At 43.7% G+C, this 72,089-nt stretch overlaps 1 protein-coding gene across 1 annotated transcript; it reads left to right on the top strand.

Moving 5' to 3' along the window:
* The first annotated feature begins 30,501 nt into the window (after window positions 1–30,501).
* Window positions 30,502–68,224, top strand: LOC102056467 (amine oxidase [flavin-containing] A). Its single transcript, XM_055701413.1, has 15 exons — window positions 30,502–30,658; window positions 42,042–42,136; window positions 43,399–43,536; window positions 51,039–51,143; window positions 52,129–52,220; window positions 55,216–55,357; window positions 57,191–57,340; window positions 58,620–58,779; window positions 60,085–60,181; window positions 61,731–61,784; window positions 62,693–62,750; window positions 63,181–63,278; window positions 64,740–64,851; window positions 66,316–66,378; window positions 66,860–68,224. Exons 1-15 carry the CDS (start codon window positions 30,613–30,615, stop codon window positions 67,013–67,015), a joined length of 1,566 nt encoding a protein of 521 aa, XP_055557388.1. The 5' UTR covers window positions 30,502–30,612; the 3' UTR covers window positions 67,016–68,224.
* The last annotated feature ends 3,865 nt before the right edge of the window (window positions 68,225–72,089 follow it).

The raw sequence follows: 72,089 nt of genomic DNA, 5'->3' as shown, positions 1-72,089 counted from the left end.
CATTATATACAGCAGAGTACTTGCACATTTTGGTGTATTACAGATTCATTTTCATTCACATGCAGGATTGGTAAGAGTTTCTGGCTTCTAATGCAAACTAGAACTCATCCTCTGTTAGCACTACTGAAGTTTTTTACTAACTACACATGGACCCCAAGGGGGGTTGCCCTGTGTCAGGGGGGCTGTTCGAGTCAGAGGTGATGATCTCTCACTGCTGCAATTACCTTTGTCCTACTTTCTACCAACTTTCTGCGGATTGCAACACTTTATCCATTTGTCTCCTCTTGCAGACAGGACTTCCTCGCTTGGAGGCTTCATTCTGCATAACTTAAGATAATGGTGTTCTTTTCACCATCCATTCTTTGCTTCCCATCCTTCCCAAGACTGACTCCCTTGATCAGAAATCCCTTCATTCGCCACCTTTAACAACTTTAGAGACAACTTGGCCTAAACTTTGTGCACAGACTTCTTTAACATACAGCTAAATGCTGTATCAGAGTTTGGTAATTCGAGAGTTTAGACGTCTTGTCCCTTTGCTGAGCCAGCAACCTGCCCTTAACAGACTAGTTTGACAGAACCATCCCAGCAGGCGCCTGTCGGAGCACCGCTTCCTCCTGTGTCTCCCTATTACCTTCAGCTCTCTAAGGCAGGTGTTTCCAGCTTAGTGTTTGTGATCTGTGGAGAGGTTAAAGCAAGCTAATGCAATCTGGTTCCAGTTCAGCAGAGCTTATAAGCACATAGCTTAATTGGATTGGAGTCCCTGGGACTATTACGTTGTGTGTTATTAGCCATGGCTTACATGCTTTGCTAGCTTGGGAAAGTGCTTCCCAATTTTGTAGATCTCTAATAGACAGCAGGACTGTCTAGACAATGCCCAAAATAACTATCATTTTTCAGGAGTTGTTTGGTAGGAGTCTTTCCTCCTCCATGCATTTTGTAATGAGGCTTTGCCTGAATATTGCAGTGAGCCCAAGAACCTGGGGTCTGCAGTCACAGAATTTATGCAAGTCACATCACTGGATCCTGAAGTCCCAAGCTCTGTTAAGAGAAGTTTCAGAGGAGGCTGATTATATAGCTTTTTCAATCAGTCAGCTGTGTTGTGTTCCCTTTTTGCTGCTCCTTATTGCATCACACCACTGAAGTGAACTACTATAAGACTCTGAGAAAAATTGTGTTGCCTATGTATTTTTATCAGCTGGTCAATAGCTTACTTTTCTTAACCTCACAAGGTCAAGACTGAAGATGGCCAGTCCTTTAGTCAACAGATGTGATCTGCCCAAGAACTGGTCTAAATTTTACCTTCTTTTCAGTTTTCAACTATTTCTTTCATGCATAAAAGATGACAGGGGGCTGGGCAATTGTAGTCATGGAAGAGCAGCTCTTGTACCTTCACAGGACATTCCTTTGTGCTGAGCTTTGAGGTGCCAGGCCTCCCTATCCACTTGTTGAATGCTTTTCATCAGGGATGCCTCAAAAGCACCATGAATGTCTCCTCATGATGCCTACGATGAGGTAGGCAGGTGCTACTACCACATATGTACCTCCAATGAACGTCTAAATTAACGAAGCATAAAAATATCCACAGTTCCTTGAAATCAATCACTGACTTTAATGGTACGAAACCCTAATGTCAGAGTCTTTCCATGGAAAATGAAATTTCTTCCAAGAGAACAGATATTAACATCATAAATTAAAACATACTGAAGACATAAATCTCTGTCAAAGAAACTGATCATAAAGCTGCTCTGCTAGAACACTATCCTGTAAACTGGACAAGAGAGAGATATAGCATTTAGAATTATTAGTTGTAACATTTAAGAAAAGCAGTGCATTTTTCTCTTCTATGTATCATAAATTGAACAAACCAGTGTTCATTCCCTGGTTGTTTGTGCCATTTCAAAAGAGCAGTTGCAATTAAATAACATATGACCTTCTTTTGTCCTTGAAGGAGACTCACATAGTGCTTTGGTGTAATGCAGCTGGGTGCAGCAAATAAAAACTTGTAAGCCATTTATCTGAGCATAATGGTGTTATACTAAACCAAAGAAAACTTCCTCTAACCATGTGTGCCAATGCTGAACACAGGGATCGTGTGGCAACATCAGATGACCCATAACAAAACTCATGCGGTTCACAACAAAAATGGAAGGTAGCAAAAACCTGTGGATATCTTTCTACACTTCAGACATGGTTTCCAATTCATGTTTTTCCCTGGCATTGATCTATCTAAGTCTTTGATGAACATATCCCTGATTTCCCACAGATACAAAAGACTATAAAGCTTAGTTCTTAGGTCAGCACACCATTTGCCTCCCAAAATATAAAAATTAAAGCGTGTAAAAATGACCTGGGGTATGTGCATGGATGTGTGTTTACACAGAGGTGCACTATAGATTGTCAAGTGATTCTTTGCACTAGGATCACACACTAGTAGTTCACTACCTAAACTAGACGGTCAAGCATTTTTTAATGCCTAATTTGGGGGGATGAGGCCACAAAAAAAAGGTAGGAAACAATGTAAGAGTTTGAGAATATATGAATTATAGAAATATAGAAATATAGAAACTAAAATAGGCAACTAAAATAAAATCACATGCTTCTGAACTGATGCAGAAGGGCTGCACTTCCAGGGAGTGTTGTGGAAATGCTATAAGGTTATGGAAATAGGAGAGCTGGCACAGCTGCAGGGAGAAAAGAAATAAAAATGGGTCCCCATGTCAGGCACACACCACATAGATTCAGGCAACCCCTCTTCAAAAGAGAGGGAAGGATTCTACTGTTACATAAAAAAACAAGCCCCAGAGCAGTGAGGTCCCAACCCTGAGTCAGCCAGTTCTCGTCCTAGTACACAGAACAATCAGAAGTGATGAAAAAGATTTGTGAGACTTTGTCTTTAGTTTGCCCTTCTACATCGGGAGAAAAATGTGAATTGCCTCTTATTTAGTGGGTTTTTAGATGGAATTAGCTGAGACTGGAGCTCTTTCCTTGTAAAGACAGAACCATCAAGGGGCAGCTGTCCGTGGAAAAGCAAATGGTTCCCATTGTCTTTCCTGAGGGAATAACAAAATGGGGATAGTTCCGTTTCTCTTTTCTTGCCACAGGAGAGGGGTAAAAAACCCCCATGAAACCCAACAGTTGGGATTCCTAAGTGAAAAAAAGGCACAGCGAAAGTATCATCTGATTTACATTTTATGGCAAATTCTGCATGTTTGAATTTCCAATGAGCTCACGGTGCAGCTGGATGAAACTAATGCAACACGCCTGCTGGGGGCGGCCGGCTCTAAGCAAACCCTGCTGTAAACCAAATAATGCAAAGGGTGTGCAAACCGGGATGCCAGGGGCCCTCGGCGCCGCGGCGGTACAGGAGCATCCTCCTGTCAGCCTCCGGCAGCAAGAGCCGCGGTTGCCATGGGAGCACGGATGCTTTCCATTGCATCGGTACAAAACCCAGTGCTCTGCCCTTACAACCGTGTGGTCCTTTTCTCTGCAAATGCAGGTGACCTGACAGACTTCGGGAGTTTTCCGTGGTTGGTGAAAAGACGGTCGACAGTTAAGCTCTGAAATGATTTTCTGCACGGCTGGATTTTTTTTTTTTTTCTGGGGGGTGGGTGGAGGGGGGGAGAAGTAGGGGCCATGCAGTGTCCTCTGTCATTTGAGCATAACGCTGCATGCAAAGGGCTCTGTAAACAGCCGGCGCTCGATGCCAGGCAGGGACGCACGGAGATGCAGGGGGCGGGCGGCGGAGGCGCGGAGCTGCGGCGGGCAGCCCAGCTCAGCTCAGCGCAACCCAGTCCAGTTCAGCCCAGTCCGGCCCAGCCCGGCCCAGCCCGGCCCAACCCGGCCCAGCCCGGCCCGGCCCGGCCCAGCCCGGCCCAGCCCAGCCCAGGCCAGCCCAGCCCAGCCCCGCTCCCGCTCCAGCCCCGCTCCCGGGTGCGGGGCAGTGGGGAGCTCCCGGCGGCTTTCCCGAGCCGATGCCGCCCTCTCGCGGGCTGCGGGGCCGGGGAGCCGGTGCTGGGGAGATCCAGGCAACCTTATTTCTGTGGAGGAAGAAGAAAAAATTAAAAAAAATCCGGTTACCCCCTGCTCTCCGGGCAAACAGACTTTTCCAAACTCAGGGCACACGCACGTAGACTTAGCAGAAGCAGCACTTTCTTTTTCTTTTTTTCCCCTTCTTTTTCTTTTTCTTTTTTTTTTTTTTTCCTCTCTGGTTTTCTTCCTCCATTATACCTTCATTTATGTATTTATAGATCTATTTGTATGCGTCTCCCACCGCTGGGATACATGGGTATCATAACAACTGCTAGCACAGACAGAAAGCTCCGGGCAGAGGCAATCAGCACAGGCAAACCAATTGTGGGTTTGCTGTGTTGTTTAATTAGACGTCTGCCAAAGCAAACACGCTGTCCTTTCAAATCAAACACACATCAGGCACTGGGTTTCCCAGGCAGCTTGGTGAAGAAAGCACCATGTGTGAGAGCTTTCCCATGACAGTACGTTATCACTGGTTTCAGACACCAAAAAGCCCTGCAAAAGCCGCCCTGCAGACCTGCCTTGCATGCGCTGTTTAGAAATTCTTACAATAAAGAAATTCTCCCTGTGGTAGCAAAGGTCCAAGAAGGAAGGCAATCTGGAGCCAGTCTGAGATTTCAGACTCTGGTTTAAATCATCTGGTCAAAGGTAGATGGTGTCCCTGCCCTGCCAAAGAGTTTTTCTGTTGCCTTAAGCAAGACTCATGTTGCTGGGACTTGACCTGGGTGCCCGAACACCGCTGAGATGCTGATCTGGGGGCCTCGGGTTCTCACTTGGAAAACAGGTAAGATCGTACCTCTCTGCTCTGCTTGCACATACAGGAAAGAGAGAAGACTTGGCTAGTGCAAGACAGGAGATATGAAAACTACTGTCACACAGCTTCAAGCATCACAGACTGAAGCATCTCCAGAAGGAAACACACTGACTACCTGAGCTCTGCCTGCACTGTGCGGCCCTCTCAGGGTCCATAACTGGTGGGTTTGCACTGGAAGGGAGGGTTTATGTCTTCTGAACTCCCTTGGGCAAAGATGATACATTCCCATTATCTGAGAATCTAGGATAAACATAAACTCCACTCCATTTATTTGTAAGTTGGATGTACATATTCCAACACTGTAACACTGGATGGTCTGAGATGTTTTCAGGTTGCTGTGCTCTGTAGGCATTTCTTGGTTAGCAGTGGGCTCCAGCAACATAAAAGGCTGCAAGCCAGCAGCAACAAGGAAGTCCATGCTTGCACCCCACCTGGCCCCAGACTGCAAGGGGACCAAGGAGCATGGAGCAGCAAGGGGAGTGGATAACACTTTTTCCATTAAATTAAGCTTTCCATGGAAATGGAGTGCAGGAAATCCCAAGACTTCATCTCAACAGGAGATTCTGTTTATTTGCTACGTTATTCATGAAAACTTTGGATCAATGGTGCCCAGCTTTCCAGCTCCCAGCACATCTTTGTGTACCTGGGAGCCTGGCTGCAGTTTGGACACCACAAGAGAACAGCACTGCAAGTTGCTTGTCTTGGAAGGTTTATAGCAAAAAAATATAAGCATTAGTACAAAAGGTCTGGAGGATATAGCCATGGCATCAGAGGGACGTGTAAGCATTTTACACTAAGTGATTTTCCCTGAAATGTGAAGGGTAAGAAGACATCACAGAAACAGCTCCAGTACAAACACTCACTTGCCAGTGTTGAAAACCCTCCACAAGTGTGGAGGCTCTTCCCAGGTCTTTATTGCTTATCATAGGCAATAACAATTTATTTCAGTGTCTTCACTGTTAGGTATAATAGCCAAACAGAGTTATGAAAGACCCGAGCTGACACTCTGGTTGAAATCTATTGCTCTGCCTAATCATTGTATAACTTAGTCACGGCTAAACAACAAATCACCAGTGTGGTTATAAATTGTGTATTTGCATAAATAAATAAACAGGTAGTCTTCTTGCGTGTTCAGCTTTCCCATTGCATAATGTGGTTTCTCTAAGACACTTTTGGGTCCTCCTAAGTATTGCTTCTTAAGCTCCCAATTCTTCAGCAACATCAGGACTGTCAGTTTTTCACCAAGATGAAAGGCACCAACATCTTGTTTTGCTGAGTCTACCGAACTTGGGTGCATTTGGGCTGCATCCATTTTGGAGAAAGGGATCCAAACCACACAGAAGAGGAAAGATTTTGAATGAAAAATAGAAGAGAAGTCCTGGCCATCTATTGCCATGAAATAATCAATTACCCTCCTTTACGAAGTTAGGAAGACTTACCATACTGTTCTGGGCACTGCCCAATCCTGCCTCCGAACTGAAATCTTCCCTACAGCTTTACTGTTCTGCGTGGCTAAAATGCTCCTGCTTTCCAGCCCACTGTGTACATAATTATTGCTATATATTCTCATTCGTAGCACAGTTTGGTATCTTTGGGAAACAAAAGACAACAAATGCATGCAGAATTTGATGATTATCCATAGATTTCATATTTTCTGGATGAATGGACAGAGCAGCAGGATACTAATCACATCTGTATCAACCTTTACATTGTGTTTTCTCCATCTCAGTCTCTTTGGTGTTCATTATTGCTTTCCATTTCTGCTGCTTGATACAGTGAAGTACACTTGGACACTTTGCATTTCCTTTAATAGGCTCAGTGCAGCAAAGTGCTTTCAGCTCATGCGTGCTTCTGTTGATTTCAGGGAAAGAAAAGCAAAGTTAAGAGTGCCTGCACTAGTGATTGCTGACTCAGTCCTTCATATTTTGCTCCAAATCCTTGTAAGAGTTCATTTACTTGCATTTAATGTAGGTCTGTAACCATCTCCTCCCCTTAAAAATGGTCCTTTGCCACAGCTTGTATCTACAAGTACATGGTTTGTTTTCCCCATCTTCTTTCATACACTCAGTGCCAAGATCTGCACTTTAAACAAAAACACAAAATAACAGGAGAGGAAGGGAGGCGTGGGAGGTCACCATAAGAAAGACAATATGACAAAAGGATGAAAGACTTGGCAGATCTGAATAATATTTTTTTGGTTGTTTTAAATCTGATCATCATAGCTCTGTTCAGGTATTTGTGTGTGTACTGAACATGTGGTTTACTTTTTCATGTTGTTAATGATATTAAATATAAATTAATAAACCCATCTGAAATAATGAAATTTGGCATTTAAAAGACATCTAATTTAAGTTATTCTATTTCTGTGGACACACTACGGCCCAAGAAAAGGCTCAGTTTGCCTCACTGGTTTAGCAATGGGCTTTTCAAACTGTCTAGTTCTCTGATCTGTGACCTGTTCCAGCTGCTTCAGTGCCTGGGAGCCCTGAGACCCACCAGCCACAAAAGCCCTGCAGAGCTTTAAATCCAAGGTTAAAGAAAGTAAGTGAGGGGGATCGTGGTATTGCCTGATCCATGTTAAAGACATGTTTGTGTGCTGAGCCTCAGACGTATTGAAGGAAATGTAATTCTTTTACACAGCTGAAAATCTCAGTAAGAGATATTTACCAACAAGCTGTTATCTCTAAGGTTCCCTAAATAATTTATTATAAGCAAGTTTTTCTAGACAGCTCTAGGCAGGTGCTGCCTTGGACCTGTGTGATATCCATAGCAAAACCCCAGAAGAAAGCAACGATGGTCTGACTCCTGTAACAAAGGTGTGAGCTTCTACCCTCCTAGCCTCCGCAACATGGGGGCATTAATAACACACACCAGGACTCTGCAGAGGTTATTGTAATCAAAATACTAAAACAACCGTTTAACCAATCATAGAATCACAGAAGGGTTTGGGTTGGAAGGGACCTCAAAAATTACCTAGTTCCAACCCCTGCCATGGGCAGGGACACCTTCCACTAGACCACGTTGCTCAAAGCCCCATCCAGCCTGGCCTTGGGCACTGCCAGGGATGGGGCATCCACAGCTGCTCTGGGCAGCCTGTGCCCCTGTCTCACCACCCTCAGAGTGAAGAATATTTTCCTTATATCTAATCTAGATCTACCTTCTTTTAGTTTGGCAAAAGCCAAAAAAAGGCCTCAGGTAGCTTCCTGAGATCACACCATGGTGATGAACCTCTCCATGGCCAGCCATTTGCTTTACAAATGGCTGTAGGCCTCTTTGCCAGCACACTGTATGGCTCTGATCTTGTTTTAACAGCTTAGCGTGTCTTCTGCTAACACAGATAAAATATCTCACCTTGTTCCTTTCTATTTTAGAAAAAGACTCCACTAGCAACCCTGTCAGATTATGACATTTCTTGACCTGGCTTATTTTTCCTCTATTTCTACCCATGTACCTGCCACATGTAGTCTGGTTAAAGGAAGACCGAGCCATTCTGGCAAAGTCCAGATTTTTAATTCCAACATAAAAATTTAGAAAACAATGCCAAACAAATTTTACATTAGCTAGCCATGTCTCCTGAGTTCTTGTCACCCTTTAACTCTGTCCTATCTTAATTTCTCCTTTCACAACTCCTTCCATTTGGGGTCAATCATCAAACAAGACCAACTAATCTTCAGTAGATCATCTGCAATAAACATACTAGTGCTCATTTGGCCAATACAAAGCACCTCCACACTTACTGATGCTGACATAATTTTTGTTGGGGTTTCTCGTCATTACATTGCACTCAATCAATTAAACAAGGAATCTTGATTGTTACTTGAGCCACAGTTTGGCTATGGTCTCTGACTTGAATCATCCACATGCGACATACCCACTGAAACAGAGCATCTGTTGTAAATGAAAAGAACAAAAATCACAAAAAAATAGAAAGCCCATAGCATTATGTATCACTCTGAAAGAAACCAAAGACTGAGTGATAAACCTGCCTCTTCTTTGTAGGGATGTCATCTTAAAACACCTTCTTCAGAGGCACATTTTCCAACCCTGGGAGCAGATTTCAATGGAAGTTACTCACATTCTTGCTTTGTCAGGAGCTTACAGGTTCAGGGCAATATTCTCAGCTGGTACCAGTGAGCATCACTTCTCTAGAGCCAGGCCCAGGCAATGACACCTAGATGTGGTCCAGTGGCTCCTCTCAGATGTTTATTTTTTTCCCACTAACTCACTAACCCACTAAAAGCCCATACAGCTTTCTTATCACTATTTGAGAAAGGACAGTATGGGTCCCTCATCTCAGATGTCCTTCGTACTCTTTCCAGTATCTACTGGATATTTCTTCCAGACAGCCCTATCAGGTAGACTTAAACAAGATCCACCAAAGAGAAAATTGTTATCAGAAGTGGAATATTTTATTGATCCCTGCATTCATTTGCCACATAGACATTTGGGCTTTGGGCAAAGACAATCAGAGGTTTTGGCTTCTCCTACATTACTCCCTTTTCTGGTTATCCAAGTCATGCATGAGAAATAGGGGTTAGCAGTACAGTTTTGTGCCTAACGAAGCTTGAAATTATCGGTGGTGTCCACTGGCGCATTAATAGTGGACATTGACCCAAATCTCATGCAGTTTAAGCCTTTTTAGTTCAGCAGCTCATTAGCAACCATCAGCATACAGCATGTGGGACATCAGGCGTTCTTCACCACAGCAGTCGGTGAACTTTCTGTGAGCCTGCCAAACCAGTCATCTCAGGGTGTAGCTCTGACAGCACGGGCTGGGGCTGGTCCATGCGTGAGCACAAACCAGAAGAGCTGAGGAGGGGAGGGCGTGCGCAAGAAGATAATCCTGCCTTAATGACAGCATTGCTACGCAGCCATCACTTTTGTCACTGATGAGGGCTACATCTAATCCACATCACCCTGGGCATGTCTTTCCTTAGCCTCTTCTTCTCCCTGGGCTGTCATGAGCTAGTAAGTGACATCCTGGGGTTTGCTGGGTGGGGCGTCAGTGCGGAGGCCCAGCTGGGCTTTCACCCTCAGCAGAGGTGTCCCCCCAGGCTCACAGGTCAGCACAGCCCGATCTGCACGCTCAATGCTGGAGCTAGGAAAATGAGAGGACCCAGCTTTTCTTCAGTTCAACAGCTACGAGAGCAACTATTCGCCGAAGTGTCTCAACAGTGTTGAAGCGTTTGAGGTGTGCATGCCAGCTCATACGTCAGTGCTTTTTCTAAACTCTTCCCTGGGAAGCTCCTTTTCTTCAACCAAGCTCTATGCATCTTGCTGTCCTCCTCCATGAACAACTTGTTCTGTTGGAAATGTAGGACTGCATTTTGTTTCACAGCATACTTATTCTCAGTCAGCTAGGAGCTTGACTTAGCACAGCATCTGGCCGTTCTGCAGCAGTAGACAGTCATACCACAGAGTGTATGTTGGAAAAATGCCCATTTCCAATGCTTATACCTGATAATCCCAAATGGAGCTACTCACACAAAGCAAATATTACCAAGAACCTTAAAACATGAAATGGGACCAGGCTGATTAGACCATGCATGAAATACAGAAATCTGGTCGGTGAAAAGTAGTTCTTTGTTGCCTCCCAAGGGGAGCCACTATCTTCTCTCAGCACCGAAAGCCAAACAGGCAGAAATGACCAGGCAGCTCCCAGTGCATGCCCACAACTCATTCTCCAGACCCTTCTCCTTCCCCTTGCCTCTCTCCATGTGCCTCTTGCACCCTGCCCCAGGCTCTCTGGAGTCTCCTGCTGGAGACTGGCCCTGCCTGGGCCTCCTGCCTGGACCATGCGATTCCCCTGCAAGCAGAAGTGCTGTGGCTCAGGGCCAGAGCCCAGCTCCAGCCCAGCTACCTGCTTCTCATATGCAGTGTTCATGGTCCTGGAGCATCAATTAGTAGGAGTGCACAGATCTCACAGCATCAGCCTACCAGATCCCCAGACAATCTCTAGCAATATTAAACAAGCTGCACGGAGGTTTTCTTAGAGCACGTCCAAGTGCCAAAACAACGTCCAATGTAGAAACAACATTTTTTTTATCTGCAGGAATTAACTATTCAATTAAGACAGAGTGGGGCTGAGTCCATGATGCTGGAGGCTGGTCAGGCCTAACCTTTGAGAGAATATTCTGCTCGGGATGCTGCAGACCATGGGCTAGGTGGGACGCAGGATGAAGAAAGGTCACCAGAGTGGCTTTTGCTGTCCCTGTAGAGGGTTGTCCGGTGGAAGCCTTGAAAATATAGCTTTCCAGAGACTGTTCAAGAGAGGAAAGATCACCAGATCTTTCAAAAGACACAAACACATCCAAAGTTCTTATGGCATCAGAAGTTGTACCATCATTTGAAAGACATGGTGACATTTTGTGTTTCATCACATGTGTTTATCTCATTTGGTTCTGTACAGGAGCTCAGTTGGGAAGGCAGTTTGGTTATGTTAACAGTATAATTTGGGGGGGCGGGGATGGGGAGAAAAAAAGAAGCAAAGAAAAACATCATGTCTTTAAATGTCTAAAATCTTAGTTTGAGTTCAAAGACCAGGAGAGTTGAAGATCCAGTACAGTTCTGGAGGTTTGCTTTTCTGGCAGGCAGCCGGGCATAGAGGAAGATACCAGTGCCTTTACTGAAGTTTCTGATGCTTTCAGAGAATCATACTTTATCTCCTGAACATGTGAAATACAAGACATTGGGTAGCAAAGGCTATTGCAGCAGCAGCGTGTGGCAGCTTTTTAAAAGCCTCGTTATAAAGCCTCATTCCTTAACCATCAGCCAAGGGTTTGCATGCTCCTATGTCAGAGGACATCTCTCACAACTGAGAAGTGACCCATCGGGAAAGCAAATGCCTTGGCTTGTCCAGCCAGCCCATCAGAGGTGGCACGGGGCCTGGCAGCAGCCTGCTCAGCAGCTGGGTACTGCAGGAGGCAGTTCCCCCAAACCTGACTTGCCTTCTTCTCTTGGAGAGGCTTTCCACACAGTTTGGAGGCAGAGTGCCCAGGGCATCCTATGGACTGCCCTCCCATCTGGGACAGCGCCCTCCTTGCTCACAGCCTACTCACCCCTCAACAAGTTGCACCCCTAAGGCTGTTCAAGGAGTCTACTCAGCAGGAGTGGGGATGGTCTAATCCATCCCTGATGCAGTTTGTGAATACACACAGTAACAAAAACCAGCAATCAGAAAAAGCACCCCCAATCAGTCTGACAAAAGGTGTGGGGGCAGGGGAAGAGGCAAAGGGAGGTATCCAAAGGCGTTGGCACCAGAGGAGTCTCACTGTTAGCATGTTGCAAGTGTCTCTGGGAAAAGCAACCGGTTATTATCAGAAGCGGAATATTTTATTGATCCCTGCATTCATTTGCCACATAGACATTTGGGCTTTGGGCAAAGACAATCAGAGGTTTTGGCTTCTCCTACATTACTCCCTTTTCTGGTTATCCAAGTCATGCATGAGAAATAGGGGTTAGCAGTACAGTTTTGTGCCTAACGAAGCTTGAAATTATCGGTGGTGTCCACTGGCGCATTAATAGTGGACATTGACCCAAATCTCATGCAGTTTAAGCCTTTTTAGTTCAGCAGCTCATTAGCAACCATCAGCATACAGCATGTGGGACATCAGGCGTTCTTCACCACAGCAGTCGGTGAACTTTCTGTGCAGCCTGCCAAACCAGTCATCTCAGGGTGTAGCTCTGACAGCACGGGCTGGGGCTGGTCCATGTGTGAGCACAAACCAGAAGAGCTGAGGAGGGGAGGGCGTGCGCAAGAAGATAATCCTGCCTTAATGACAGCATTGCTGTGCAGCCATCACTTTTGTCACTGATGAGGGCTACATCTAATCCACATCACCCTGGGCATGTCTTTCCTTAGCCTCTTCTTCTCCCTGGGCTGTCATGAGCTAGTAAGTGACATCCTGGGGTTTGCTGGGTGGGGCGTCAGTGCAGAGGCCCAGCTGGGCTTTCACCCTCAGCAGAGGTGTCCCCCCAGGCTCACAGGTCAGCACAGCCCAATCTGCACGCTCAATGCTGGAGCTAGGAAAATGAGAGGACCCAGCTTTTCTTCAGTTCAACAGCTACGAGAGCAACTATTCGCCGAAGTGTCTCAACAGTACTGAAGCATTTGAGGTCACTGAGGAGTCACCCATGAGTGTCTTGCAAGTGTCTCTGGAAGAGCAGCTGTTAGGGCAGGAACAGGAGGCTGCTGAGGTGCAGGTACAGTGCTTACCCTGCTGATGGGATCTAAGTCCATTACAAATGGCAGACAGGCTACCTAAGCTAAAGGAAACTCTGGTAATTGGGAAGGCAAGGTCAGGAAGCTCCAAGGATGGGAAATTAATCTAAAATATTGCCTTTCCATTTCGTACCTCACAGCCCCCTCCCAGAGAGTGAAATACTCAACCAAAATTAAGTTGCAATGAAAAACATCCTTTGCTTTCCCAGAATGTGTATTTTCTTTTCATTTTACTGCATTTAAAGAGAAGCCACCTGACTCCAAAAACCAGGGCCTATCTTTTACTTCTCCAGAGCTATCCAGCATTAGCATTGCTATGCTTCTACTCTGCATGTCTACCAGCAGGCAGGTGGGGCAATGTCAGGATGTGACTCCTTACCCACCAAGCTGGCAAGTCACATAGTCCAGGATGATCATAGAATCATAGATTCATACAATAGTTTTGGTTGGAAGGGACCTTTCAAGGTCATCTAGTACAACCCCCCTGCAATAAGCAGGGACATCTTCAGCTAGATCAGGTTGCTCAGAGCCCCATCCAACCTGGCCTTGAATGTTTCCAAGGATGACGCATCTACCACCTCTCTGGGCAACCTGCTCCAGTGTTTCAACACCTTCACAGTAAAAAAATTTCTTACTTGTACCTAATCTGAATCCACTGTATGTTAGTTTAAAACCATTACTCCTTGTCTATCACTACAGGCCCTATTAAGTTTGTCCCCAAATGGGGTGGTCAAGTAACCAGAAGCTTGAAAGAAAGAGGTAGTGGAGTCCCATCAACCTATGACTTTGTAACTCTCTATTGTCACTCTTTTGGCTTACGTACCTTCCTTACTATTCATTAGTGCCTAGGGTTTATCACTGAGGTTTTTATTCATGTTCTGGAAGTGGGACACTGATTCAAGCCATCTATGTTGGACCACAGGCATGTTATTTTTTCTTTGCCTGTGAGATATCTGTAATTCACTATTCAAGGTCTGTTACAAGAAGCACCCATAGCTCCTGATCTTAATTATTTTAATAATAACAAATCTTAATAATAATGATCTATAATTATTTTTATAGTTTATTGTTATTAATATTAAAACAGTAATAATTCAAATAATAAAATAATAAAAGTATGGAATAATTAATAAATAGTAAGTTTAGCTTAGCCAGCTTATGATTTTAATTCTGAATGTCTACATATAAGCCACTGGTGTCTCAGCTGGGATGGTGGCTATCACACAAGCACATACCTTGCTGTCTTTCTGTTTCCAGATACAACTGAAGTTGTACACTCCCTTGGGAAATGTCATGATGCAGGCTAAATCTTTGTAATGACAGCCCTTTTCAGTACATTTAAGAATAAGAAGTCTGTCACATTCCTGCTCGTTGCCATGTTTTCACAATGTCTCAGTTACACGCCACTGAAGTGAAGGAGGTGAACATCATTATTTCAATTAAAAAGTTATGTGAAAGACCAGCAATGTTCTCTGCTGTCAGTAAGATCACCAGCTTCAGAAAGCCTGTTCCACTTCTGTGGCTCTTAATGTCCTGAATTTAAACAGAAGCAAAAGTGAAGCTCCCCCTACCTCTGGGTCACTTTCCCCAGCAGCATTTCTCCGACACCTGGGCCACCACCTCTGTCCTGAATGCTGGAACACCCTGAGGAAGGGACTCTGGTGGCTGTGGCACTTTCCTCCTCAGGTCTATGCATTGCTCATGAGGCTGGGGAAGGGAAGTCCTGCAGCTTAGCAGGGTCCAACCCATGGTGACAGCACTTCAGGGGGTAGCATCAGTGTAGGTGAGCATGTCCTTTACCCCAGCCTCATGGCTTCTGAACAGGAATGCGTCATGTTTTGGCCTCCATCATGGTGCTCTGGGAGAGGAGTGTGGAACCTGGCAGGGGTGGCTCGGGCAGGCTCCTGGCCACCAGCGCTGTGGGAGGAGCAGACAAGGGACAAGGAGACAAGTGAACACAGCAATGTATTCAGTGTCCAGGCAGCCTGGGAGCCTGCTCTTGCTGCAGTCCCTGGGACATAACCTGCCGTTTGTTGTGCCAGCTGTCTCTGTCCCTGCCTGCAAAGCAACACCTGGTTTATACCACATGTCTTATAGTGCTAACATCATGCATTAAGTGTATTTTGCATAACTTATTTGCAAATGTTGTATAAATATTTCACATGTCATCCAGCCTGTGTTTTGGTCTGGAAAGAAAGAAAGAAAGCATTTATTACAGCTAAATGTTAGTACAAGTGCTGTTGGTAAGTGTGGAAGGAGATCTGTATTTCTAATCGTCATAAAACATCTTGTCTCCAGAAGCTTGCTCCTGAGGGTGCCATTAGTTTTTATATAAATCATTATACTTGGACAGAAATCATAATTTCACTACTTGGAAGTGCTGTATTTTTATATCAGCTACCTTGGGCCTGACTATAGAGAAAAAGGAATAAAGAAAACAACCCTCGAAAGCTCAGGATTTCTCTTCTAAGAGCCATGCCAAAAGTTTGGGGTGTTTTCTCAAAGTTTCTACAGCTGTTGGATTCTCCATACAACTGAGATGCAAAGCAAGTACTGCCAATTTTTGTGACTCCACCAAAAATCTTGCAGTTATGAAACTTTGTCTTTACAGCTTTGGATTCCAGGTTCTTAGGATTATATGAAACTCTTGAACTGTGCGGTTTTTAAAGAAGCAAGCTTCTGCTGTCCACAGCTGCAGAGAACTGTAGCTGTAACATTGGTATAAGTTAACAATGCAAAAGAAACAGTAGAAATACCTCTTTTCTTTCTGGGTTTTTCCTTTTTTCTAAATCTCAGCACCTAGCAGGGCCTGTATGATAGTGCTTGGACATAGGCCACCCACAATCCTGGAAACTTTGTAAGAATAAGATCATGATTTGGGAGCAACCACTGCCCATGTGGTTCCTTTCTGTCACCTGCTTAACTCTCTGGTCATCAGGCTTTATACATCTCAGCTTTGTCTTTACGGGTAGCTGGAGAAGGACTGCTCAGCCACAGAGAGGTCATGATGTTGTGGATGCCCGATCCCTGGCAGTGTTCAAGCCAGGCTGGATGGGGCTTTGAGCAACCTGGTCTAGTGGAAGGTGTCCCTGCTTGTGGCAGGAGGGTTGGAATTAGATGACCTTTAAGGTCCCTTATAACCCTCTGTGATTTCTCACAGCTTACATATTATCAGATGGGCTGGAATAGTTGGGCAAGGAGAACATCACACCCACAGGCTGTTTGGCTTCAAAAATGCTCCTTAAACCACTTCCATGACGAGAAAGAGTTACGAGAGGATGCAGTCTGAGGAGTGAGGTCTCTGATGGTCACCCTCATCCTCCTCCCCAGCACACAGTGGGACCAAACCCATTGCTTGGAGCCACTAATCCTCTGGAAGGAAAAGTGCATTCTGACTCCTTTAAGACGAGCCATCTTTGTAGTATCTCAGCTTTTATATTCTGTCTTAATTAGATGGAGCATTGCTAGAGATGCATGAAAATGCAAAATAAGTGGGGAGAACTATGGCCTTTATTAGCCTAGGAGGTTGAAATGATCTTAGCCTAGCTTTTTGGAAGCTGGAACAGGTTCAGCATCAGCGTTTCACCCACATGTGCATCAGAGTTGCACATCTGCTTCTGCAACAGGTGCTGTGAGCGTGGCAGCGTGCAGTTGCAGCAATGGCCACAGGCTGCCTTCAAGTCAGGCCAGTTTTAACAGTAGATAAAAGTCTATGCCATGAACTGTGTATGCCAAATGTCACAAGAAAAAGCGTTGCCTTATGGCACTGCATCATTTTAATTACAGCTTTGCATCACCAACTTGATGATTAGGTTTTAGCTCTGCCTATGCCTATGTAATCTTCAGAAATCAGGAAGGTTTAAGAAGCAGATTTTTTTTCTTGCTTGCCTGCTTTTACAGTAGGTGTTGCAGGCACCTACCTGCTATTCATAGAAATGAGAGAAAAGTTCATCAATCTGCTACATTCTCTATACTACAAAAAAGTTCCGCAGCTGCTAACAAAAATTCAGAAATTAGTTACTTTTAGGAAATGAAATTATCAATTAATGTTTAACAGATACTCCAGGATTTTGATGTTTTCTACATTCACACCACCACAGCTGCAATCCTGGACAAGAGAAAAGCATCCTCATTCCTTTTTCTTTTACAGGTGCTTAAAAATATGTGCTGCCTTCTGAAACGGCTTTCTGCTAGATCGCCAGAAAACACATTTGTTAACTACCCAAATATTCTCTTTCTTAATGCATTTGTTTATTTATAATGGGCTTTTCCTTTTCTGAATTAGCATTTTAATTTTTAAAAGCTTTGTCAGCTTCTGGTATAATGGATTGTGGAAGTAATCTTACCATGTAGACTTTTGTTTATTCTAAATTCCTTCAGACTAGTGCTGAGCAGAGGCTAATGTGTGCTTGAGCCTTAAGGATTTTGTGTGTTTATGTGTGTACAAATACATGTATGAACAATAAATTTTACACGCACACAGCTCCTTTGTTACAAGGATCTGGGAACAAGTATGAGATTTTGGCTACAGTCACCACTGCCAAGTGTTTGCTGGAAAATCTCTTGCCTGACAGATTCTGTACTGCAATATTAGCAGGTTGATGGCTGACAACTATCAAAAGGCAGGTAAAACTAGAAGCATGAAAGCACTAAATTTAGGAGCACTAAAAATGAAAGCTGGATAGTTACCTGAGCTGTCCACACATCTCAAACTAAAAACCAGTACGTCTTTATTTATTTAGACAAACTTGGTGATGGGCTCAATAAGAAATTCCCCCGAGGGAGAATATAAAGTCAGCACATCTACCTTGGGGATGATAAAATGGGAAATTTTTCACTTGGGATCTCAGCACTTTCCTTTCCAGTCTCAGCCATGCCAAAGTACTGAAGTACACAAAAATATAGGAAGTAGGAACCCTGATCCTGTCTCTTGAGCTCATGCATCTCATCACTGTACATGCACAACATGACTGTGAACCTGGAGGCAGCATCCCTACATGCTGTGCAGGGACTCATCAGGTCCATGTCATTTCCTTTCCAGTTCTATTTGATGTTGGAAGGAAAGTTTTTATTTTTCGGAAGGATCTTTGTTTTCTTTACAAGAATGTATTTCTATTGCCTACAACTGTCACACGTTTACCTGTACATATAATTCAGGCAGGATAAATTGTGCATGTGAAATACACCCCTCTCTCTATGAACTGTACAGACAGCCTAGATGTCTTCTTGTTAGATGAAATCAGGAGAGATTAATTGATCTCACAGTTACTCTCTCCTTATTTGGCCTGACAATAAGGGATGGTTTTAGTTATGGGTATCCTCGAAATAAATCCACATACAGGTGGCTTGAAACTTTTAGTCCACCTGAGTGCTTAAGCAGAAGTCATGCAAGCAGGTAATCCAACTTCTCCAGGCTTTGGGAGGAGAAGCCAGGCAGCCAGCACCCTGCAGGTCAGCAGCTGGGCTGTTAGCAACTGCGCCATCGCACTTGCTTGCAACCCGTCTTCTTGCCCTTGGCTACTAGACTGTGGCTTTTTTTCCCAGCCAGAGGGAAAGCCCCATGCTAAGCATGGGCTGAAGGCCTGGGACCTCCCTGTGGGGCGTTAATGTGGCACTGGCAGGGGACACAGCTGCTGCAAGGTGCTAGAGACATGGGCAACCAGATTATCACCCCCACAGCACCCCGCAAGCTCTGTCACTGAATAGGTCCAAGTCTGTAGCAAGTTAACTGGGAACAAGCGGCTCAGCTGCCCAGCCAGGCATCCAGGAGGACCAGAAACACCATACCCTGCCTGGGGCGGTGGGTGGGGGGCAAAGCAACAAGGAAGACTGCATCAGTCCTTGCGCCTCGAAGTTGTTCCTCTGCTCAAGTCTCCCAGTGCAGCCTGTCCCTGGATGGCCAGAATGCCCCCTCCTCTCCCCTGGCTGTGGAAGATCACTGCAATGTGTTTCTCAAGACACCAGGTCAGGGCTGCTCCACCCAGATGGCCATTTGCTCTCGGACCATATTAACCTGTCAGCTCCGCGTGTGCACTGATTGCTGACTGCAGCAGGCAGGACAGCCAAAGCTTTTGTATCAAGGATTTTCTACTTTATTGCATAGCACTGAATGATACGTAAAAAAAGACCCCACATGCAGATAATCAATATATTTTACTCCATAAGTATCCGAATTACATGACAGAATACATGAACAGATACTTTTCTTCTGTGGAAAATAAGATAAAAAGATCTAGCATAGTCCTGATAGGGGAATATTTAATAAATGGGATTATTTCCAATCAGATTAGTCACCAAGGGATCTGAACGTGAGCAGTACACCCCGGACAAACAAGGAGTCTGAGAGATGGCAAGCATGAACTAGAAAAAGAGTAGCTACTGAAATGAAAACAAGCATAGCTCTTCCACAAGGTTGTGGTTCAAATAGGCACAGAAAAACATACAACAAAGTGTTCTGGGGGTCGCTCATGCTAACACCCATGTCCTAGACCCCCCCCACACACACACTGCAATCGTAGACCTAACACTTTATGGTAATGTTTCTTTCCAGGAATCTCCTGTCAGTAGTCATTCCCTCATCACATAACTGTTTTCTCAGGAAAAAATTTATAACTGGGTATAATCTCTTTAGAAATAAATTTGAAAGCCAGTCAAACTGCAGAGGAAGAAAAATTCTCCCTTCAAAAGCCTCAGTGATTCACCACTGTGTAACCTTCAACACCTGCAAACACAAAACCTCCCGCAGGTAAGAAGTTCAGGCAGATATAAAACCTCACATACAGGAGGTTCCCACAGTTCAGAAAGCGTACCTTCACACTGAAGAGCAAACACATTGAATTGTTTACTGCTGTAGGCTCCTTGTAATAGCTCTGTGACATTCAAGATAATAAAACTAAAATTTGCCAGGAGTCAAAATCCAAAAAGCACCAAATAAGATATATGCTTCCTTAAGCACTGTACAGTTGATACACAGAAATAGTCTTCACACTGAGGCATTGCACCCCACATCACTAGAGGCTAGCAAAGCTGCAGGAACTGGTTTCAGGTGGCTCTGTCATGCAGACAAGAAAAAAAGTACAGAAAGGGAAATTAGGGTACAGAAAAATACCATGAGATCAGTAGTCAGACCACTTGGTAATGGTGTTTGCACCTCCTGCTTGGCTGGGCACTTCAGCCTGTGCTGTCACCCCCAGCCTCTACAACCTGTGCAAGCTTCTTCAGAAGGGGCAGAAAGCAGTCCTTGGAGCCACCAGCTTCCTTCCAGTGCCTTCTCAATGCATTGCAAATGCGCAGGAGAAGGTGCTGTGAATCACTTCTCCCAGCCGGATGCCTCCACTTCCAAACCCTGGTGTAGGCATCGTATCACCCTGGGCTGATGGTGCAGTCCCCTGTCCCTGCTGCCTCCCCTGGGTGGTGGGCAGAGGGTTTCACCATGAAAAGTAGCCCTGGTGGACACTGCTGATGGAGCCATGCCCATGCCTGTCCAGACTAGCATTGGGTGACTGTTCCTCTCCGGCTGTGAACTAAAAGTAAGCGTACACTCCTATGTGTGGTTTTCCCTCAGTCCTCTTTTCACAGGTGTAAGATGGACATCGAACTCATAATGATGCCTGTCTCTTATAACACTGCTCACAAGAATGAAAACCGCTTTACAGTTCTTTAAGAAATACCCCCAAATACCTAGAAAACCTGCACCAATTGCCCTATCTCTTAAACAACTTACTAAGAAAAGAGACAGCCGGCAAGGCGTTTTTCTAATGACTCAGGAGCACAAGGTACCCTGCAAAGCTTCCTGCTTCCTTGCTCATTTCCAGCTCTATGGATAGATGCACAGCTTCATGGTCTGGTCAGACAGTGACAGCAAGGGCTTTGCCACCCTGACCAGGCACCTGTGCTGGCAGTAAAAGTACTGTACTTGTAGTCTGTGGCAAAGGCGTAAGCAGAATATAAATACAGCTACCTCCCACTGCTGTAAATTATCCTCACATCTGTGCTCGGCATTTTGGCTCTAGGTAAATCAGCGCCACTGAGGCAGGCAGCGAGCACTCAAGAACGGTTTTCCTGTCCTCCCTCTCTGTTGCCCTGACACTACAAATTGAGCTCTGATTGCTTTGCTCTGCCCGTGCTATACATCACCCCGTGAGGCTCTGCAGACTCGCACTGCTTGCCATGTACAGCCAACCGCAGCAGACCCACATACCTACTGATTAATCGAGAAGGTGTGTGCAGCCAGGCACCTCCGTTTGCCCTCTGGGGCTACCTTGTGAAGGTGGCAGTGACTACTGCTAAAGAGAGCTCTGAGAAACTGCGTAAGGTGCTGTCGATGGAAATCATCACAGGGTACATTCAATTTTTTCTTTTCTTTTACTGGAAGAACATCGCCCGACTTACCTTGACCAGAGATTAATTTCAGGTTTGCTTTTTTTTTAATCTAGAGCCAGGTTAAGACATTTTTTTTCTCTGAAGCAGTCAAAAAGTTTAATATGTTACTAAGTTGCATGAAGCAGAAGTAATCAATAGTATTCTAGAGCATGTTTTGATATCATTGATTACAGATAAGTAATAGTGACTATCATAAATACTGCTGAGATAATATAGTCACGCCAGAGGTGAATAAACATTACGAATAATTCTCATGATTTTAACTTTAACCAATTTATTCACAGTTCTTAGTTACAAACTCTGCTAATTAATTTCTTTGGCCAATTTCTAATAATTTATTATCTAAATTTGAGTTATTGCACAAGGCATAAGGATACACTACTAAATGCACTACTACTTAGGAACGAGCATGATGTTGAGATCTCAGATTCTCTATCTGGGTTTGAAAAAAAGGAAAACAGGCAATTAATTTTATTTACTCAATACAAGAATGTGATTCCTTGGGTCACGCTAGAAAGTGTGCTGCAGCTACACGGTAACTTGCAGTCAAGGACTTTCAAGAAAAGAAGAAACGTCACTCTGGAAATTACTTTTTCTCTCCTTCTCAGCTCAGCTGCCTGACAGGGATGGGGAAATGTGCTGTGTGACTGATTTCTACCTGGTGGTATTTGAGGCTGGGTCCAATTGCAAAGTGCCAGGGTCACTGCACAGGGAGAGGAGGGCTGGCAGAAAGGTTGTTCATATCCCAAACCCCGCAGTAAATTTGCTTCTTGGGAGGGGTTCTGATGGTTTTAGGTATTCAGTGAAGTAGCCATTAATCTAGAAAAGAGATGAAGCTCTCCACATGGCTTCAGCTGACTGCATCCCATACAGGATTTGCAGAGGAGAACAGTCTTTATTTCCTTTTGGATGCTTTCTATAGGTTTCCAATGCTGTTTTACCTGATAGACAGTGTGAGGGCATGACAAATTGCTCTGACCTACTTTTAGAAAAGCTTTTTGATATTTTTTTTTGTTGTTGTTGTTGTATCAAAGGCTGGAGTTCAATGGCTAACTGGATTCTTTATTCTGGCTGGTGTTTCTACCATGTTTTTTTTTTACTCTCAGATCAAACCTTATTGCACTTCCTTGGTATTTAACTGTCTCCACTAATGATCTCCACTGATCTCCCCGTATTCCTATAATGGCTGCTGTACTTCTAAAATCCTGTTCAAACTGCAGCCAGGCTTTGTGATCTATAACGAATCCTTGTTCTCTGAATGTACTACCATGTTCAGCTTGTTGTTATCTCTTATACAAGCTTTGATCTAATCTCAAATGATACCAGAAATCCATAAGCTATATACAAACCACTTTTTAATGGAGCTGGTAATTAAAGGAACATTTTGCTAATATCACTGAAAGCGCATTGTAAAACATGACGCATAAAAATTATCTGATAGTGTGACAGTGGTGAAGGGCACAAAGAAAACTTGATAGCAGCAATGACACTTCACAGTATAAATCTGTTTCAGGTGCCTTAAAGAACGTGAGCAAAGTTCAGGTCTTCGCATAAAGTCCTCTCCCCCAGCTGGAGCATACGTTGTGCAATGCCAAAACTCTCCCCTCCAAAGGTCAGAAGGCACTTGCACTCATCTGGTATCTAAAGCCTAAAAAGCAAGCCTGAAAAGTGTGCCTGGGCAAATCAGCAGGAGCTGCTAAACTAAGAATGGGATTAAGTCCATTTAATAAGCCCTCAGAAATACTGTAGTGTAAGTCTGGGACACAGTGACAGAAGAGACCTGAGATGAAGAGGTTGAATGTTAAACCCATGCCTGCTGAGGGGCTGAGCCCAGGAGGAAAGACTCAGAACTTTCTCCTTCTTTCCAGAGGCCAAGCCTGCTCCATCATGGCTGCTCCTTGCTGTCACCTGTATGTCTGCTTGGAGTCTTTTGTGCCTTTTGGCCAAAACTCTTGCAGATATCTCCCACCACCAGCTATTTGGTCAGCTCCTTTTGAACATGACCTCATGCTCTGAACTGCTTGCATGGCCACTTTGCCTCCAGCTTGCTCCTTCTTTTGTGCAATGAAAGCATCATTTGTGCTGCCTAGCAAGGTCTTAACCTGTGAAGATGAAAGGAAGGAGCTCCAGAGGTCTGAGCAGTACCTGAAGTCCTTCTTCTAGGCCTCCTTTGCAGTTTGTCCCATCTACTGACTTCCTATTGGAGCTTATACTGGAGCTGAACAGTGTTAGTAGCATCCTGAAGGGTTTATTTAGTTTAAGCTTGTTGAAATAATTCCAGTGCTTCTTTTATTTGAAAGCAAATGAAGGCATACACATGTATTTGAAATCCTCATTACTACGGTCAGTGAGTATATTTTATCTCATAGTTATTAAAATAAACTCCCTTTATACACAAATGAGTCATGAAGGTAAATTAGAAAGACTTCATGTCTGTCTTAACACTGGCAGTTGAACTAATGCACGTAATTAAAGACAAAGCCTAGTGAGCTAGAGATTAAGAATGAGTTACCAGCATAATCTTTTTAGTTATACATGCTGACTTTAACTTGAATTGCCTCTATTTGTTTTATTAGTGTGAGTCATATATCTGAAGCTGTTTCTTTCACATCTTATGTAAAAAGCCCACACACAGAGCGGTGTGTGCTTGCGTTGAAGGTGACAATAATATGTTGTGATCACCTAGCACAGCCCCCAGAAGATGTTTATCAAGAGGTGGTTTGGAATCTGCTGGTGCTACTGTGGTGGAACTTAACTAGCTATGACATTACAAAGATATCTAAAAATCATTGCTTGCTTTCAGAAAAGATCTGTATGGGAGAAGGCTAAGTTCTGAGAAAAATGAATCTTGCCGCACTTCAGCTACTTCTTCCTGAAGCGCTGTGTCATGTCTTGTAGTCCCAGGAAGAGAACTCTCCTCTCTCTGCCTATGGCAATGCCACACAACCACTCCTCTGTGCCAGAGCCGCCTGGGCATATCTGACTTCTGGTACATGGAGATATGTGCCTTATTTCACCCACTGATGAGCCTGCCTGCCCAATGGTCATTAATATGATGCTCAAATTTTCAAGATCTACTTCATTAAAAAATATTTGACGATTTTGAGACTTATACAAAGGGGAGCGTTTGACGCTGTTAAAAGATCTGTAGCTGTTTCAGTCAGCCTGCAAAATCATGCAGGGAAGTTACCTTAAAAATGTTTAATGAGGTAATTCAGTTTCCTTCCCAAACTATCTTCTGAATTTTTGCACTCCACATGCAAAAATATGTTGTATTATAAAATGAAATCAAGAGTTGGAAATGTTTCACAACATGAAATTATTGATGGTATTCTACACAGAAAGAAAACATTTACCAAACTCTTTGGTGGCTACAAATACTTAAAAATTTTATTCCATATCTCTGTAGAGTCAAAACAACTTTTGGTGGCCTGCGGTAGCGAGACTTTATCCAGTGAGTATGTAACAGGTTTCTCTGGGGGAACAGAAAACTTCATTGTGTGTAGCTGAAGGCATTCCCCTTTAGGGAGTAAGTCTCAGCTTCTCTTTTATTTTCCTGTTTCCAGGTGTAGAGGAGAACTTTGAAATTTGGATGAATGGTTTAAATATAGTCCAGTAGATTTACCTAGGACATTAAACTCATAGTAGTTGACCTTTTCCTCATGGCTTTAAGAAAACTCCTTACATGCATTTGCTTATTTTCCCCATTCCTATCAAAATTTTCCCAACCCCCAAATGCAGCGCAGTCACATGAATGATGCCTTCTGCATCCAGCACTGCCAAGGGAACCAATGTCTATGGAGTGCTGCAGGGGAGGGAAAGCGAATCAGTAGGTCTAGTGTTGATCGGTCACTGAAGAGCAGAAACCCTGCCAGTGATGGGGGCTGGCTCACAGCACCCCACTCCTCATGTGCCTCTCCACATCCCACTGCCACCATCTTGCACTGAGGACAGGTACCGCACCAGAAGGTCTGTTGGACGCTCAGTAATTGAGGGAGTGGGAAACATGGGTCAAGGAGAGGGTGAACAGTGAGGTTTTATTGCCTGTGTTTATATTTCAGAAGACTCCTGGTTGGGGTTATATGGTAAAATGAACTAATCAAATGTTAATAGCCATGAGTGATGATAACTTGCTTCAAGGTGATTATTCATTGATTAGAGTTTAGTGTGGTGCCTGAACTAGAGCTAGCCAGGAAGCATGAAGTTGCTATAGTTGTTGAAAACACACCAGTAAAAATTAATAGCGATGAATAAAAATGTCACATCCATCTTTGTGTACAAAAGCATTTTTCATACAAGCAAAGACTCTTTCATAATACCAGACTGGTGATTGTTTTCTGATATTTTTGGATACACACCTAAGTAAGAAAGTGGACTTTCTTAGTCAATTAAAATATCCATTAATACTGTACAATACCATTCACAGCTTACCAATTTGATTCTTACCGATTTTTACCAACATGTTGTACAATTTCCTAATGAGTCCCCTGCTGGGACCATTCCAGTTAGTCTAGATAACTACCTACTTGATGGACCAGAGAAAGGCAGAGAGGTTGTATGAACATCCCCTAGGGGACTCAGTGAGGACATGGGATCATGATGGTTTATGTTTAAGATCTATTGTATAGTGTCATGTTTTTAATGCTTCTTGAAATACCTCCAACGGAAGACGGTGAGAAAGATTTGTTCCAAAAGAGGAAAGCATCCAGGGTGCCCTGCAATGGGAGAAGGGCAACCGGTACAACCTGGAGGCATGCAAAATTCCAGCTCAATATGAGGAAAAAAAGGTCCACTGCAAGGGTAGTCAAAGCCTGCAGCCTAGGCAGGTTATGGAATCTCCATCCTTGAATGTATTCAAACTAGACAAGCCCTGGATCTGCCTTGGGCAGGAGGCTGGACTACCCCTTCCTTGCTGTTTGGGAACACGAGTTTTCTCTCTTTCCTCTTTCTAAAAACCCTTGGGGACACTATGATCTGGGGTTGGTTGTTTGGAATTTGTTTCAGAGGAAAGTGCTCTAAAGCCCAAAACATTTTACAGAACATTTCATTTTTATTATACTCATGGTGTACAACATTGTCTATTTCCATGTGTTACATGGTCTTCTATCATTTCCACTACTGATAAAGTTCTGGGGAGTAAAAAAACCCTAACCAACCACTCTGTAAACATCATTAACATTGTAAATTAATTGATGACCCCAGATTTAGCATAAGATAGTCTAAGATACTGATCCAAAATAGAAAACTGTCCTTAGGAAATACACCTACAGCTGAGGTTTGAAGTTACTCCATACCATGCACACTGTTGCCCAAGAAAGGGGCTCCCAACAGAAGTACCGTGTCTGATGTTTGGAAGAGTTTGAGTTATTTTTCAGTTTTTCATATTTCAGCTGGATGTAACCCAGAGTACTAAACATATAATTACCAGAATTAAAATGTGTGTGAATGTAAATTTATGTGAATCAAGCTTTGCAAAAGGCTCTGATACTCTCTGGAAAGCTCATCTTTGTGCCTGCAGAGTAGAGTGCTAATCAACACAGATGGTGAGTTAATGGCAAAAATTTCAGCTGGCAGTAACTCTTGAGATGGCGTGTTCTAGGATATTTCAGATAAGCTCTGTTGATATCATTAAGATACAAAAATGATATGACTTGAGAGGTCGTTAAGTGGTGGTAATTATGACCTTAGTAATGATAATCAGTCTTCTAGCAATAATGCATTCTTGCCTTACAGCACTTAGGTTCTATTTACCTGTCAAAAGACATTCATAAAACAAATAACTAAAAAATTATACTGTATACATGAACAATAGATAATGTTTTTTTCTTTTGACAAAAACATTTTATTTTACTGCCAGGGTGCTGGGGTTTTTTCTTTTGTGTTCCAGTTTTTGGATGCATTGGCAAAACAGCTAACAGTGAAAACAGGAAGGAATGTAAAACATCTGTGTCTTCCACAATTATTATGACTGATTTTACTCATCATTTGGGGTAGTGATCAGACATAAAATAACACGTAACTGTGACTACTGATGACATGACCTGAGAAGTTTGACTTCCTTACATCAGCAGCTGGCAAAGCTGAAAGCAAAACACTTGTAGTACCATGAAGGACTCGGTGATGACACTTACCTTTGGTTATTTTTCTTCACATCCTTTGATCAAGAAATTGATGCATTTTTGCCCATTCTTGGAGCTACCTGACAATTTTTATTGCTGCTGACACAGCTGTGATCTCAACTGAAAGCCTTGCTCTGGATGTTTCACTGTATTTCTCAGCAACTTTCAGTGCTTTTTTCCTGGTAAATGCAAAAGTCAGTGTCAGTCCTGTGACCTTCTATACCTTCACATTAATGATCATGCACATTCTGCAAGCTCAGCAAATTACTAGTACAACTCATTCACTGAATTATTTTTATTTATTATTTTCTTTATTTTCTGCTGATTTCTAAACATATTTCAAATTTCTTTTTGAAAACATGGTCAAAACATTTAGGAAAGAAGGATCACTCTCAATATGACACACCCCTTCCTTCCTTCCCTGCTTCTTCCATTTTCAGCAAGTCCTCAGCAAGCAAACCCCAATGGACCCAGCTGAGAGGTTAACAAGATCTCCTTGACTATCTCCCATTGGATTCAGCCCATTGTTCTCAAGCAAGGTTTTGGCATCTGCTTGGGCTTTTTCCTAAATCCTCAGTGTCTGCAGGTCTATACAAGTTGAGGCAGAATTATTCTGAAGCCTCTTATTTGTATCATACAGATGGTAAGGGCTTAGCAGTTACGTGGTTCTGACAGCCATTGCTACCCCTGGAGGCTGCTAAGTAGCCCCTTAGATACTATTTCCATCCTTACTTCAAGAGCTGAGGATGCCACAATTTGTACAATTCACACTTCGACATCATCTCCCATGGTTAGAGCTGCTCTAGGTAAAACCACTTCAATTTCCATTGCTCTTTAACAAGCCTGTTGCAGCTTTAAGCACTAGAGATTTTTTGGCAAGCTTATCTACCAGCAAGTTATCTAGAGAGACACAAGTTTCCTGTTCTTATCACAGAGGATGTTTTTGTTGTTTTCCTCCAAACTTGGCTTCTGGATTATGAGGGAGGTGCTGCCTGGTGAAGCTTTTTATTTGGCAGATTCCCTGTGACCTGCTCACTGAGGCCAGCAGAGCTGTGGGAGCCGGTATCTTTATACACCCTCAAGAGGCAAAGACTTTTTTTCCCCATAAGCACCAATGGCTGGTGGTACATTGCATTTTCTGTTTTGGAATCCATATCGCTCTCACAGTCTTGGACTGTCCCCTTTTTGCTCACTTGCAAGCAGCAGCAATCTTGGTGATAATGAGCTTCTATGTCAGCAGACAATCTCTCAGAGCAGTAGAGATCTTGTTCTTATTATGCTAAAGCACCTGGCACTTGTGTGTCTGCAGCTAGTACAACACACTTGATTAGCACTGCACATGTACTTTACTTTTTTAGAGTACCTGGGTTCATTTTTGAAGAAGGTCCATTATTCTGCCTCTCATATAGTTGCTTAGGGATTTCACAGATGTTTTTGCACTCAGTCATTGCGGTCATAGAACCATAGAATGGTTTGGGTTGGAAGGGATCTTTAAAGGTCCTCTACTCCAGCCCCCCTGCAGTAAGCAGGGACATCTTCAACTAGATGAGGTTGCTCAGAGCCCCATCCAACCTGACCTTGAATGTTTCCAAGGATGACGCATCTACCACATCTTCGGGCAACCTGCTCCAGGGTTTCACCACCCTCATGGTAAAAAAATTCTTATTTACATCTAGTCTGAATCTATCTTTGTTTAGTTTAAAGCCATCACTGCCTGCCCTGTTGCTTAGGCTCTTTTAAAAAGTCTGTCCCCATCCTTCTTATAAGCCCCCTTTAAGTACTGAAAGGCTGCAATAAGATGTCCCCAGAGCCTTCACCTTTCCAGGCTGAACAACCCCAACTCTCTCAGCCTGTCCTCATAGGAGAGGTGCTCCAGTCCTCTGATAATCACTGCACTTGATGATCTTAAAGTTTTCCAACCTAAATGATTCTATGATAATTTTTATGGCTCTCCCCTGAACCCACTTCGACAGGTCCATGTCTTGCTTATTTGGCACAATTAGCACAAATGAAAAGTCTTAATTTTTCCCACTGTAAGAGAGCCAAGGCATTTCCAAGGACACTGAGTGTGTATTATTGCACTCTCATTGAGTTCTTTGGTCCTACCCAGGTATGGCATATGATTGCAGAACTGGGCAACTCTCAGAACTTGTATCAATATTTACACGAAGTAGCATTAGGTTTTTCTGTAATAGTGTGAATCGTAAAGGTCTTCTGTGCTTACTTGGAAGGGGATGGACAGGCTCTCTGTTTTTTCTACTTAGCTTCACAAAGGTGACATTTACACTTTGGCAATAAAAATTGTATGAGCTGTAAAATGCATGAAAAAATCACAACCGCCATGTATTTCAGAGCAGTAATAGCAGCTAAGTACAAACAAAATTGGTATTTTGGCAAGCAGTTATTATCCCAGGCATCATCTTTGGGAAGCTACTTTCATGCAAAGGTTAACCCTTCATTCCCTGGCTCACTGACCAAGTGCAGTTTGATCCTAGTCCAAGGTGAGGCTTGTATACTGCTGCAACCTGTGACACTCCAGCTCCACCGCTCTCCTCCCACACTCGGTGCTAGCAGACTTGCTAAATAATAGCAAATAAAAAGGGGTTGGTGAGCGCAGGCTGGTAGAGCTGCTGCATCCTGCAACCGGCACGCTGTCGCCTCTGTGCCCCCAGCCCTTCCGTCGCACCGGGGACGGGCTGGTGCAAATCCGAGCCGGCACCGAGCCGGGCCCAGGCCAAACGCGCGCTCGGAAGCAGCGTCTGGCGGCGCTTTGTCCCGAGCGGCCCCCGCCGCCCTCCTGCTCCGCCGCGGCCTCGCACCGCCCCGTCGGGCCGCCCCGGGCGTGGGCGGAGGGTCGGGGGCGTGGCGAAGCGAGGCCCCGCCCCCCTCAGAGCGTCCATTGGTGGAGGTGGTGTGGGGTCCCGCCCAGGGGCGGGCCCGGGGCGGGTGGGACGGCGCGGGACGGCGCTGTCCGCCCGTCAGAACCGGGTGGGGGCCGCCGCCGCCGGCACCGGAGGGGGAGAGCGGACGGGACGGGGGGCAGCGACATGGCTGAGAAATACGATGTGGTCGTGGTCGGAGGCGGCATCTCAGGTGGGTCCGGTAGCGGCGCGGCCACCGCGCAGCCGCCGGCCTTCGCCGGGGCATCACCGCAGAGCGGTCCCAGAGCCTGTCCCGCGCTGCGGGGGGCGGCGGGGCCGGGGCGCGCCCGGCTGGGCAGCGCGGGGCCTGGCGCGGCGGGGCCGGCGGCGGCTTGTCCCCGCGGCTGGCCTTGAGGCTCGGGCGGTGGTTCACGAGAGCGCCAGGTCTGCAGGGGCAGCAGACTTGGGGGAAAAACCGGGGGAAGTTATCCGGGTCGGCGGTTTGGGGCGTTTTTGCTGGTGCTGGCGCGGTTTGTGCGGCCGGCCCGTCTGGGGGCTGCGGGAGCACTGGCGGTGTGAGCCCGCAGGTGCTGGAGAGTGCAGGGGTACAGCCTGGGATCTTTGCATCCCAATAAAGACAGGGTTTTGAAGTTCTGGTTTCTTTAGGTTGGCCTTGCAATTGTATTCTTTTGATAAATACTGCAGAAACGTATCTGGAAATAATCTGGAAAAACAGGTTAAATCTTCTTACTATGAGAAGAGCTGTACTACAGCCAGCCAGATGCCCCCAGTGCGATGGACTTATCACACCTTACTAGGAAATACTTCCCCAAATACTCTTCAGATCTACTTTAACACTAGCAAGTGCACTGTGGCCTCTGGTCCTCATGCTTAGAAAAGAGAAGTAATGATTCTTATGGCACCTGATGGTACCTAAGGTGAGAACGTTGCAATGTCAGAGGAAATCTGTATTTGGTTTGTTTATCAGATAAATTCTGTGCTAACAGCTCTGGCCAGGTTTCAGTTTTCAGGGATTCTTTACTTCGCTGGTGATTCAGAAAAGGCGAGTTACGTGACCGATTGACTTCAGTGATACTACAACCAATATTGCTATAGGTAAAACTAGCTTTTATTAAAATTAAGAAGGAATCAGAGTTTCCTTTCTTTAATCTGCAGTGAATGAATGCACAAAACAGCAAATTGTTTACTTAATTACATTATTTTATTTGCTAAAACAACAGGAATTGTTTAAATAATTATTTGTGACAATGTAATTATGTAAATAATCTGTAGTATCACTGAACAGAAGGAAGGAGTTTGAACCTAGTTTTGCTTGCTTTTTAGTTTTACCACATGCCTGGGTATTTTCCTGCTAGCACAAGTCATTTGGTCTTCATTCTTAACGTTCCTGTAATGCACGGAACGTCCTTAGGGAATTACCACCTGTACTGTGTGCAGCTGATGGTGATGTGATCCTAATATGTTTTTTAGGGCTCTGAAAGGCTCTTCTTCCCTTGAAGGTACTTTGCTTCTCTGGCTTTCCAACCTGTAGAAGTGTTTTGGAAAACGCATCAAGCATTTCTAAGTGGTAGCCTCACTAGTACAAGAATCGGTAAGTTACTTCAGAACACTTAGGCCTTGGACTAAAGCCTGGTGTGGAGGCTGAAATGGAGCCAAGCAGGAAACTTCAAGGCGTTACAGTCCCTGAAAATTTGTCAGTGGCATTAGGAAGACAAATAAACATGTCACAGCACTCTTGGGGTACAGGAATGTTTTTCTTGCCAATGGAAACCTTTACGTCAGTGACATAGAAATTGGTGTTTGCCTGTTATGAATTAGAACAGGCATCATTTTAAGAAAGCAGCCTTAGAAAAACTGACAATAAATGCCTTACTTCCTAATTAATCCATCTTTAACATACAGTACCGTTCATAGCTGGACACTCTAATTCCTATGAGCTCCTGGTTTGTTTTGCTTTTCACACAGCTTCTCTGTGGCTGCTGTTCCTGTACCAATATACCTACACTCAGTTCTGTAAGAGGTTAGACAGTGCTGCTTTCTGGTCTTAAAAAAGTAATCTGTATCTAGAATTTTTCTTCTAGTGAGATAAATAGTAAGACATGCTCCAGTATGGACAGGGTTTCCCTCAACATCTCTATGACACCAGTCTTGACTTGCTGCTGCTTCTTCTCTGAAGATACATTTGCAGTTGCCTCATCTGGTAAGGTCCTCACTCCTCCTACTGTATTTGAAATGCTCACTACAGAATGCTTGCAAGAAAGGATAGGAAACTAGTTCTTTACCAGTAATACATGAAATGTGTGTCAGGTATAAGCAAGGTGCGTATTACGTAGTGTGAGCTTCACAGCAGTGAGATTGTGGCTTTTAAAAATATTTGTACAATATTTGCAAAATGAAGCTCACGTCCTGACTGGCATCTCTGGAGTTATCTGTTCCTCAAAGTGAAGCGTGGTATTGAGAGTCAGTTTCTGTACAATCTAACACACTCTTCTTATCTGTGCTCCTGGCCTCTGCCTGCACATGGCTGTACGTGGTCATTCACAGGGACACAGAATCAACCCTGCCTGTAGGAAGCTGCAGTCTAGGGACGGAGGGAGATTCTGCAAAGAGTGCTTCACAGTGGGGAAGCTCTTGGAAGAGCAGCTCTGCTCTGGTGGCCTCAATCACTGAGATTTTCTTGCTGTACCCCATAGAATCGTGTTCAAACTGTCCAGATTGCATCAGCAAGTACATTTAAGCCCCCACAGAAAGAGCAAGCAGAGCCGGGGCTAGATTCCTCATTTTCACATGGGCATGTACGTTAAACATGTGAATCATGGCCTGGAAAGGCCCCAGGCACAAGTTTGTATCATTCTTAATGGATAATGCCCCCTGTAATACAGTTAATATTAATTATAACATTTTCTACTTGAGCATATTAAACAAAATGATGCCTGAAGTTAAATACTTTCCCCATACCCAGAGGGAGTTCTTATTTATATCCCTGGAGTAATGCTCCCATTTTCTATTTATAGAGTTTTCTACAGAACTGAAGAGGGTGTTCTAGGTTGAATTGATTTTGAACTTTTGCTTGTGCATTTTGGTTTAGGCTATGTAATTCCCTCACTTGTTAAACACAGCAAGCTGACAGCACATAATCTGCCATGGATGCATGTCTGATTAATCGGCAGGTTTGTAACTCTGACATCCCATCAGAGTGTCCTCTGCTGCCTGGGTCAAGGGCAACACTAGCTGAGGACTAGGAGATGTCATCTTCTGTGTGGACTAACTACTACTGTATTGATGGCATGCAAAAGTTGTCCCTTTTATGCAGCAAGTCACTGCCATACCTCTCCTGACACGCTGTCCCCATCCCAGCTCCATTAACTGCTGTGCATACTAAGGCCATAGTTACAAGGAGATTCAGGTTTTGGTTCCATAGCCCTAGGATGCAGCCTGCACAGGTGCTCTGAGATACAAAGAGGTCCAGGATGCTCAGTCCTCATTCCTTGAGGACTGCTCGATAATGACTGGGCAGCTTTAAGTGCTCTGAGAGTTTTGATAGAAACCTCAGATATTTGAGCTTTTCAGATCTAGAAGATGGCTGCTGCCTATGTGTGACCTGTAGTCCCTCAAAACTTTCTTAACTGACCTTATTGGGACATATTTTCACAACGATAACAAAATGTGCTATGTTGACTCAAAGGCTGCCTCCTTGCCAGATTTCAAGGGGCTGCTAAAACTTCCAAAATAGGAATAAAAAAAAAAAGCCAGGAGTTTTCAAAATTGAAGAATGTTTGTTTCCTAGAGGCCAGCCAGTTGTGACCAAGATTTCCCAGCAACAAAAAATCAGCCTGCAAACCACACCCTGAAAATTCAAGCTTAAATAGTTCATAAATTGGCAAAAAAAGAGCATAAGCAAGATAACCCAAATTTTTTCAGCAGGAAGTTTGGGGTATTTTCATGTGCAAGCCTCATCTTACTTACATGTGATGTTTGGGCACTGGAAGCCAAGTTTATCAAAAGAAAGTATGGAGAATTGAGATTGTTTGTTTACGTAATGCAGACATTTTTGTCTACATGGTGCATAAGATACGGATAAATATGTCCAGAAGCAGGCAAGTCCAAGAAAACTTGTACACAAATATCTTTTGGAGGAAATTTCAACACATCGTGTTACAAGCACAAAGCACAAGGGAAAAACAACACAGCCATAACTGAAACTTACACAGAAGATTATAATTCTTTGATGTGGATAGTTCCAGATAGTTCTCCTCTTCTTTCACATAAAACCCACATTTGTTCTTACCTAGAAACAAGGAGATCTCGTGGCTCAACAAAACAGACACTTTGATTTGCTAGCCACGTGCAGGAAACAGCACTGTTTTCTGTTGCACTTACGAAGGAGTCCAAGGGCCACAAACTGCAGAAGCTGGGATGTAAAAATAGTAGTAATTAGTCTTTATATTGAAATAAAACATACGATACACTATCAAGGCTTTTTTTTTTTTTTTTCCTCTGCATGGAAGAGCATGTTGGCATTTCCTGCTCCACAGTGTGTGATTGGTAACCTTACCCCTTGAGCTACCTACGCATTGACTGTGGTCTCTGAGTGAAAGACTGAATGATGAGGAAATGCAGATTTTCCTTGCTTGCTATAATGGCAGCACAACTTACGTTGTATACTGCTCTGTTTGTTTTGACAGCATGCCAAGCTGCTGGTGGGTGGTAGTGTCAGATAAACTGTCAAATACACAGTTACTCATAGAAGATACAATCAGTCCCACCTGTGTAAAGCTGGAGTCATTTTCAGTAGATTTTTTTTTCAACTGATACTTCTAAATTTACCCAGAATTTGAACTATGGGAATGCAACAGCTGGTTCCTAAAATGTGTCCTGTGTTTTACATCTGCTCTGTGCTGCACCCCAGCTATCCCATTTCTTCCCACTTTCTTTCTGGATCCAACAGGGAAGCTGATAATCCGTGATATTTTCACTTAGTACCAGAAATTCCTAAAGATCATTTTTTGGCATGCAGAAATAAACAGCAATATTTCATAGAGCTCTCCGTTCCCCATGTACTGATAGCAATCTGTCACAATGAGAAAAAATTGGCATCAGGAACAGGACTATCAGAATGCCCTCACATAAAGTGTAATGGTTATTTTATACAATACTTGCAAATAAGCAGAAACACAGTTTTCCATTTACCTCCTTCATAATATGTTCTAATGTTTTGGTGCTAAAGATGCAAAACTTTATGATGTGGGGCATGAGTTTTAAGACACTCCTTTGTGTTATGCTTACTGCTAGATATTCAGTTTTGGCCAAAATATGATTGTGACATGTTCGTTACATAACCAGATGTAGAAATATTGTTATTTTTTTCATCTTTCAATAGTTTTCATGTGTTTTTTTATGGTAAATGCATGATTTATAAACGTTGTCTAACCCAGGGGCTAAGCTAAGTAGTCACAGCTGGTTCTGCTCCTGAATGAAGAATATGTGAGATTTGTTTCTGGCAAAAACACCAACACGAGTCATAGGTTAGGAAATTTAGAGCTCCTAAGAGAGCACTGTAAATCTATGGTTTGTCCTTGAGGAGCAGATTTTGCATCATGCCTCAGGTTTAGGTGAAAGGTGTTGAAAGGTAGGAAAGAGTATGCCTGTTAGCTGGGTAACACCTGAAGTCTTAAGAGCACAAGAAATAGCCAGGTAGTTAGGACAATCTCTAAATATCCTAGCATAACAAAAATGGGCATGGGACAGGCATCATGTGTTTCCTGGGAACACCAGTGCTGATGTTCATGATATTTGTGGCAATGACATTGATCAGAGTTTAGCAGCAACATTTTTTCACGTACTTATTCAGTGGAAGATCACCATTTAGCTAACAGGAATCTATTCTGCATTCTGACCCAAACGATTATCTGTAGTTAGAAAATGTGTGCAATTACCTTAGATGTTTGTGTTAACTAGATGGTACCAAACCATTGTTATCTTAACTGGTGCTACACATTTTAATATGTAAGGAGAAGGATGCTGCTGAATTTCTAACCCCATGCTTATACCAATTACCTTTTTTCTGCCTTTGTTTTTGGGGGATGGTGTTATTCTGGGGAAGAGATGTTCACTGCAATGGGGTTTGGACTTGAAAATTCCAGTGGGTGTGTATGGAGGAGTGGATTCATCCTGAATACAATTCCCTGTTCCTGCCCACTCTGTTTCTCTTAACACGGTCTGTGAGAACTGTCTTTGTACCCTTCAGAACAAGACTTGCATCTGTTGAAAGTGTTTAGACAGTAGTACCATTGAAACCGGTCAGAATGACTTGATCTCAATTGGACAATGTGGTCTGTAATAGAAAATATTTGTCCTCTTTTGGTTGAAATCTTTGCTGAATCAACTGGATTATTCTTGCTAGAGATGAAAAAAGACCTGATGAAAAAGAAATGTAAAACATTTTCCTGAAAATAACAAAATAAATAAATGCAACCTTATCCCCAGTGTCAAGTAATCTACACCAAGGATTTTGAAAGAACATATGCAAAGATAAAATACAATCTTTGACAAACAGGAAGTTAGTGATGTTATGGTAGTAGGCAACGCTGAATAAGAATTGAATGTAGACTTGTGATCCACACTGTGTATTCTTGCTGTTTTGTGCAAATGTAAGGGGCTGTAATTTAATTAATACTTTTTTCTATTTTCAGTGACTATGTAAAATATTAAAATCCTTAGTCTGTGAATGAAAGCAGCTCTTTCATTCTCATCCTTCTTTAAGTTGTTGCCCATTAGTGATTTCTCTGGTCAGTCTGATATAACTGAGTGCTTTTAAGCTATATTTTTAAATTTATTTAAATATCATGGTGTGCACAAAAAATCCAATGAAAAGAAAACCAGGAAGGAGGGAGAAGAAGAAGGAGGTGAGGAAGGGAGATCTTACCCTGTGGTTATGGCAGAAATGTTTTGCATCTCTTAATGACAGGTTAGTGTTTACTTGTCAAAGAAACTTCTAAGCTGAATAATGAAGGCTGATTCTATGTGTGCCATTGCCAGATTTAATTACTCGATTTTGTTTGCAAAAAGTTAAGTTTTCCATCAGTGAAAGAGTAAAAATAATCACAGCATTAGCAAGCTGTTACAATGAGGATATATTGGCAATTGTCTTACTTTACTGATGTACATTGGAATAATGAGCAAAAAAAATGTAAAATTATTCTCCTGCCTAAGTTCTGAAAAATGGAAAGATTTTCCATAAATATTTTTTCTGTATGTTGCTCAATTAAAGCCTGCTAGAACACTACAGTAATGGATTAGTCATCTTTCACAAGATGTAATTATCCCATGCCATGTACTGTAGGTTGGCTTAACAAGGATTTATGAAGGTACGTTGTATTAAGTTGGTTTTGGTAAACTTTCAACCTGATAGTGGATCTATAAAAGGCAAAGAAACTTGTCAGAGAAGCTAGCAAGTAGGCAAACAATGCATATAGAAAACCAGCAGTTACCTTTTCAGTAGTAACAGGTAACTTTCTCTGCTGTTGTTTCGGTATTCTCAGTATGGCACATACATAGTGGCCTCAGTTTGAAAGGTTAATGGTTTCATACTGTCATCGCTCCCCTTCGTGCCCTTGCATGTTTTGGAGATGCTCAGCATGCACCAGCTAAGAAGTGCTGTCTCTTGGAAAGATGCTGGTGGTTTTTGCTTCTGATCATGGTGTTTCAGTGGATCTGTTTGATGTGGATTTACAGAGCCTCGATTTTGAAAAGTAGAATTACTATACTGTCACTACAGAATTACTATCGCATTTCTAGTAAAGTAACTTTTTAAAAACTCCCACCATTTGTGCTACAGACCTCTTACCTGTTCATATGCCTTGTACTAACACTGGTATTGAGGCAACTTGGAATTCTTGTAAATGCTTCCCTGAAAAATATGGAAACATTCCCACATTATGGGGCTCAGCTGGGAATCAAGCTGAGGTCTCCTGAGTCCCAATCTTGTGTACTACTTCTAGAGCTGAACCTTTCTGTCTTGTGAGGTAGAGCCATGTTTTGTTGTCTTTACCATCAGGCTACATGCAAAAATCAGTATCTCTATGTTTCAGCCATGGTGTATGTCTTGTAGTCTGCAGATTGGCATAAATTCATCTTAATTTCTTTCTTTTTTTGTTTTGTTTTGTTTTTTTTAAACTGTGTATCCAGTGTTTTGATGCACTTGAAACTGCTTTGCTTGATAGGATTATGACAATTTTCTGAAATGAAAGCAGCGGCAGTACATTCTGTGGCAGCAGCAATTCCAAGTCCTTAATAGCACTGCAAAATCAATAGGAGTAGAGCTTTCCTGCATGGCATCTTCACATAGGGGGAGCTTGTTGTGAGATTGCCATAGAAACCCTTCTGGAAGATGTATAAGTCATCTTGCCTTGTTTATTCTCATCTAATAACAAGTGAATTTCTGCAGCCAGATACTTGAAATGAGGCATGGTTTTGGAAGGCTCCTTTCATCTCTCTGAGGCAAGAAATATATTTCTAATTCATAGGATTAGAGCGGTATTGGGAAGGAGTGCGGCCAGTGATTTGGGCTGCTTGGCAGCTTTCCCCCTCGGCTGCGCTGGGAGGAGATGGAGGCGGCCATGGGGCACCGCAGCGGCCTGGGCTGTGACAGGTGTGTCTGTGCTGCAGTCGTACAGCCGTTCAGGTCTGTTTTAAAATACCTGAGTCTTGGCTGTGGCCCGAGCGGTCACAGCCCAGGGCTCGGTTTGGCCCGGTACAGCACGCTTGCAGGACACCGTGGATATCCGCAATATCCCAGGACTCTGTGGCTGGGGTCAGAGCCCACGCATGGCGGAGGGCCATGGCTCTAGAGCAGCGCTGGTGTTGTGGGAGGCCCTTGTGGTGTGAAGGTCCTGCCCTCTCCCTTGATGGCTCTGGGAAGATGTGGGATGTCCTCTGGGGAAGTGGCAGAGATGCCGGAGAGGAGGTGAGAGGCTCTGCAGCCTGAGGGAGGCTGAGAAGGCAGAGGTGGGGCAAGGAGCTGGGAAGGAGAAGGCCTGGTTCCTTCCTTCTCTCATTCTCAGCCCGTCAATCAAACAGAAATAAATGGTCATTCTCTGATGTCCAGTCCTGTAGAGGGTACTGAGACAGCAACAAAAGTCTTGATAATTCAAGTTATGGAAAAGGTAAAGGGAAAATGTGCAATCTATTTGGAGGTTAATTGTGTGTCAAAAGCATGCAGGCTCCATGACCTGTGGGGTGAAGACGTGCCTGTGGAAACACGTCTATTTGGTGCACTTTGGTCACACCAGAATGGAGCTGAAGAGTTGGGTGCAATAGACAACTACATTGAGATACCTCATGTGTGGGTGTTGTTGCTAGTCCTCCATTTTGAAAGCAAACTCTTTCCGTGCTTTAAACAAATAAATTTGTAGTAACAATCTTTAATCAACATATTTTTGCATTGTTTGTATTTCTGAGTCAGGCTCTCCCAGCTGCCAGTAAGCCATCGCTGTCCCAATGTATCTCTTACCCTTTCCCAGCCTGTGTAGCTCCAAAGCCTGTTCCTGGTTTTTTTGGATCCGTGTCTTAAGGTGACACTCGGGTTAACAATAATGAAACTGAAGCCTGTAAGGCTGGAGTGCAAGAAGTACAGTTTAACAAGTAAACAGGCTAGAGAACCTCAGTCATATTTACCACGTGTTCTTCATCCCTTAGCAGTCCTTCTTCATTTGGATATGGGATATAATTAACCTATAAACAAGTAGTAAGCTTAACTTCCAACCCAGTCCAGTGCAACCATTATTCTTCCTAAACAGCTGTGGTGTGAATATAGCTATCATATACAGCATGAAGTGATGGTTTTACGCACTGAAGGTTTGCATACAATGTTTTTTTCATACCAAGGCAAGATTTTTTGCTGCTTCTTGTTCTATAGAGCAACGCAGAATGTGCTGTGCATTTTTTCAATACTTGTATATCTACAGTAAACTTTCTTACAAAAGAATTTCCCACTTGTGCCCGAGTGATATTTATGCAGAATAGAGAAATTGAACCTTTTATTATCTATATGTAGGAAATTCACTTTTTTTCCTGACAAAACCCACTGTATATTTTGAAAAATCTTTTTTCCACATGTGAAAAATATAAATACTTGTAAGAAAATACTGCAGTTTGTGTTTCCAGTTATAGGCTTGTGTCTTCTATGTTTATGTTGAGGAAGAAGGGAACGCCATCACCGAAAGGATTAAAGCATTAGCTATTAGAAGCCTGTAAAATACTCTCTATAGACTTTCATGCAGGAAAAAAAATGATCAAAAACTACTGAAAGAAGTCGGGTTGATTTATCAGATGTTCACTCCACTGACAAATGGCTTGCATTTTTAAAAATTCGTTTATTAAATTGACAGAATTAAGTATACTTCTGCTCTAGCAGCAATCTAGAGAATATAGTGTAAGGACATAGTTATTTTTAGAGGAGTATGGAAATTGTATATATAACTTTTGTCAATGTAAGTAATTTGAACTTCCTCAGTTCTGGTTTCCAGTGAATGTTGTTCCGCTTCCCCATTAAAAGATTATGCACACAGAAGTTTATGGGCAATTCTGTATTGTCCTCAGAATAAATGAGTACACTTGATGCTGCCCAGAATGATTCCTCTCCTCTGGTCTTTTCAGACCAGACATGCATTCTTTGTAGGCTCATGAACAGTTGTTTTTAATCACATTTCGAGGTAGTATAATAAACATGAATATAATATTATTATTCCTTACTGCAGGGTATCTTGGAAGTTCTGATCAATAAGGCTGGCTTTTGTATACTCAAGGAGGGGAAACAATGCCAAAGAAACAATGCTTCAGTACCAAATTGGCCTGCAGGCCAATGAGATAATCTGATTTCAAAAACTCTTGATTGCTTTTTACATTTTCAGCTCGCATTTGTCAGAAGCAAAGAGGACTCCTGTCCTGTTGAATTTTCAGTTGTCTCTAGTGCCTCCATCACAAAGTCCCATAATTAGATGATTTTTTCTGAGACCATAATTCCTTTTATAGAGTATCTTCATACCGCCTGTTTGATTGCCATGGTCAGACTCCATTGCTTGAAATGAATCTTGACAGTGTAGCGGCTTTACTTTCTGCATGTGAATGAGGACAATGGATAGCAATAGAGTCGAGAGTTGACGAGTGAGAGAAGTTGGAAGCCTACCTTGCTAGAACATGCCTATTTAGTTTAATATTATCTCTATCACTTCAGCGCTGCAAGCCCCACAAGCTGGGTTCTGCCTTTCTATGGACTGCACAAACGAAGAGTAAGACGCGTGTCCCTTAATAACTGAGATTTTAAATTGCCAGTTGAAGTTTTTAAAATGCCAAAATGCTAACCTGAAGGAGGAAACGTCAGTCTGTGAATGCTATTTATAGAGATGATTATAACATGCAACTCAGCAGCAGCCACGATTTCTGTGGTAAGACACCACGAAAAGTTTTTGACTTCTCTCAGGAATTTTTGAAAACAGTATTGAAATCTCTGATTTTGAAGCTTTGGTTGAGGTTTTGACCATTAACGTGGCTGATTGTTATCACTTGCTTTAAAGCACTTTCTGTTCTAATGGTAGGTTTGTCGGCCGCCAAATTGCTCTCTGAGTCTGGGGTCAGTGTGGTGGTTCTTGAGGCCCGGAACAGAGTTGGAGGAAGGACATTCACTGTCAGGGTAAGTTCTACATGAGATGCTGGACTCTCACTTGTGCTGGTCTACAATGTGGCAAATACCACTCCTAACTTCAAGAAGGGTAAGGAGGACCCTACCCTTTGTCCACGGCAGGATCTACTCTGCCTTCAGCATTCCAGAGGGAAATTATCATCTGAAACCATGAGTATCAAAGCATTTCTCCTCATTCCCATCTCACTTTGCATACTGTAGCAGGTATGATAACTAAGAGCCTATAAGAAGCAGCCTGAGCAGGGCCAGACATCACTACAGCTCAGACATACATTTTAACACAGCTTAAAATTATCTGAAATAACACTCCTGCTTCTCAAAATGGACCTCGTCTTGATTGCCATTAAAAAGAAACTGAAAGAAATGATGAGTCACCTGTGGCGCAGGGTAATGTAATACAGACATCACCTTGGCTTCCCACCCTGGAAGTAAGAGAGGTTTAAATTATGTCAGATGCCATTGCTGGGGAACCACAGATAAACAGTAGTGTTTCAGCAGAAATCATTGTGTGTGAAACATGAAGCATAAACACCATCCTTCTGTGATAGTGAGAATGCCTAGTTTAAAATGCTCACCATAAACAGTGTTAAAAAGAGTTACTGTCTTGGGAAATGAGCCTGCTTGTAATAGTATGCTCCCCTGAAAATTTTTGCTTTCTTCCTGCTTCCCAAGTGAGAGCGATGCTGGTCTGAGGGGTGTGTGGAGCACCTTTGGAAGCAAGCATGGCTGGGGGCTGCTAACCAGGGCACACCGAGCTAGAGCCAAGGTGTGCCATGCTGGAAAGGAGATTACCCTCCTTGAGTACTGCAGTGCAGTGCTCAGCATCTACAGCATTAAGTCTAGGCAGATATCTACAGAAAGAAAACAAGCCTTGGTGCTGGAGGTGAATTCAACTTAGAAATGTTTTTGCAATGACAAGAAAAGAAACATGAATTCTGAAAAAGCGTGGTTAGACTTAACCAGAGTATTGGTTTGGTTGGATATTTCACCGTATTTTCATGTCTTTTGTGAGACTAAAAAATCAGTACTGAAAATTAGTGAAATTTAAGCAAGAGTTAAACTCAATTGCGTACATGTGCATGGCAGAGTGAAGGCACTGAGTGATCTCTGTGTGTCATGACAGAGCTCAATACTGCCTGCTTTTAAGTCAATTGCAGTGCTAGTCAGTATGGAATAATTTTTTCTACTTCTAGATGCGTGTATTGAGGAGCTTCCTGCACAGCTTCTGATTCCTGTATTCTTTCTTTTGACAGAACAATCAGGTTAATTACGTAGATGTGGGTGGATCATATGTGGGACCTACCCAAAACCGGATTCTCCGACTGGCAAAAGAACTGGGTGTTGAGACCTATAAAGTGAATGTCGAAGGCGATATGATCCATTATAAGGGGGTAAGTACTGCATGTTTCATGTTGAGATACCTAAAGGTATCACTGAGCTTTGGAAATTACTGACAGTCATTGAGTTTCATTTGAAGCTCACTTTCAGTAATCCAGTCAGCACCTGCTTGAAGTGTTGTTATTCTGTTTTAACTTACTGGGAGTGGGATCAATGGTTCTCATTTTCTTTTGAAAAGTGTTCAGAAAATAGGACTGACAGCCCTTAAAAAATTTGGAATACATTTGGCACCTGATTATTTTTGAACATATCCTCTAAAGAATTTTTTCCTGAAATTCAGTAAATACTTGTTTGGAAATAAAAGCCAAATTTAATTAAGAAAGAATTAATAATACTGTTGGATACTATTGAATGATGACACCGGACAACAGTATCATGGGACTAGTCTGGGAATAGTATAATGTATTTACCCCACTTACATAACTGGATTCACATGAGATCCCTCCCAATAACGTAGCATGGGATTACTTACAAATGGATCTCTGGAAGCTGGGTGTTTAATTTGAGACTCGCTGAGATTCCCTCACTAGCTAATGGTGAGAAACAAGCCCCTCCCAAAGCTTGCTGTAAGCTTCATGTCTGAGATGTGTCTGGGGCAGCGGGAGTCCCAGTGGCCCCTCTTTGAGTAGGTACTGGTGTAGCTAAAGTGAACTAGAATTGAACCTGTCTTCAGAGCAGATATCCAGCCCTTGTCTTAGATCTTTAGCCCATGACTTCTTATTCAAGTCCTAGTCAGGACCTACTGCCAAAACCAGTGCAGAGGAAGAGTGGTAGGAAGAGGGACAAAGGCCTAAGATTCATAGGTATGGGGTACAATCTCATATCTATCTCCATAACTCACAACCTACTTTCTTTCCAAAGATCACTGCTTCTTAATCTTTTTAATACTCCTTAGTTTTGGTACTCCCCAGACTCTGGCACAACAAGGCTTGAAGCCTGTGTGAGTCAGAGTTGGCATACTTGATAGAGGCAAGGCTATGTGATGGATCTGGTTTCATTTCTGTTATCTTCCCAGGTTTTCTTCCAAGAATTGGAGCAATGTGTTCACATTGCAAAGTTTTATCATTGGGTTCTGTAACCTCTCTTTACTGGGCAGATTCATGCCATAGTCATAAAATAGTCACATCTGAAATAATTGCATAGCCACTCCATAATAGTAGAAAAGTTATTTTACACTACCTGGTATAAAACTGGTGTAGTTCTACAGCAAGAGGGCTGGGCTGATTTGTACCAGCTGAGTGTTTGGAGCTCTCTATTTAATTTAAGCTCAGACATGGATCTCTTAGCATCCTAAAAGGCACTGATCTTCGGTATGTTAAATAAAAGGCTCTAATGGGTTACATGAATTTGAGCCCTTAATCCATTTTGACACTGAAACTGCAGCTTTTTTTTGTCCCACATTACATTATGCATGTCCTTGCTAATAAGCATGTAATTTTGTAAGATTTCTTTGAAGTGAAAGCATGTTTCTAAGCAGGAGGCAGCATTACAAGCTGTTCTGCTGGATCACAGGCTATGGATCCATCAATCCTAGGTTTGGCATTGTGGTCCTGCTGAGCTAACCAGGGTCCTCAAGGGAGCCGTAGTTGTTGGACCAGGGTGGCAGTAAAGGGGCTTTAAGATCTCCCAGCATGGACAGACTTAAGCACTGGATAAATAATAATAATGCCTTTCCTCCAGTAGGTCTTATGTCTCCCACATCTTTTTCCCATGAATTGCAGGCTTTTTGTTTTCTTTCCCTAAGGTTTTCCACAGCTGCTTCTCCTTACACTTTCCTTGAGGCATTGTGTAGTCACCATGCCCTTTGTTTTAGGGATCTGTTGTTGGAAGGCTTTCTTGCATCCCACTTCTAGAACAAACCTATTGAAAACCCTCTGTTCAGTCCTGGCTCTTGTCTGGGTTGGTGGGTGCTCGGGGCCCTTAGGGCTTGTACATTTTACCTAACTGCTGCGCACTGTTATTACAGTGTGATGGTGAGCTGGCCAAGTTGGGATTTGTGCTCTCCTGGCTATAGATGTGCCCCTCATATTCAATAAAGATTCTTCAGGAACCTGCACGTTTGTGGTGTTTCCTAAGTGATAGAAAATGTTTTAGCAAAGAGGTGATTTGGTATTAAAGGATCATTGCCCCAGAAATTAAATATTAATCTGAAAGATGGTTGTGTTCAGCTTCTTGGGCTAATATGCTGTCAGCCGTGGGCTAGCTGCTGCCTTTCAAGTTTGAAAAGTATGTCTAAAACTTTTGTCCTTGTGTCTTATCTGCTGTTTCTGTCGGCTGATGGCTGTTGGGGAGCGTGTAGCTGGGGCCAGACAGGAAGGTCTTTTCCCAAGGGCATTTCTCCAAAGTCTGCAACACTGTGTGGTTTTGTCAGAGGCGAGAGGGAAGGGATTTTGAGGAATGACTAGACACAACTTTAGATTTTATTGTGACAGTCCTTTGACTTTATATAATCTCCAGCATCCTCAGATTAACAGATTTTTGGGTTTTTGTTTACCATACTAATCAGTTCAGTTTTGCTCTTTCTGAAGATTTCCAGAATACTGCTTGGATTGAGTTAGGAGAAAGTGAGGAAATGGTTTATCCTAGCAGCAGAAGCAACCAAGGGAAAGTGGAAATCCCCAGAGGGATTTCATGAGCTTCTCTGCTCTGACGGGAATTTTTCCCATATGTCTGTGGAAAAATTCCATGTACTGCAAGCTTTAAAAACCATGTTGCTGCATGTGGGCAGGTTTCCTTTATGGTTACGGTTTATTTGAAAAATCCAAATATGTAACTGTTGTTTATTTTTGCTTGTTCATTCTTTCCCATCAGTTAGCATGGTAACATGGACTGCTTTGATATCAATCAGGAATTTGTATCCTTTCATTGTAAATCTGTACCTTCAAACTGAAGATCCTGTAACCCGGACTTTCTTTCCAGCCAAATTGTTCTGTGGCTACTGTCCCATAATTCATCAAGAATGCTTTAGGATTGAGAAAAGGCAGATGTTCTGGAGAGTACCTTCCCAAAAGAGGTGGATAGCTTTAACTTTTACAGAAGTCCTTGAAGGTCACACTGTGCTCTGTTTTCACCTTCTTTTTAGTAGAAGACCCCAGAAGGTAAAGGCATTAGAGCTTTGGTGTGGTATTAATCTTCTTGTGTAACTGCAGTCCTCTAATATCTGGTAGCAGCACCCAGCTCCAGTATATATACATAACATCATTAAATAAGGACTGATATTGCTTATTTGTTTGCTTATGATTTTCAGAGCAAGGTAACACTTGACAAAAGATGAGTGTTTCTATGCAATGCTTCACATTGGCCATCTAGTCTTTTCTTTCCCTTATCTAGCCTTAAGATTGAGAGGTGAGGGCTCAGCAAGTAAGTCTGTGCAGATTGCTGTAAATCTGCAGTTCAGACACAGGAATTGCAGGCAGTACAAGGCGCTGCAATGCTTGCAAGGCTAGACCTGCTGGAGATCCTGAGTAATGAAGGATGTCCCACCTGAGGGCTCACACCATAGGGAACTGCTGCTCTACCTGTGTGCCCTGTACATGGCCCAAGGGCAATAGCAGTCGCTGCTCTGGGGCACAAGGGATGCCTCTCCCGACATGTAGCTTGTCCACAGCACAGCAGGCAGGAGCTAGACTCACCTTTCTCAAGACTGGCAAAGCTGTCTGCTTCTCTTACACAAACTGGAACTTGGGGTGGTGTCACAGCTGGGGTGGCTGGGGCTTAAATCCTGTAGTTACAGCTACAAGCCACAGGGTAGCCCTGGGCAGGGAAAAGACAGACCTGGCACAGCACATCTCTGCTGCCTTTTTTCTAACCACTGAGGTATGGTGCTTGGGGTTATTGTTTCCTTTGGATTGGTGGGGAGTAGCTAATCTAGGCGGGCAGCAGGACTCAAATCTGAGGTCTGCTGAAAAGTGTTTGACACACCATGAAATGAAAAAAATAATTAGATAAACTCTGTGGGTCAGTCAAGCAGCCTTATGTTAGCATGACAACACAGCCAGTAGGTTATTTGCCTTTCAGTTAAGAAAAGAGTAGTTCTCAAAATAATACACCCAGAATACTATAAGCTTCTTTAAAAATGGAATATTGCAAGACCTTGTGGGTTTGCAGTGAGCTCATCTGTGAAAAATGCAGCCAGAGCTCCTCTGCCTAGTAGGGAGACAAAATTAAAAACAAATTAATAACTTACCAGCCCCAGGTGGCCTAGATTTATTCCCTGCTGTGGAGACACTTGTGCAAGAGAGAGTTGAAAACCTGGTGTGGCTAAAGCTGTTTGGCTCACACTCTCTGGTGGGCAGTGGGAATTTATCTCCTTGAATTTGTTAGAATTGGGCTTTCCTCTGATCAGCTCCCACCTCTTACAGGCCCAGCCCCCCGGCACAAGGGATTAGTGGGTCTGTGAACTATTTCAGGCTCTCTGAATTCAGTCTCCACTTCTTCCAGGTCTGTTAGTACTGTTGTATTTTTCCAGATTTTCCTGCCCTTGGTCTCCAGTCTTACTGAGGCTGGTTTTTTTGCATGCAGAGGAGAGCAACAAGTAATGCAGCTTGAGACTGGTAATCATCAATTGGCATTTCATAGTTCTCAAGGGATAAAATATGTTTTCTCATTGATCTTCCTTGGCCATGCCACTGACCAAGATGTGGAGGTGGTAACATTTTCAGATCAGTAATGAAAAGGGTTTTTTTCAAATAGCAGATAAGTGAGTATCCAATGTGATACATGTCATACCAGTGGCCAAGATTGTGAGATTTTTTGATCAGTCCTCAGCAGTTTGTGTCATGTTGTTCTAGAGCTAGTATAGAGGTGGAAAAGTTGGAGGAAAATATTAGGTAGACAGGCAGTGGGCAAGTTCTCTCACCAATGGCCATATCTGCAGCAATCAGGATAGTTGGGGAGTTTCTCAGCCGGCAGCTGTTGAACACAGTAGAGTTAACGCTGGGTGCTGGAAAAGCTGTTTTGGCACAGACCTTGTCATAGAATTTCTGAGAGAGACTTTCCTTCACCTGTTGTTTCTAGCAATATAAGGAATAGGTTTGGCTGAAAACAAGAGGGGAGGAGCCTTAGAAGTTACTGTTTTGACTTTCTTTCTGAAGAAATGCTTCTTTTTTTGAGTTGAGCCAAGGATAGGAGAGGTGCTTCCAAGTTTCACCACTGAGTACAAGTGCCGTCGCTTATCAAAAAACCTGTTGAAAATGGGTGTCACTGAAGAGTGAAAAACTGGGAAGTTTTTGCTGCTACTCCTGAAAGGCAGGCTTATCTTTTCCTTTTGTCCCCTTGCAGTATTGACGTGATGGAACTGCAGTAATAACTTCACCTGTTGTTGGGTGACCTGACAGCATCGCACCTCACCTCTGCTTAAGGGCGAGATTATGGTGTTGTAAAGCACATAACTTGTGCAAAAGACCCATTGATAGCACCTGCATTCCCAACCAGAATAAAAAGTCTAGCAATGAATGAACTTTGAAGGATCAGTGTTTGATCTTTTTGAAAAACAAAACTCTGTGCAGTAGGAAGAAAATGATAAGCAATATATTACTGCTTTGTATCAGGATTGCCTTGTTTGATACAGCATTGGTTTATGACAGTAAAAGCTGTAGCATGCAGTATATCCCTTTGCATGTGTTTTTTGGTCCTCTTTTCTGTGGGTGAACACACAGTGGCAGCGAGAAGCTGTGCTCAAGGAAAAGGAAGAGGCAGTGTTGTGCAGAGGATTCCCTTGCTGGTAGTTCATAGGAGCATTTTCTCTGCTTCTGCCATGGCAGAAGCATGTTTTGCATACACATGTGCACCTGGAGAAGGCTGGAGCAGCATCTCCAGCCCACCTTCCTCCAACATAACTCTCTAAAACAGAATGAAATGGAGATAAAAGAGAGAGAAAAAAGTATGTGGTACACAAGATTAAGATTACGTACCCAGAAATCCAGAGGTAACCAACCACATCCAGAGTCATTCTGCTGACTTGAAAACGCAGTGTTTGTTGGAATTTTAAAAAAGATCTCAAGATGAACTAAGTGCTGAGTTTGCAACCTTGTGCTTTGCTTGGCCCAGAGCAGAGGTTACAGTGTCTAAGCTGAACAGGAGAGTATGTTTGCACCTGCCCTGACTGAAGATGGTGGGGAGGTACAGCACAGTGGGCCATGGGCCCAGAGGGATGCTGAAGCTGGGGCACCGCTGCAGCCATCCTCTGGGGAGAGAGGGAACAAGTGGTGTTGGCTGTAGCAAGACTTATGTCCCATACCATGTGCCATTGTTTCCTCCACTGTACCTGTCCTGGGGTGACAAAAATTGACCAAAATGTGGGAGTTTGAATTTTTTACTGCTTTTTCAAAGTCTGAAAGCTCACTATGGTCTTGAGTTTCATCCTGCACCTTTCATCTTTGTTACAACCTTTCCACAAAAACGTTCTGATGAATATCAGAAATCCATATGTATTTACAGAGAGAGAGAGAGAGAGTTATCAGTGGGGAAGACTGATAAATTATCTCTCGCCAAGTGTGGGGAAGGCACATGTGGTTCCTGCTTTGCGTCTCCCTGTCCCTGGGTCACCATCTCATGCATTTGCAGCACTGCAGCCTCTCACTTGGTCTGTGACTCCCACCTGCTATGTGTGATGGGCTGGCATGGTATACATGGCACTGAAAAGCATGTTGCGCACTGCTTAGCACCTCAGCTCCTAACTGTCATGGTCCAGTGTGTTCGCTGCATCCTACCACGTGACCTCATGCAAACTTCTGACACACCTGGAAGAGCAAACATTAAAGAGGTTCAAAGCTATTTAATAAGAGAAAATGCTGCCTGCTCATTCGTTCCTCTTTCAGATTAAAGTTATCACAAAGAACCAGGTGCTATTAGATTGTTTTGCTTATTATTATATCACAGGATTATCTGAAACAGTCCATGTTCCTCTTGCACCTGTGTGTCATACATATTGTAAGTGCTGGTACCATTTTTGCAAGTGTACAACATTTTTCTTCCTGCAGCCAAAAACTTTCTTCTTGGCAATGTTTTTTTTTTTTAGGCTAGGTTTCTCCCAAGGTACTTGACGTAATAAAGAGGTGTGTTTGCTTTTAAACCTGTGCAGCTTTTAGGATGCATATTTCAGCAAGCAGGCAAAGATTAGATTCATTCATATGTAATAATGAAGAATGCTTAGGAAAAAGGAATATTACCTCCTTGGCCATTGCTTGAGTCTCCTTAGCCCAGAATGTGACAACCTGCTTAGAACAAATGTACCCCTCCCCATCCCCTCTGAATAAAAAAATGTATTATTGTCCTTTTTAATGTCAGTTCAGCTGCTTTTCCCCCTCATATTTAGCTTCATGCATTCCATTGCTTACAGGCATATTCATTTTAGAAAAAAGCAGGAGGGAGGGGGGGAGGCTAAGTCTTTTGGGGCAAAAGGTCAACCATGTGATGACTGAGAATTTTGTGTTCTTGAGTAATGAAGATATGCTGTGTTGTGTTTCAGTTGCTTATGTTCTTATATGTATTTTAGGGAAAGTCACGCTCTTTCACAGGTATTTCCCCTTCAACATGGAATCCCTTCGTTTATCTGGATTACAATAACTTCTGGAGGACTATGGACAAGCTAGGAAAAGAGGTAGGCTGTGTAAATTGCATCTGTTTCTGCAATGCTGATGTCACCATGTGTAAATCTGGTTTTGTTTTGCTTCTGGCAGGCTTTTTTATTGCTTCTTTAATATTAAAAAATAAGAAACTTCTATCAGGAAAGGTATCTATGTTGCCCACAAACTATCGGGAATAACAGAACTTCCTTACTGAGAGGGAGTTGGTCCAGGTGACCTCTAAAGGTCCTTTCCAACCCAAACCATTCTATGAGAGGATACAAAAAGATCTGGAGGTGTCTAAGATACCTGAAAAAAATGAGACTGAACTTGGTCTTTCAAATTTTTATCAGTTGCCTTACAATCTGGCTACAAACCAGGGTACCTACCGTATAATAACCTTCAAGCATAACTAACTGTATTCCTGCAAAGTTTATTGGGTTTATGTGGTTTTATAGAATCAAATCCATGCATGATACTAGACATTTTTTTTGTCGAACAATACATGCTTTTTAAAGATTCAAATATACAGTAGCATCCTCACATGTCATGGTACTTACATGCAATGGATTATTATTAAGAATTTAACTGTGTAAAAATAATGTAATAGTATCTAGACATTTTTGCTCCCTCTGTAGTTAATGGAGAGATACAGGGGCCTTCGGATGCCCATCTCGGAACTGACTGAATCTCTGACTAGGGAAAGAACTTTTCCCTCAGCTGTTAGAGGACACAGAGGCAACTGAATTAGAATAGAAACCTCACTTCTGGACAACCAAAGGCCAGATGAGTCCCAACATAAGGATATAGTTCATTGGTCAGACAAAGACAGATTTGGCATGCCCAAAGGTGTGAACAGATAATATTCAATTCAGTGAATTTATTCCAAATTTACAGCCATATTCAGGGGACAAAAGCAACTCCTGGCCGACAGCAATCAGTTCTGTGCTACTAGCTAGCTGTGAGTGGGCAATGATAGAGTCCTGAATAATTTATTGAATATTTTGCCTCTGTCTCCAGATTCCTCTTGAAGCACCATGGGACGCTCCGCATGCTGAGGAATGGGACAAAATGACCATGAAAGAGCTGATAGATAAGATATGCTGGACCAAGTACATAACTCTTTCTTCACTTTGAAATCCAGCTGCAGAATGATAGTGGCTCCCTGGAAAATTCTGGGGTACAGCTGGGGTACAGGCAATGCGAGAACAGGAGGTATTTGAGATGACGCTGGTCTTTGTGACGGGCTGTTGTCAGGCGGTGGGCGAGGGCCTGTGGAGGATAAGGTGGTACAGCAGAGCTTGGGCTGGTTGGCAGATGGGTTTAAAGTTGCTGGGGAAACCTGGGGTTTGCCTCGGCAGGACCATGCACGCAGGAATGACAGCATGGGTTCTTCCCACTGTGCTCTCACTTCACTCAGTTGAAGAGCATCTGCCTTTGTGTTTAGGAAAAGCAACATGCAGATAAAATCGGGCTTTGTAGGCATGAGTAAAGGTCACTTGCAGGCACAGAAATGGAGCCAGAAGGAGGTGAAGGGACTTTCCCAGATCCACGGCAGGTTAGGAGCTGAGTGAAGTCCTCTGACTCTTGTCTGTGTCCGCTCCTGCGCAGTTACCATGTGTCTGCTTTTACTGTGTGAGCTGAATCGCATGTACAACAGAGCAGGCAGGTGCCGCTGGCAGACCAGAGAGCATCACACCGTGCCAGAGAGCAGCAGCTTTCCAGTGGTTGCTCAATGGATGGGGCAGCGTGAGACCCAAGGAGGAGTAATGAGCAGCTGTTGGCTCTGGAAACGGGAGAAGTTCAAATGCTGCTGCTTGTTTAAGCAGTAGTGCCTGCTGGGCCTCCGAAACCCTTGGAGGGAAACATGGCAGCTGAGGCAGCCTTTCTTCTTGCCTTTCACCTCCCTGGCTGGTTTGTGCCTGAGCCCAGTCGGGTGCTCTGTGTCTGTCCCAGCACGCCTGTTGCTGCCCTTGCTCAGCTCTGCCCATTGCAGTGCACCCTCCCTCTGCTCCTGGGAAGCTGTCTTTGAATGCCAGCCAGCTCTCCTAGGCCTCTTTGCCCTACAGGGTAGTTTCCCATGAAATGCTGCCAAGCCAGGTCCTTGAGGAAGATAAAATCTGCTCTTCCAAAATCCAGGGCTGCAGTGCTGTGCTTTGTCTTACTCCTCTCAAGATCTTAAACTCCACAGTCTCACGGCCACTGCAGCCAAGGCTGCCCTTCACCTTTTCATCACCCAACAGGTCTTCATTGTTTGTGAGTAGCAGGTCCAGCAGAGCATCAACTCTAACTGGTAGGAAGAGAACCCGAGGTGTGGTATCACCTAGAAAATTGCCAGTGTGTTTTATGTCTACAAGGGACCACACTGTACAAATAAAAAAAGAAACAATATTCAATATGAGGTGACAACACCTGGAAATACTCTTCCTTTCTTTTTTCAATTAGTTCTCTTTGTAAGGCAGAGAGAAGTGTGCTTATACGAGCATTTGTGTCCCCACTTGCTGTGACGGCCCCTGTGGTACTCTGCAATGCTCTCCTCCCTTGCAGTCAGCGTCTCTTATTTGTGCGGCAGTGCCATTTGCTCTTTCATTCTGACTGTGGTTTAGCCCTGTGCCTGCAGCTTCCTGACCAAAATTTTCTATTTGAAATTTATTTTGCTGGCTTAAATCTTGCTACAGCTCCATGTGATACATGCCATTTGTACTGTGTGGTACAGCTGTTTGGACTTTATCCCTCTGTGGAACTGCAGCTTTCTTTATCATTAGTTTTATGAGCCGTTTGCCTGCAAACTCGGATACTTTGAACTACCTTTTCTGTTGCAAGTGCACTGGCTCTTCCTCTTCTAGTTTTTACTGTTCCTCTTAGTCAGGGAGATGGTGGAGTATAAACAGAACTGGGTTTATAGTGGTCTCTCCTGTAACATGCTTCTCTGCAAGACTGCTTCTATTGTCAGTGGTTTTGTGGCACTCCAGTTTTAATGGATGTGCTCAGCTGAAACATGTTCAAAAACTCAGTAAAAAGCTGTTTTAGATCTTCAGGCCAACCCAGATCTTTCTACGCATAGTTAAAAAACATACTGCACTGAACAGAAAAGCTGTTCTGCAGCATTTTCTATATGACTTTGGTCAAGATTATAAAAGATTTGTTTGTCATGTGTCACAGATCAGCATCTACTGACCCTGGAGACTTCACATTCCTCAGGCCTGAACCCGCTGCAGTAGTGTAGTATCGTGGTGCTTTCAGGACTGTGCCAGAGGGTTCTTGTGTGCAGGATGTTTTCATATCCTGGCTAATGAAATAGAAGTGACTGGACTTCATACCCAGGGAAATGAGGTTATAAAAGTTTATAAGTTACAAGGTTCCTTCCTTTAGCAGGTAATTATAAATTAATGTTGTTTTATAAAACTTCATTCAAGTCAAAGACCTTTCATCTTCTTTGCAAAATGATCTCAATTCTCCTAGCAATCTGTAGCCACAAGTGAAAGAAATGGGAATAGCCAGGTCCTCGTTTCCTGCTGCTGTAACTCAGTTTACGTTCAGAGGGCTTACTGTGGTAGAAAGCTGACCCTCTCCTCATGTTTACAGCAATGATTGCCAATTTGGTTTCTCTGGGTTATTTACCATGTCTGATTCTTGGTTTCACGAAAGGTCTGTGCAGGGGGTGAGAGATGGTGAATGTCTTGGCCATGTGGCTGACAGAGTCCCTTGGGGTCTATCAGACCTTGGAAGTTATGTGTCCAATGAGCTCCCCATGGAGGAGAAATGCAGAAGTTTCACTAATTGGTTACCAAATGCATTCTCCTGTTGAGAAAAATACTTTGTTATGATACAAGGAATAGCAGCTGGGAAGCTATTTAAAAAAATAACTAAGGTGAAATCAGTGGGATTTGAAACTGAGTGGGTAAATTATTTGGGAGGGAGGGAAGTGCTGATATAAACTCATTGAATCAGTCTCACTACAAAATAAAAAATGAGATCAATATAAATCATCTTGGCTTTTCTGACTTTAGGAAAGCAGCCCTTATCGAGAATAACAAAGAAAATCCTGAAAGCAGTCAGGAAGTCATGTTTACTTACTACCTGTTTCTGTTCCTGTTTCTCATGCAGAGCTGCTAGAGAATTTGCCACCTTATTTGTGAATATCAACGTCACATCCGAGCCTCATGAAGTCTCTGCTCTCTGGTTCCTGTGGTATGTGAGGCAGTGTGGGGGCACAGCCAGGATTTTCTCCATCACCAATGGGGGCCAGGTACAAAATGTCTCATATTCTTCCTCCTCTCTTGGAACCATAAAGAGCAAGTGTGTTGTGCTCGTCAAAGGCCTGCAGTTAGTGAAGAGAGGAAGAAATACCAAGTGCATGTGGCACCAGAAACAGTTGTGTTCTCATGGGGTGGAACAGCCCTCCCAGCTAGCTCTGTACAATGAGGAATTTTATTAGCTAGGCTTTGAGATAAATTGGGGCAATTGAATCAGTTGTTTTTTCCTGCGTTCACATCAGCACAGTCCTTTTGTTGCTGTTTTGTTGTTTCTTGGCCAGTCTGTTTTCTGTGGGTTACTTAGCACTTCTGAATTTTTTAATGAGTTCAAAGCAAGTGTACTTCAGAGTGAAATAACTTTTTTTGGCATTAGAACCTCTAATGGCAAGAGTTGGAAATAGATAGCAAAAGGCCTGTCCTTCTTGGGACAGCTCACATGGCAGCATGTTTTCTGAGCTACTTTAGACTGTTTCAGGTCATGGCTGCCTGCAGAACATCATGGTTTATGTTATTGTTCTGGATGAAGTTTCAGAAAAGGGGAGAGGGGGCAGTCAAAGTAATTTGGATGTGGTATGTTGGCACCCTTTACTAGCCTCCTACCTCAGTTAACATGGCCTCAGGAAGCATGCATAGCATTTTAGACCTAACCTACTAACAGCAAAAGTGGAGACAGTACCGCACCCTTCCAACTGTGGGGGATAGGGAGGCTGTAGGAGAAGCTGCTTGGAGAGATGCAGCCTCCATTAACGTCTGTCCATTGGGGTAAGAGTAGACAACTGTGTGTCAGAAAGGATGTAAATAGAACTAATGCTGCCCTGAGGCAGGAGCAAGACCTCAGAGCATTCCTCCTCAGGAGCACCTCAGCCACGTTTGCTGTCCCATGTCAGCAACTGCTAGATGTTGCAGCAGGAATTAAAAATAAAACTAATCCTAAGTTACATGTAACTAAACAAGACATGTGGAGAGGGGAAAGCTAGCCTGGGAAGAGCACTTTGTTTTCTTTCTGCCTGGATGGGGCAAGCTGTCTTGCTTTCTACCATCCTTCCCACTCCCCCCAGTCAAAATCATTTGGGCAAAAATGCTAAAGGTTGCTGACTTAGCAGCCATGATGAGTCTTGTAAGACTTCCTCAGGCAGTATTTCAGTCTTTCAGCACAAAGAGACTCTGTGAATCCTTTCCTCCCTGCCAGTACCAGCATCTTCTACGTGAAAGTGAGCCGCTTGATGTAGCGCTGGTGGCCGGTAGATAAAAGAGGGTTAGTGCTTCCCCTGAGCCTCTGCACAGGCATTGCAAGGAAATATGTGTCACAGGTTGTGCTTTTTTCCAGACAGCAATATCTTCGTGTCTTCCCAGGGACAGATAAAGCTCATTGCCTGCTGCACTCGAGGCCAGACCCAGTTAAAAAGATCAGTCTTGCTTCTGAGCTGGTGCAGGCTTTCCCTGTACAGGTGCAAGCTGGTGCCTTTGTCACACATGAGGGTGTCGGTAGCACAGTGATGGATAAAATACTCAAAACCTCTTTTTAATGAACCAATATGTTTATGCTAGCTAGCATACCTGTATTATAGATGTTTGTTCACTAGGCTTCAAGAGTCTTCAAGCCAGCTAATTGAGGAAACCATTCCAAAAGTGGTTTAGGCAGCAATCCTCACTGAGGGTCAGGTTTATGGCTTTGCTCTTCTGAAAGTCTGGGACTCTTTATGCACCCTTAGGACTTGCTGGTTTGGCCTGGAGTTTCTTGATTATGAGCAGAAGTCATATTCAGTGTCATTGTGTGTGATTAATGCTGGTGATTTTTTTGTGTTTCTTTTCTGTTTGTTTTGTAGGAGAGGAAGTTTAAAGGGGGTTCTGGTCAGATATCGGAGAAAATAATGGAGCGCCTTGAAGGCAGAGTTAAACTGGAGAGACCTGTGGTCCTTATTGATCAGACAGGTGATAATGTCATTGTGGAGACTCTAAACCATGAGATATATGAGGTAATTTGATCAGAATAGAAGTAGAGTATGCATTTGGTGGGGGAATATATCTGCTGTAGCTCTTAGCCAGATGTAATCAGGAAGTACCCATTTGTGTGTGTCTATTTCTCAGACTACACTGATGCTCTGTGAAACCTGCTTTACAGATTTATTTATGACTGGGTCTCTTCTTGGTATTCTGCTAGTTAGTTTCTGTCATTACTCTGCTTTTTCTGCCCTAACTTTTCCTGTGATTATATATTTTTACATATTAGTTCTGCATTGAGACCATTTCAAAGAAAGGAAAGTAATGTTCCTGTTCATACCTAAGTTTGTGGTTTGCAGAACAAAAAGAAAAAAAGAAAAAAAAAAAAGACATTTCAAATGCCTTTAGTAAGATTTTGCCTCTGCACAGTGGTGCTGTGAAATGCTCCATCAGTACATGACTACCCACGGTGGCACCCATGGAGTGGCAGCTCCCTTCTGCACACACAGCCCAGCCTGCCACGGGGGTTTGTGCAGGACCATCATGGTCTGCAAAACCCCTGTCTCACAGGTGGCAGTGTTTGGAGGGTATTTAGAGAAAGATAGCAGAAAAGGAAGGGGGTGTTTGACAGAGAAGCTGGTCTAAGGATGTCCTGGAGAAGGGACCCTTCTCTCCCTCCCCCAGGGATTTTTAAACCCTGGCTTCTCCCTCCATGCTGCATGAGTGACAGCCAAGTCAGAGGAGGCTGTCTTCCTGCACTCAGTGGCCCCATCAGTGTGAGAGCACCTGAGAGCAGCATCATCTATTGTAATACACTGTTACCCTGAGCCCTGAAACCAAGCATCCTTCATCGCTCCAGTCAGAAACAGGACCTGCAGGATGGATGGAGCATGTTCAGGAAAGCTGAAATTACCATCAGTGTTGCTTGTCCTGAAGTAGTATCCTGTGAACGTGCATGACTTTTTTTAACAGCTTATAATTTTGAAAAATGTGGGTCGTGTTTTCCTGGGGATGATAAAAGGCAGTTTTACCTATGCTAGATCATCTATCTTGCCCCATTTCCCCACCTGCCTCCATCCAAGTATCAGCTCTGGTCCTGTAGTATCTGGAAAGCTGTCAAGCATCATCTAACCACAAAACAACATGTTTTTCCCAGATCCTTTTTCTGAAGTGGCAGATTTATTTTGGTCACCTGGAAATACCTGTGTGGGAAAGCTGTTAACAACTAATAAGGGTGTCTTTCAAACATGTCCTGTAGGGCAAGCTCATTGAGAGGCAGCGCCTTGTCTGTACTGACTGTGGTTTGTGTTTCAGGGCAAGTATGTGATCAGTGCTATCCCTCCGATCCTGACAACGAAGATTCATTACAAACCAGCACTACCTCCAAAGAGAAACCAGTTAATTCAGCGTTTGCCTATGGGGTGTGTCATAAAATGCATGGTGTACTACAGGGAAGCCTTCTGGCAGAGGAAGGGTATGTGGGGAAAGTGAAGGACTTGGGAGCCCCATGCGACATGAGTTTTGAAGCTCTGCTATCTGTCAGTCAGGGAATAAATCTAAGGCAGGGTTAAATGTGCAAACCACAAACTGAAACGCACAGAAAAGTGAAAGGTAAAGCTCCTTAGAAAAGAGAGCTCTTCCTCCAAGCTTGGGTGCACACCTTGTCCCAAACATGAGTCTGGACCCAAATAGGATCCCAAATCTCATTGTTGCTAGCTGAGAAGGGATGACAGAGAACAAGCAAGGTTTCTCTGGGAAGCACTGCTGAAACTAATGCACAGAAGCAGTGACCTTGCAGCAGCAGGTCCCCACTTCTCCCTGCCAGGGACAGAGTTAGGGCAGACAGAGAGAATTTATAGCAGATGACAAGGAGAGCTTAAGGTGTAAGCAAGACCTTGCCCTGTTTTTAATCCTCTGATCTACAGACTTGATATCTCAGAGTACTGGGAAAAGTAGCTTAGGTTTTTGTTTAACTCCGGATATTTTTTCTATGTGTTACAACATCATGTGTTTCTCAGCTTTAACTGATACTATTTCCAGAACAGTTTGTATGAACAGATTAGTTTCCACTTCCTATGAAACAATACTGAGAGTTGCACTGGGTGAGAGTATTTCTTAATCAAAAGAATATTATTTTGTATGTTTCAGGGCATAAACCAGCCCTTGGGATTAGAAGAAAATGTAGGCAGGTTTATGCGTTGTTATCTATATGAGATTTTTTTGCGTGTTCATCTGAAACATGTACTGTTGTGATACTAGATTAGACAGCCTGTGTTTCTGCCACTTTGCTGTTATGGGACACTATTCCTGACAGTCTTGTCATCAGCAAAATGAATACAGGGTGTAAATCTGAGCCCGCACTGACCAGATGTAATTACACTGGGTTTTGTTGCTGCTGTTGTTGTTTTGGCCGAAGTAACTCATGGAATGAACCATCATAGTTCTTGCTACATCCATTTATTTTTAATGTTTATCCCCCCTAAATAGAAAGCCAAAGAGACTTGCAATAATCCACAGAATTTCCTTGCTAAATAATAATGGAATTTAAATATGACTTGCGTAAGTCTGTGTATAAGATCTCCCAGAGTCAGAGGGAAGAGAGGAAAGAGGCTGTTACAAAAACACTTCAGACATGTAGGCGTTATTGGTAACGAAGGAGTTTCTGTATAGTTCCTTTTGTGGATAATTTTATCTGCTCATTACTGGCAGAAAGAATGGTCATCAACAAGTTTCTCTGAAATAATTTTGTTTCCTCTCACCCCCCACCCCGCTGCCTTAGGTTATTGTGGTTCCTTCCTCATTGAGGATGAAGAGTCTCCAATTGGAATAACCATAGATGACACGAAACCTGATGGATCTTTCCCTGCCATTATGGGGTGAAGAGCTTCTAGCCTATACTTACAAATGTTTATTTCTTTTTGTCTGAAGGAGTGGGAGGAGGAGGAAGAGGGGACATGGCCAGGTTATATCAGTGGGGACCACTCCCACAGTCTTCACAGATGGAGGAGAGCACTTCTGACAAGCCTTTTGTGCCTCTCTAGTCCGTATAAGCTTTCAGATTAAGTATCTGCTACAGATATCCCAATGCAAAGGAGATGCTTGGGAAGGAGTTCCTGAATTCAGCTGTAGTTCATTTTAAGCATTCAGTTAATGGTTTTTTGCTGTGTAATGGATTTAGAAATAAATCCTTTTCTTGAGTAGCTTTGTGAGCCTGTGTTCAGCTTATGTTGGACCTTGTATTTAGTGCCTGGGCCAAAATGAAAATGCAGTTGTCCAAGAAATCCTCATTTGCCTCCTCTCCCCACGGACCCGAGGCAGAGCAATGAACATCAGCTGGTGGCTGAGTGGGGCAAGCAGCCATGCAGTGAAGAAATCAGGCTTCTGAAGAAACTGCCAAGTAAAAAAGTTGTAGTTTGGACAAACAGATAGGAAAATATGTAACAGCATTGACTGGCTTTTAGAATAGGTTAAGCCAATATGAACAAACAGTATTTACTAAAGCTTCCACTGGTGACACTGCCAAAAAATGGCCAATATAAATATCAGGTAACTACTTCTTAAGTATCTGGCAAGGAAAGCTTGCCACTTCTACTGAACTGTACATGTTTATGGCATGTTCGAGGCTTAAAAACTTCTGTGACCTAAGAGCAGTAAGCCTCCTCCAAACCGCATATGGCAAACAGGCTTCTCCTTTCTCCTTGTGAATTGATGCAACTTTCTGAAAGAGTGCAGGAACATACTTCATCCCCCGGGTATCTCCACTAAGGTCAGATTAACTAATTGCCAAATCTGTTTCCTTCAAGCTGAATAAGTATTCACCCCGGTTCTTACAGGACTGGTCCATGACGCTGTGCAGTGCTTGTCAGAGCAGCAGGCTCCTGTCACTTATTGACACCAAATGACGTGGGCAGTGGTACAGCCAGCTGTCTGCAAGACTTCAAAAGCTCAGGAAAACTCAAGGTCTCAGTCCTTTTGAATAAGACCTAGGTGTAAGAGGGTAGGCAGTGCAGGGTACTTTGCTGGATGCTGTCATCTCTCTGCCCACTTTGGGTGTGACTTTGCTCTCCTGAGTCAGTGGGGATGGAGAGAGAGTTCATTCCCACAGAGCAAAGTGAGGCCAGCGCTGGCAGCTTTGAAAATGCGCTTGCAATCTGCAGCTTCCTCATCTGGTAGCTGCCAGGCAGTCCTCTCTGCCTGCCCGCTGGGAATGCATGCACTGCCTTTCAGCTGACTCCCCAGGGTACCCTGCACAGGCCTTTTCACCCATGTGACCTGTAATGAGGTATGATGAAAAAATGTCAAGCCCATTACGTACCGGTGAAGTGATCTGCCTGTCTTTTTTTAGAGTAATTTCAGGTAAGAGCATGCAAATCAGCTGGGGTGCTGACACTGCATGATATTTATATGCTATATTTTCCTTTTCAGTTTCATCCTTACCAGAAAGGCCATTAAACTGGCCCATCTCAATAAGGAAGAGAGGTAAGAGTTCAGAAACTGTGAATATTTCAGAAGCCAGTCAGTTCTCTGGGATGCTTCCCCACAGGAATGTGTGTGAATGTGTGTGCGGGTGCATGCGTACACATGCACAGTGCAACTACCAATACTGGAAATTGGGGCAAAAATTGAGCTTTTAGTATAAACAGGCCAAGACACTAATGCTAATATCCACCCAGCTGTGGATATTTCTGAGTTTCCGGGTCCTGCCCGCTCTTCCGTGTTATGACAGACTTACCAGCTCTGTGTCTCTGTGTGGACTGAGAAGATTTTCCAAAGACGTTCCCAGACTGCATCACCACTAAATGATGCTTCACCCCAGGGATATAGGGAGCGCTGACATGCCTAGTTTTGGATGTCCTTCACATTCAGACTGGGTGATAAAATTTTTAAATCTCTACATTTTCAACAATATGATTTCACCATTAGTCTGTGAAATGAGCAAACAGGACTTTCTAAATGAGATTTTTGGTACGCATGCAAGTGAAAGAGGAGTTCTGCTTAGGAATGTGAGCGGTTTTCTCTCATATTTTGGTCTCAGCTATAGCAAATCTGTAGGGATTTCATTGATTTATATTGCTTCTCTTCTAGTCTTACACCAGTGAACAAGAGAATGAATTGGCTTTGCTTCCTAAAATAACAAAGATTTAGTTTTTTTAGAGCTCGTTGCCAAAATCAACCTTCATCTCCATTCCCTGCTCCATCTTGGATGTCACATTTATGCATCAACATTTGAAATATATATGTTAACAACTTAAAATGAGACTTAAAAACAAAGCCAAGCACAACTTTATTTCCAATGTATTGCAATAAATGTGATTTTTTTAATAAAAGCAGTAAGTGAGAGGTGTTTTTCCACCTTTTTTTTCCTGACTGATCTTATTTTCCTATAGGAAGAAGAAGATCTGTGAGGCATATGCCAAAGCAATGGGGATGGAAGAGGCTTTACATGTAAGAAATGAATGCCTGTTTTCACCTCTGTTGTACAGTAATGTTGCTTCTTTGTTCTGGAGGATGAAGCTGAAATTCCTGGTACCTAAAATGTGTACCTAAACCTGCATGTTGTGCCATACAGTCTGTAGTCCCAAGGGGAGTGCAGCAGCATCTAGTACAGGAAGAAAAGAGCTGCCAGTCTCACTGTTTACAAGAACAGAGAAGGGAGTACATGGTTTAATTTGTCCTGTCATTTCCCCATGGGAGGCCAGTGCTTCTGTAAAATGCAAAGATTTGTTTTGTGCAGATGAATAGCATTAGCTAGATGAAACGGCACTCCTTTGACAGGTATCCTTAGCTTGTTTTTTCCCTCTTCAAAGGAAATGGATTCTTTATTTCCAATTTCTCTGCCACTGTTTCACTCTCTAATATTTGCTGATACTTACAGCCAGTGCATTATGAAGAAAAGAACTGGAGCATGGAGCAATATTCAGGAGGTTGCTACACAGCCTACTTCCCACCAGGCATAATGTATTCTTACGGAAGGTAAGACAGAGAATGCTTTGCTCTCTAATACACATTTCTTAGCTTGTGTACGATGATATACCTTATGCAACAAACTTAACGGTATATGTAGCATATTGGGGGAACTCCAACCCTCCTTCCACTCCCCTACTCCCCACCTAACAAGGATCTTGCTATTGACTTTAATAAGAGCAGATTTTCTCTTGTGACTTTCAAGGAAACAAAACACAGTCACAAAGGACCCATTAGAGCCACGAAACCTTTCCCCACTAGGTTACTTACAATATTTGCCACTATGCAGTATTTGCAATAGATCCCTTTAAAGCTAAGACCTTGAGGGCACACATCTTGGACAGATGAAGAGTCCTTGTCTGACTGTGTAGGTGGAGCATCAGGTTCTGGTGAAGCTGGTTGAGTCGCATCTGGAGGGGAAGGCACAAAACCCTTATATGAAAACTCATTTGCTTCTCCCACCCAGCAAAGCCTCCCATGCTCTCCCCACGCATAACTGCTGTATTCCTAAAGGAACATGTTAGATGATACTGATTAATACTAGGTATAGCACTGAAAAGTGTGTGGAAGGCACGGTTCAGCACATAATGGGAACAACCAGACAAATCTTGTATCCATAGCCAAAGACCAGACAAACCATGTAGCACATCACAGTGTGAGCTCCTGAGCATGTCCATCATGGAGTTACACCCTGCCTCCGTGCCAAGACGCGTGTGGGAAGAAGTCACCTCGTGCACTGGCTTGTCTGTTGTAATTTATCTGAACACTTGGGTACTGATCAGTGAGGCCTCTGGCCTGGGGAGGCTGGTGTCAGGCAGACAGGGAGAACCTAACGGGGGGTTAGATGGGAGCCCTTAGAGCAAGCATCTCTCTCTGTGGGAAAGGGAGCTCCTTGCCTGTGGCTGGGTTGACCGGTATGCTTGTGCAGCTTTGCACAGCTGAAGGGCTGGCTTATGTGACCCTACAGGGTGAATGCAGCTCCCTGAATGCTGAGGCTTTCAGCTGCTCTCCCCTTTTGGCAGGACTGGCAGTCAGGCAAGTCCAGCCCCCGAGTAGAAGCTGGTATTAGTGACCTATCACTGCAAAAATGTCATTCACATCCTATTGTAATGGCAGGATAACAACAAAGCTGCCATGCGGAAGACATAAATCTATCAGCTGCCCTGCATTTCTGGAGGCTGTTAGGATTATCCCTTATCCCAGCACTAAAATAAGGCTCATGTTATTTTGCACAGAAGCTGGGCACTGATTTATGCCTTAGATTTTCTCTGTCTCAGATCTTGAGTTTTGTGTACAGAAGCAAGTAGGTGGTCCTGTGGGTACAGTTCATGGCACCATACTCTCCAGCCCAGGTTTGTAGGAATTCTGCAGAACTGAAGTTGAGTGCCCCGTCAAAATCCGTAAGTTGCTTTCAGAAGGATCATCGCCTTCCTGTTACTTGTCATCTGACATTCTCCATTTATTTTGAAGGATCATTCGGCAGCCCATTGACAGAATCTACTTTGCTGGCACAGAGACAGCTACCCAATGGAGTGGATACATGGAGGGGGCCGTACAGGCAGGAGAGAGAGCAGCCAGAGAGGTACAGACTGTTGGTTTGCTTTCAACGCCTCTATTAAAAGGCTAAAAAGGTTTAAGTACAGCTTGGAGAGTCTGATTTTGTGCATCACACCCTGTAATTGTGCAGAGGTTCCTAGAATTGATGGGGAAGAATCCCAGAAAAGGATGTGAGCCATAGCCTTCTTTTTTTTAATTAACTTTACTCAGTTTGCTATTGAATAAAGTGAAACCAAAAATCTCACCTGAGTCAGAACGTTACGCGGTGTGTCTCTGCACTGGAGACTTAAAATGCAGCTCATGCCATATACCTCAGGTCTAGAGGAAAAAACCTCCAACCTGATGCTGCCTTTAGATATACTACCACAGCTTCTAACAAATTAATTGCTGTAGGTTTTAAAAGCCATTTAAGTCATTACAAATGCTCACAGCTATTTCCTATGCAGCAATCTGGAAATCTGAGCGTTGTTCTTATTTTTGATGTATCCCTTCTGCTTCTTCTTTTACGAGGGAGTGCTGTTAGCTCAGCTTTATGAATTCATAATGGTTGGCTCTGATAATGTCTGAATCTCCTCAGAATGACACATTTGGACTGGATTCCCAGTCACAGTGAAATCCCTTTACAACAGTCTGGAGGGAGGGAAAAAAGCCATTAAAGGGTGTACATTACAGTTACAACTACTGTATGGCAGGGCCACAGAGTTGTTATTTAAGAGAAAATCAGCCCTTTGCTTCCATTTGACAGAATGTCATACTCACCTTATAATTCTCATTACCTGCTGTGTTTCATATCGCCTAATTTTTCTTTCTCCATGCCTGTGAGCAGTAGTTACAAAGACAGTGAGCTGTCTCTTCTGGAGACAGTCGTTTGCCCCTGGGAACCTCCATGATTCTTGCACTCAGTTTATTCAAAAGAAAAATCTTTAATGAGCTTTGTACTGCCAAATACTGAATAGCCAAGAGATAACTTTGTCATTGTATGCTTTGAAAGACCTAGAGTTGTATTTCTCCTTTTTCTAGTTTGTGATCCAAGCAGCATCACTCCTAACAGACTTTGTGTCCTGAGTGTGTGGTGGTAACCTCACCTTGCTATTTCTCCAGCTGTCATGTGAAAAAGCATTTTCACTTGTACTCAGAAAAAAAATTAAAATAAACATCTAGAGAAGCTGTAGTTTTTGTGGATTCCTGAGTGAAGTCCTACTTTTTACAAATGATTCTGTGAAACTGTCCTTGCTTAAAACACTGGTTAGGCACAGGACTGTTTGATGACAAGCTGTCATATATTTACACAAACTACCAAAACTGCCTCCATCTCTCTTTGCTAATATTAGCAGAGAGATCATTGTACATTTTCTGGTTTACTTTCAGCTAGTCATAGTTGTGCCTTTTTTAAATGTCACCTTGCTCTGACTCGCTCTGCTCTTCCAAAATGGAAAGTAGTGTGGGTTTTAATTTTTTCTCACGTGGTACAAATAATTTGTTTTCCTAGATACTGTACAGGATGGGGAGGATCTCAGAGAATGAAATTTGGATGCCAGAGCCGGAGTCAAAGGTAAGCCAGACTTTCTTGTCACACAGTCAGGCTGAAGCTCCTGCTTCAGTAATTCCTATGGAGCTGCCCCCAGGTGAGGTTTGGGTTACGTCACATGCTGATGGTATTAATTGTTTTGACTTGTCCAAGGAATATTGTTGCCCCTGTCTGAGGAGTGGATGGCCGAGAGCCAGGGACAAAGAACTCGGAGCCTGGGGGACTGCAAAATGCAGGAAATAATCCTACTTCTGCCCATTCCCAAATCATGGTCTTAAGCCAAATATAACCTCCTTCCAGTCACAAGCAACTCCACCTTCACTGTCCTGTAGCTGTTCAGGATGACAGAAAATACATTTCACAGCCATGACCCTCCACCCCCATGCTCCAGTCTGGTCCTCAGGAGAAACCTGTGATCTCCCCAGCCTAGTGGGGCACATTTGCTGCCTCCCCTCTCATGCAGTGAGGGAAACTCTATAGCAGTACCATCTCCTTTCTCCCCCAGGATGTCCCAGCCCGACCATTCACCACCAGCTTCTGGGAGAGGAACCTGCCCTCCGCACCAGGATTGCTGTGCCTGCTTAGCTCTGCCATCTTCTTCACCTCTGTGGCTGCTGCAGGGCTGTTTGCCTGTAAAAAGGGACAGCTAATTCGAAACTAGCGGGGACCACGTCTGGTGGAAGCTGCATACTCCCTCTTCTTCCCTTTTACCAGATGATTGTTGGTTTTGGAGAGAAGTGCCACGGACAGCAGGAAAGGGCAAAAGTCATTGTTCTTGTGATTTTTCTTTTTAGTACCATAATTAATGCATCAAATCTACTGCAGCTGCTACCAGCTAAACAGAAATAAATCAACTGTGGGCACATTTTTCTAATTTCCCTTTCCTTTTTCCATCTGTTTTGATTGGACATGATCATATCGATGGTGCATTCCTAATACAGACAAGGCAAAATGCAGATCACACCTTTCCCAAAAGGCAGAGAGGCCTTGGAGAATGTATTTGTTTCTACTCACTGCTTTATTTTTTACCACACAAGATAATAAATGCCCTTATGTATTCACTTCAGTTAGCAGCTCAGAATATCTGAGGTTATTCCCATAACATCCCTGCTGCACGGAAGAGATTACCGTGCCAATCAGATGTAGAATTGCCAAATTAATTTTCAGATGCGTTTGATTAATTATTAATCATTGCAATGTGAAACTTAACCACGAGCTGGATGAAAAGAGGTAATTAGCACGAAGCAGCTCACTAAATGGTGAGAGAGGAAGCACGAGTGGACTTTATTCTGCCCGCTACCGAGCAAACATCTGTGATTCCCTGTTCTGCAGGGTGCCTTCGCCAGCACAGCACGGCCACGGCGCAGCTCTCGGTTACTTCCTGGCCCAAGAGCATCTGATCCAGCCAAGCCGTTTGCTGTTAAACCAGAGTGAAATGAATTAGCAAAGTTAAATCCCTTCTGACTTGCAGCAGGTGCTAGCTGTTATTTTCCAAATGGCAGCAGTTTCCTGGCTCCCTGTCAATTTGCTGCCCCTCATTTTGCTTGTGATCTGCACCGCCAATTCCTCCAATAAGGAGAAATATATTTGGGGCTTGAATTACTGCCTTGTAGATTACAGTAATTGGGTGCATCTGCCTGTTCCACTCTTATTATGTACATGATACACTTAAAATAATCACTTTAGTGTTGAACGAAGTCTGGAATATATGTTTCACAATGTACCATCATTATGCAGTCTTTTTGCCATGAAATGTGAGCATTGTATGTGTCCATGAACTCAACTGTCAATCAACATGGGTGAAATGTGCCTTTCCATAGTCCTGAAACCTTGGTAAGAGGAGCTCTTCTATAAACTTTTCTTGAGAATCTTTCTCGTGTTACTTTTGTGAGTTTGTGGAAGGTGATGTTTCTCTAGCGTGTGAAGTCACTAGGCGCAGCACATGCAGCAGCCACCGAACCCTTGCTTTGCTTGATACGATCCATATGTATACACCAACAGAAACACCTACATACCCAGGATGACGTCGCTCCTGGCCTCTACTTCAACCACATTTGTATGCACACAACAAGTGCAGGCCAGTCTCAGCCTAGGTGCTGGTGGGCTGCAAACCAGAAGCTGTTTCCAGAGGGAAGGGGTGCTTCAGGTGGCCCCTTGTCATCAGATGTGAGCAGGTGCTCATGGTGCCAGTGTTAAGCACTGCACAGGAAAGGTTGTACTGATGGTACATGTCTCCTGAGCTACTTTGTTCATTGATCCCCATTCTGTGTGGGGATCAGCCAGCCACTACCAGTTTCTCTGGCAGAAAAAAAGCCTGAACAGATTATTTATAAGGTGACCATCTACATTTTAAGCTTCAACTTTCCCATCTACCTTCAACTTACACATGCACTTCAAATTACCCTCACTAGAAAGGAGAGAATAGTCTCAGTAGGAAACAGCAATGCTGGGTTTTAAATACATTGAACTGTAGTATTATATGCTTGTTTAAAGGATTTTTGACACATCGTTTGACAAGTTGGTTTAGCATCCAGCTTAGGAACATTTTAAGAGGGAGAAAAGGGACTGACATGAATTGCTGTTTGACTTGAGGGCTCCCTGTCGAATATGCTCCCCCCAGCTCCAGCCACTACCAGGCTGGGATTCCTGTGCACCAGGACTACCCCTTGCATGCAGCCTGGCACAGCCCCAATGCCTGCCTGAGGGCTTGGGGAGGGAGCACGGGCTTGCTCCTGAGAAGCCTTTTGTGGTGTGAAATGGTTCTGTTACGTGCTTCCCCCCGGGGATATTTTCACTGCCTGAAAAACACTGTCCATATCTACTCAAAAATATTTATCCGCGTATTTGTGGCTATTGGAACCATTCATTTTTGTGCTGACTTTAAACTTGACATCTGAATTTCACAGCTTTTGTGTGTGCACACAAAAGTGACCCCAAATCATCTGGAATACACCTGTGAGCCAACACCATCCAGCTTCACTCTTCACCTTACCCACGCACTTCTACTGTAATTTGTTTGGGTTTTGAACTGCAAGTTCGTTTCAGCTGAACCAGTCCCAAACAGGGCCAGGTACAATGTTCCCTGTTTTGAGAGAAAAAGCACATCTCGCTGCTGTGGGATTGGTAAGCACAAATGAAATGAAAGAGGTTGGTTGAAATCAGCATTTCTGAAACTTCTGCAGCTCCCTGGCACCACACTGCTGCCGAGAAAGGGCAGCGTTTGTCGGAGATTATAGACCAGTTTCCATCCTGCTTTAATGCCCTTTCTGACAATCAGAACAATTTCCCTGTTTAAACATTAAACATTTAGCTTAAATATTAAACAGCCAGGCATCTTTCTTAAACCAATTTTGAAACAGAATGGGACCGAGTTTATCACCGCTGACAACTCTCCGAGTGAGCTGCTGCTGTTATTAAAACCGTGAGGCTCAAACCCTGTGGAAACACCTCTTTCTGCTGGGGACCAAGTGGAGTCCTCAGCCAGGCTGTGGGGTGGGAAAGCCTGCTGTGACTTCCCTAACCAGGGGTGCTCGGTGCCCCAGTTTTTGAAGGAAGAGCCCTGCACTCCCCTGGGGGAGGTGGGAGATGCTCTGTCCTCTCAAAGTAAGGGATGAGAAGGGAAAGGCCAAGGTCCACACCAAGTCCATCAGCACCAGGTGGGAACTGAATTGCATTGACATGCCTGTGAAATGGGAAAGCCTCAGGTGAAAAGGATGCTGTTTGATGTGTGGAAATAAAGCGAAGACCAGAGCAAACACTGGCAGAAGGAGTAGTGGAGGGGAAGGAGAGAAAAAAAATCAAGACTAATCCTCCATACTAGCAGCAAAATAAGATGCACCACGGAGCAGATAGATCAGGTGGTCTGAAATAAGCAAGCGGAGATGATGCCTGTGAGAGAACCTGCTTCTTTTTAAATTAAGTTGCTGGTTGTGCTTACAGATACCACAGCAGCTGTGCCCAGCCCCTCAGCATGTCACATAATCAGCCTTTTAACACCTTTGAGAGCCACAGAAATCGGCATTGGGGATGGGAAAGCACCTGTAAGCATCTCATGCTTCCCACCACCTTTCTGCCCCATTCCCTTCACCTGCAGCTGCTGCGTGTGCAGCGTGGCATGGCAGCCCCCACCCTGGATGTCAACAACCAGCCCCATGGGGACAGTCACCCTGAAACAGGCCAGGCTGTTGGGCCACCAGGAGCTGGATGGGCAGAAGGTGCAAGAGGAATGCTGCTGACTGGCTTCTTTGCTGCATCACCCCAACAAGGCTTTCCTTCCCTCATCACCTACTGCCATGCAACCTCCAAAATGCCCAGCACGCAACCTCCAAAACGCCCAGCATGGGAACTGACAACCCAAACCTCTCTGGCTGGAAACCCACCATATGAGAGTGCTGAGAAAGGGCCACGGTCACGAGGGTGAAGAGCTGGGTTGCAGGGGCTGCACGCTTTGACACCAGAGCACATGAACATCCCCCAGGTCAGGCAGCATCTCTCCAGCCGTGCTCCTTGCTCAGGGCAAGGGGGAGAGCTCTGACCGCGTTCATGTGGGGTGCTAAAGGTGTACCCAGCCTCAAAATCCACTCGGGGCGAGCAAGTGGCTGCAGCCTGTGCTTGGGCTCTTCAACAGTCATTCACCAGCAATACTTGCAGTTCACATTTGATCCAGCCCCCTGTTTCACACTTGATCTCTTTTCCCAGGATCAAAGATACCCCCAAAACACTGGCACAAATTAGCATTACGTATTTGAATAAAACACCACCCGGGGGATGTGCCAACAGTCTGATGGGCTGTAAACTGCAGGTTTACCACCAGGCAGTTCCTTCATTCCATTGACCAGGTTCTGCTGCCTGGCAGCAAGGGCTTTCCCCAGCCAGAAACCATGCAGGGAACAAGCTGGGGACTGGTCTTACGTTCTCTGCACAGAGCTCAGCTCCCAGTTCAGCATCAAGAAATAGAAAAATGGACAAATCCAGAGAGTCTTCTTCTGTGGAAACATGATTTTAGTCTGTTCTTTTTCTTTTAGGTCGTTTCTCTTCCATGGAGCAGTTGGAAACAGTTTTGTTTTGCAGATGTTCCCTGCAACAGTTGCTTTCCACACACACATAGAGAAAGCAAATTTCATCCTGGTGAAAATCCAGAAGGAGAAATTAAACGTGCTCTTTGTCTGTGAACTGTAACTTTTTCTTTTCCCACTCAGCTCCTGCCCTTGGTAATACATGCTTCGGGCTCCAGCTGCAACTCCTGTTCTGCTCTTTATTTGTAGTGCTTGGCTTCCCAGTTTCTGTTCCCTGTTTCTTGCTCTGTTTGGGGTTTTTTTTGGCCTCATCTTACACAGCAGAGACAGAACAACGCAGGACACATCGAAGGAGCAGGGAAAAAAGTTGCCCAAGCAAAAGCACATTCCTTACAAGAGGAAAGGGAAGCTTTAGCAGAGCGGTGCTGGCAGCTTGCTGGGTGCCAGAGGTCAGCAGTGCCTCCCAGCTGCCCATCTCCTCTTCCAGGGGTTCCAGGAGAGACGTGATGTGCCCCGACCTATAACCCTGAATGGATCAGACAGGGCTGTGAGCTTGTGCTGCCTATGACCTTAACAAGCATAAGACAATATAAGGCACATGTCCTTTGCGATCTCTATCTTCCCACTATTACTCTTTCTCCATGCAATGTAACTGCTAGCTCCACTGCCTCTCAGGCAACGAGAAGACAGCTTCCACCCAAGATGGAGTTGAAAATGAAG

Source organism: Falco cherrug, chromosome 2, assembly GCF_023634085.1.
Source record: "Falco cherrug isolate bFalChe1 chromosome 2, bFalChe1.pri, whole genome shotgun sequence".
In the NCBI taxonomy this organism is placed as follows: Eukaryota; Metazoa; Chordata; class Aves; order Falconiformes; family Falconidae; genus Falco; species Falco cherrug.
Note: the sequence above shows the minus strand (reverse complement) of the source record. Positions and strands in the feature narration are given on the sequence as shown.

Coding starts and splice junctions, on each gene's coding strand:
- LOC102056467 (XM_055701413.1), top strand. CDS start 30,613: ATGGCTGAGAAATACGATGTGGTCGTGGTCGGAGGCGGCATCTCAG. Junction 43,537..51,038: donor ATATGATCCATTATAAGGGG/GTAAGTACTGCA, acceptor TATGTATTTTAG/GGAAAGTCACGCTCTTTCAC. Junction 57,341..58,619: donor TAAACCATGAGATATATGAG/GTAATTTGATCA, acceptor TTTGTGTTTCAG/GGCAAGTATGTGATCAGTGC.